Source organism: Leguminivora glycinivorella, chromosome 4 (genome assembly GCF_023078275.1).
Source record: "Leguminivora glycinivorella isolate SPB_JAAS2020 chromosome 4, LegGlyc_1.1, whole genome shotgun sequence".
Taxonomy (NCBI): Eukaryota; Metazoa; Arthropoda; class Insecta; order Lepidoptera; family Tortricidae; genus Leguminivora; species Leguminivora glycinivorella.
In genome coordinates this window covers 4,083,337-4,155,425 of record NC_062974.1, presented here as the reverse complement: position 1 = coordinate 4,155,425, position 72,089 = coordinate 4,083,337, and the positions used below count along the sequence as shown (strand labels likewise).

The window sequence follows — 72,089 nt, the reverse complement described above, 5'->3', positions numbered from 1 at the left end:
GCCGTTTTTGGAAATTTTTGATTGCCTCTAGAGTCTTTAAAAAGCAGAATATCAAAAAAATCAAAACGGTCCGACACAGATAAAAATAATAACAATCTGTGTTGAAAAAATCATTGCTCTATCTTCAAAAATCAGGGAGGAAATAGTCGAGAGCGTTTGTATGGAGAATTGACCCCTACAGTATCGTCTTAATAGTAAAACACATAAGTAAAGTAGTGTCAGTAAAACACAGAAGAATAGAAGGTACCTAGATACGTGCCACGCGACTAACACAGCCCTGTTACCTCACACACACTTGTTACCTCGAGGCAACTTCTAGCGGGTAGGTAGTATCGAGCGACTGACGTAGGCCTACCCAAACCTTCTAACCAAAACAAATCTTCTAACCTTCTTTACAACTTACTCAAATATAAGTGAGGATTATAAATTTTAAGCTAACTCAAGCACATCGTCCCCAAACGGCAAAAACTTATAATTTATGCATCCCCCTAATTTCCTTCAAGAAGTCCATTCAAGAGAGGAACGAGAGACAATTTTCTTGAAAAATGTCTGCAGAATAAGTAGCATTTAATTATACTAACTTATAAATTGAAATAGATATCATACACGAAAGAAAAAACGACAAGGCCCACTGGTGGCCGAGCCGGGAATCGAACCCGGGTCTTCAGCTTACGCGGCTAAAAAATATTTAATAAAATGATTTGATTTGTTCCCTAGTTGTAAGTATACTAACTTATTTTATATTCCAGTACTTCAAAAAGATTTGCCAAAAGTGGCACTGAAACTTGAGTAGTTCATGTGCTCGGCCTACCCCTTTATAGATACCCCTACCCCTACCCCTACCCCTACCCCTTTACAGGCAAGATTATATTCTATGTATTTATTTTATGTAGGCAAAAAATATTTAAGCTACATGAGAAAAATCACTTATTAATAAAATTGTTATTAAACATACGAGATCATGTGGACTGGAGACTATTTTCTTTAGTGTATGAAGTAACGCCTATTTCAGTTAATAGTTTGGGAGAAAATACAAATTAAAAATATAAATTATCTATAATAATTTGACTTGTTAGTTAGTACAGTTAGGCCGGCAACAGACAATCTTAAAATTCATAATCTTAAAAGAAGACTTGTATGCAATCTGTCAGATCAATCTGAAAATTCATAATCTTAAAAAACAAGAGTGTGTGTCCGTGCACTAGATCTGATTTTTGTAAGATTATGAATTTTAAGACTGTCTGTTGCCGGCCTTAGAAAATTCAAAGTTTAGATATGTTGCTACTTTTTCATTTATTTACATGAATAAATTGAAATACCTACAGAAACTAAGACTAATAATAAAATAAACCTTTGATGAATTCTACCAAAGATGCTAGCGATATTTCCTCGCTGCATCGCAATGCTGATAAGTTGTGCGATGAAGTCGCCAGCTCTCCGGTCACCGTCACGAGTCACTTCAAACATACACTGCAATTTCTGTACAAAAAAAAACTTGTTAAGAGGCCTTATTCCCTGTCGCCGTCAATAGAATTTGTGAACAATGTAAACAAACCTTGTAGTCAAAATGTCTTTAATTTCCATTCTAACTCATCAGATACTGGCTAAATCCAAGTGTTATTTAATCAATTCATGTCACATTATGATCCTCAACCTTTAAGTCCTTTAAAATAATAAAATTGTACTAGATTATTGATATTTTATAGAATGATTTGTTTACATTGTTGACAATTTCTATTGAAGGCGATTTTAAATACCGAATGACCGCTGATGATATGTACCTAATGTAACGTAATTCTTAACATTTTCTCCCTGTTACTTGCTTATTATGATCCAATGACATACAATTTAGATGTAGGTACCTTAGTAGCTTTTTATGAAGAAATCTCAACTCAACAATCACTCGAAATTGACCAAACTTTAGCAAAAAGTAAACTAGTAGTTAGTTAAAAATACCTATACTTTCTTGATAATTTGAGTTGAAGTATGTAAGTATTTTTCCAAGGCGTAAGGCCTCTTAAATGTAGTATCCACACACAGAAAAAATGCGTCTGCAATTTTTTCAATGTAGATTTTTTCCAAATTGTTGAATTTTTCAACTGCATATCAGGCACTCGAATAGTCCGTAGTCGAATAAACAGTTTTTTTTTTATATTCCTGTATTCTTTAACATTTTTAACACCTTGCAACGGAGCATTTTCATTCTCTCCAGTCTCCGTATACAGATGGTCACAACTGCAGGTAATTTCATAAAAAGATAAGTTGTTTCATATAACGAAGAGATTATACCACAACGGGTATTTTGCCCTGCGTCGATACATAGTAGAAACAATGAAAGTAATCTATTTTTAACTTTAAAAGTGGAAAATGGCTGCCTTGGGTGAGACTTGAACTCACGGCCTTTGGATCACCCAAGGCAGACATTTTCCACTTTGACATTTATTACTAGCTTTTGCCCGCGGCTTTATTCGTGTTAGAAAAAGACAAAAAGTACCCTCACTCTCCATCATTTCAACTATCTTTACTTAAAAAATCACGTCGATTCGTCGCTCCGGTATGCCGTGAAAGACGGACAAACCAACAGACACACACTCCCATTTATAATATTAGTATGGATAAGCTTAAGGTTAATCTACCTATATCAGAAAATGTAGGAACACTACATTGAAATTAGAGCCTCTAGCCAATCGTGTCAGTTTGTTGTTAACGCTCCGTGGCGAACGATATGCATGGCTCTGTCACGCCAATACGGAAGATAGATAGAGACAGAAAACTACGCAACTACACAGTACAATAAAGAGTACTATCGTACAGTATGGCCACTCCCGCCCCCGCTGAAAATGCCGCCCACACCCGCTCTCGGTTACCTGACAGTCACCGCCTGTCAAAAACGCGACCCGTCGACTTGTCATATCTCACTCATACGAGCATGGTACGCGTTCACCTACACGAGCTTAGACTGTGTGCGTAGAACGAGTCTTTTTCATATATTTGATCGCCATTGTCCGAGGTGTGGCAACAGTATAGAGCGTAGGTTGCCTGCTTTTGAGAGTTTTTAATTGGTACGTTGGTATCTTAAACGTTATGTTTCTTCATTTTCGTTAAACGTTCATTGCAAGTTTGAGAAATAGTTATGTGTACTACAAGGGGGCAAAGTTGTTGTTTAACCGCACTTGCCAATATTGATACCCGAGCAAGCGAAAGATTCCAATATTGAACCGCAAGCGTAGCGAGGGTTTCAAGGCCAAAATTTTCACCACACCAACACGAACAAAATATTGACTATAAGACATCAAACTAAATGTCAAAAAAATATGATTCAAAATCATCATTCATAGATAAGATCTACCAGTTAGCTTAAGACATCAAGTTAAAATTTGTAATATAACACTTTAAGTTCTCGCGCTTTGTACACATATTAACCTGGCCGAAACGTTGGGAAAAAAGGTAAAAATAATGTTAATTAATCGCGTTCGACCTGTGTGTGACTTTAAAATTTGTACTTTGCACTCTTGTGGATAAAATGCACTTCTGCTATCTGTTTTCGAATAGCAAAGAGAGCGTTTACACGTTGTTGTGGTGAACTACTTTTCTCTGTACTTACACATACTCTGACCAGACACCCCGAGGACAACAATCCCGCAATGTTGCTATCAGTAGACGGTGTTTGCACTTTTAGAGTTCCTCTGGAACATGCTATAAAAACACCCCTCTTATAACTCGCACGATACGTGAATTTGTAATAAAAAAAACCTGTCTGTGTGGTGACGGGTAAAGAATTTCACCACCCCCTTTCTTCCCGTGGGTGTCGTAGAAGACGACTGTGGGATATGGGTTAAATTGTGGCGTAGGCGAGAGGCTGGCAATCTGTCACTGCAATGTCACAGTTTCGTGTTCTTTCAACCCCTTATTTGCCAAGATAGCCTAAGACCGGTACGATATTTTTGAAAATAATTCTATAACAGTAGTTTTATTTCATATACAGCGTTTAATCGCAATTTAAAAAACCTATATTTTCGAATCTACCAATAGTTTGGAATGGAAGATATTAAAAAAAACTACGCCCAGAAAATAAGCGTTTTCTTTCAGCAAAATACCTCACAGTAATTTAATGGTGGAAACATGTAAAAAAAAATCAGTTTTAAGGTTTACAGCCCGAAGCCACCTAAACATATGACGGGAAATAAGACTATTTTTATTGATATAGAATTTTTGAATTTTGTCTAACGTGCTCTAGAGCAAATATAATAACAGATATTTTTAAGCAGAAATGAATATTACATAATATTTCAGATATTTAACATATAAAAACCACCAAAATATTTATATGGAAATAAAAAAATCTAAATATTTGACCGGGCAAATTCGAAACAGATAATAGTACGAGGTTGACTTTTATTGTCCCTATTTAACAATATTAACAGCATGATAATCCACCCAAGAGTGGAACTGAAGCTAGTAGCTTCATGTGCTCTGCCTACCCCTTTATGGGATACAGGCGTGATTGTATGTATGTATGGAATAATAAAATTGGCAAAAGATGTGATGGGCAAAGTACGGCCCGCGAAAGGATTTTATCCTTATTCCTTTTTTTCTAATTGCTTACATTGCCACCTCATCTGCAATTAAATTTCACAAACGATAATTAATAAATAATACGAAATAAAAATAAAAGAGCCGCATTTCCGTGATCATTATAACATATTCTATTAGAAAAATATATTATTTTGCGTATCTTCAAAAAACTTCCTACCCAATTGTAATTTACGATGGTAAGGGACCGGAGGGTCTTACGTTGCGTTGGTTCCTTGGCAGAAAGGTCGGTGCCTCTTATGGGACGCAACGTTATTATTATTGTATTTTGTTTATAGTAATTTGCGATATCTTTTGTATATGATATTTAAAAATTTCCCTATTTTCTGAATAAAATAGTAGTAGTAGTAGTGTAGTAACTCTTTATTGTACAAAAACACATTAAAAATAACATACATTGAGATGCGAGGAAAGTCTTTGAGTAAATGAGAGGAAAGAGTTAAAGAGGGTAACAAAATCTAGCAATTTGTACAACAAGGTACCATAAAGACAATGGATAAAAATCTATATGTAGTCAATAAATTATTTGTATCAAAAATATTCCGCTAGCATTTTCCCGACGGCTTACTTTTGCTGCAGGCTGCGGTAAACCGTGCTCGAACTATTGCGAAATTCAGTTCAACCCCTAATCTCTCCCTTCTACAAGCAGGCAGCTAACATATACGCAGATGGTGCAGTTCCTGTTCGATTCGAAAATAGCATAACTTACTTGGTTGGCGCGAAATTAGTTTTGGCGTCCAACCCAAGCCATTTTGCTCGGTCTTGAGCGGCATCCCAGTATATAACTACCTAAAGGTGCACGCACCAACTTAAGATTTGTACTAAAACTAAAATCCCATTTAATCCAAAAGACCTATTATTAAGTAGCTAAATTCTGGGATGAATATAACAATAGAACACAATAATTGTTTCAATGTTATAATTTAGTTTAGTTACTTAGAATGGGAAACGATCGGGCTGTCAAGAGAGCGTTCTTGGGTCGACCGGCTGGTGGCCGTCCGGCGGATCGACCCAGGTATCGCTGGGAGGACAGTGTGGTGGCGGGTCTGCGTCGGCTTCAAGTTAATGACTGGCAAGAGGCTGCGCAGGACCGGGACAGGTGGCGATCTCTCGTTTCGGAGGCCAAGATTCACTTTCACCACTGATCCAAAATAGTTAGTTAGTTTTACTTGATAATTTGTCATTGCTATTTTTTATGTTTATAATTAAGAATATTCCTGTATTTTATTTATTCACGCCATCATTTTGTCATTTTTTATCCGCTGTCTTCCCCACAAGGTGGACTGATGACCTGTGAAGGTCGCAGGAGTCCGCTGGATGCGGGTGGCGCAGGACAGGTCATTGTGGCAATCTTTGGGGGAGGCCTATGACCAGCAGTGGACGTCTTTCAGCTGATATGATGATGATGATGATGATGATGTATTTCTCTGTAAATAATATACCTACCTACCTAATTATAAAACTGACGATGTATAATTAACACAAATAAAATAAATGAATATCGCTCCAGCTTTCGCCGATGCCGAGCTCACGGAGGTCTACCTCCACTCTATCCACCCAACGATGTTGAGAATGGGAGAAGGCCTACTTGGGGAGACAGAATGGACGCCGTCCTGCAGGACATCTAAAATATCGTTGGGCGAAAATAGCAAAAGGTTTCACCAAATATTTTCGGTATTTCTTTTTATATTATAAATGGGCTTACTCTTGGCCACAAACTAGCCAAAGGCCTACGATGGACTTCGTGTTACTGACTAGATTTGTAGAAAAAAAATCAGATAATAGATATTGCGAAAAATCTTTAAAATCGAGGCACCGTTCTCGACTGTTTCCTCCTCCAAAACTTAACCAATCGGAACGAAATTTGAGAATCTGAATAACAGTGAAAATAATCTGTGTCGGACTGTTTAGTTTTTTTAGCTAATTGTTATGAATTTTGAACATCACAACTTTTTTTGTGACATAATCAATTTAGCCGTTTTTGGAATATTTTGATGGACTAGGGTCCATCAAAATAATAATATCAAAAAAGCAAAACGGTCGGACACAGATAATAATAATAATAATAACCGGCCGGCCAGAGTGGATTCGCTAGAGCGGGACCTATGCTCCTGGTTGGAAGTGTAAAATGTCATAACGCCGGCGGCCTGCTGAACGGCTTACCGGGATCTGGCTACCGCAGTCTCACCTCTCGACAACCTCTTAGCCTCTCTTCAAGTGTTGCTCTGTTGTCGCACCGTGCGTGCGGCCGTTTTGCAGGGCCCACTCAATGAGTTGGCAAGTCACCGCCTGTCTTCTACAATTCCGAGACTAATTGTCACGGCAGGTGTCCGATAGTCTCCTCCCATAGCCCATTAACCAGTCCATCCAATTTGCAAAACAATAGCCTTATGACCTTAGTTCCCATCGCAACACAAAAGTGTTGCACTGCAATAGTCTTTGCACCTGGCGGGGACCATCTTCGGGTGTATCACATTGTGCGCTCGGGGATGGTATCCGCCACGTGTATCCCTTGCCTTTAGATTAAAATGTCTTAAAGGGCCTCTGTGCTGTTGGCTTTGGCCCCACGCATGCCTCCCAAAGGTCCGGGACCCCATGGTCCCGAGATACGGAAAAGACAAACAAATATTAATAATAATCTGCGTGGAAATCATCATTGCTCTAGCTTCAAACCAAGGAAATAGTCGAGAGTGTATGGAGAATTGGCCGCTCGTTGCATATTAAGCTGTGGCTTCAGAACACGAGCGACATCTGAATGCGGAATCTTGTCAAAACATCGGCTTGCAGCGCCGAATAGAGATTAGCTCCGGAGACTCGCAAATTCAATTTGTTGGGTGAATGCTTGTTCGGGAATATTCACTGCCACGACTGAATTGGTATGGTATGATATCAGCTGCAAATTTCTAGAATTTACTAACATTCCATTTTTCACCACACCAACTGGTAAAGGCCCTCTCGATTCTTGCAAAGCGGATTGAGGAAGTATTGCATCCAAGAGTGGATAACCTAACCACAAAATGAAAATTTTGAAAAACAGTCATAGTGTCATAGTGGACTGAAGTAAAAACGGCGGAGTTGTTATAAGTTTGACGTGTCTCTCTGGTTGTGCGTGTGTCTGTGGCATCGTAGCTCCCGAACGGATGCACCGATTTAGATTTAATTTTTTTTGGAAGCTAAATTCGGGAGTGTTACTGATAAGTTTCATGAAAATCGGTCCACTATTATGTCGGGTGTTTTTTCAAAATGTTAATTTTGTGGTTAGGATATCGTTTTAAATTTTTCCAATAGTTTACGATTAACTTATACGGATCCCTAGTGGATTAGGAAAAATGACAAAAATACTCATTTTTCCCAGTAGACTGTGATTTAAAACCGAAGTTTTACTACCCAAGGGAGTGCTAAGAAAATTTAACTTGGTAAATTAAATATAGGCCAGAAGTTTGTGTGAAATTTCGTCAAAATTGTTCCACAGGGTCCTTATGGATTATCAAACATACCTTACAGCATAAATAAATTATGCCGTAGGTACGTTTGTTTGTATTATACAGACAGAACAAAACATTGTGTAACGAGGGAGCAAATGATACGGCGAGGGCGAAAATTGAATCCTGAGCGTAGCGAGGGATTCTAAAATAGAATTCTGAGCTTAGTGAGGGATTCAAATATTAACGCCCAAGGTTAAAATAACTTTGTATCACTTTTTGAAAGATTACCAGATGGAATCCTTTGCTTCGTTCAGGATCTAATGAACGCTACGCCCTCGCCGTAAATATCTCATTTTGTTCCCTTGTTACACAATCTAATATTGTTGGGAGAAAGTAAGAAATTCTTATATACTACTTATATAAGCCAGTGTTGCTCATACATCCATACTTCCATACTAATATTATAAATGGGAAAGTGTGTGTGTCTGTTTGTTTGTCCGTCCTTCACGGCAAAACGGAGCACCGAATTGTCGTGATTTTTTTAAGTAGAAAAAGTTGAAGGGATGGAGAGTGACATAGGCTACTTTTTGTCTCTTTCTAACGCGAGTGAAGCCGCGGGCAAAAGCTAGTACATAATATATGTCCTTTGGGGATAATTCTTTATTCCCCAACTGCGTATGCACAAACGCTCACGAAAGTCAAACTGTATCGCTCTTGCGTATTGGCGCGACAGAGCCAGACTGCCTTTCGCGGCGTTTCGTTTTCGCGTCGCATCGCAGAAATGCCATTCGGCTACAGGGTTGTATTAAAATTGAAAACGTGTGTTCCATTTTCAACGAAAATTAACAAGAAATGGCATGCTAACGAGTCTTCATTATTTTGATTGATGAGTTGTTTCGTTATGTTTGACGAGTTGTTTCATTATTTTCTTTTAATGACAGATTTATTTAACTCAATAAAACGACTCAACTATATAGTCGTACTATAATAATTTCAAATTTTATAACGCCTTAATCTCGATACTTTCTTCAAGATATACAAACTTTTGTCGTACAGAACCACAGTACAGCCAGCGTATTATGCTTCCAATTTTATCACTTATCCACGTGGATAAGACATCTGTCACTCTCACACTGACATACTTGCCAAAGCGTGACAGTAGGCCTAGCACATGATGGCCGCGGGAGTATGTCGCCGCGAGATAGATGACACGTCTTTGTCTAATTGTATTAATGACATAAGGACAGGTAGTCTATCTCGCGGCGACATACTCCCGCGGCCATCATGTGCTAGGCCTACAGATGTCTTATCCACGTGGATAAGTGATAAAATTGGAAGCATGATACGCCAGCAGAACGCTTGATTCTGTCCATCAATTACTCTTGGCAAGTTTTTATACGTACATTTTAACTTTACCTATTTACAAAATCATTTCTAAAAACTTTACGTTGGAATCTTAAGATGACGACTCGTAAGATATTGTCTTCACGTACAAAATGGAACCTCCATTTTCCTCTGGAAAAACAGATTTTGGTCGCCGAGTGAAACACGAAATCTTTCACCAGACCAACACAAGGATAAACTAACTACAAAATTAAAATAAAAAAAAACCCCGACATAGTGGATCGATTTTCATGAAACATGGCTAAGAACACTCCCGACGACATTCAGCTTTCAAACAAAAAAAAACTAAATCTAAAACTAAATCGGTTCATCCATTCGGGAACTACGATGCCACAGACAGACTCATAAACAAACAAACAATCAGTCAAACAGACAGACATACAGACACGTTAAATTTATAACACCCCGAGGTTTTTGCGTCGGGGGTTAAAAAGACTAGCTGTAAAACATCAAAATGTGTAAATGATCCCTTAAATCTTAAATGATGAATTACCTATAATTCATCATTTAAGATTTAAGGGATCCGCAACTTGTATGAAATTACTTTGCGCTGTTAGAAATATTCATCCGTTTTTGAAGAATCAATAGAGCTTTTACCAGTTGATGTGGTGCAAAATATTGAGCATTTTACAAGCTTTTATAACTATTTAACTTGCAATGTATGTTCGGGTGAAATGCAATATTATGGTATCATCTGATGATGGAGCAGAAAGGTGGCCATAAAAAACTCTCTAATGAAATATCGTATCCACATCGATTAAGAAGTTTTTAGAATAGATTATCAAGTGATTTGACCTACCTAATTATCAATAAAAATCCGAACGCCAATAGTAGTTTTATGTAAGTTGAAGAACGTTCTCAAAATGTTCGAATGTATTGAAAACTGACTCGTAGGTACATCAGTATTGCACCAACGAAAATGGAGTTAACCTCGGGTTAACCCACCATTTTACATGGAATTTGATAGATGACATCCCACTAACCCTGAGTTAAGTGGTTGGTACAAGTGGGCCTAAGAATGAAATTACTTTGTGCTGTTAGAAATATTCATCCGTTTTTGAAGAATCAATAGAGCTTTAACCAGTTGATGTGGTGCAAAATATTGAGCATTTTACAAGCTTTTATAGTATTTTATGCAACAGGCGTTTAAAGGAGGTCAAAAAAGACGAGTGGCGTGGGTAACAATTTGAGGCGAAGCCGAAAATTGTTATTTAGACGCCACGAGTATTTTTTGACTCAGTTAAACACCGTTGCATACAATACTTTTTCTACGACCATGCACTTAGTTTTTAATAGTTTTCTTGAATAACTTTCGTGAAATTCACACTGCTTCCTGTATTTTGACGCAAAGGTTTGCACTGTCAGCTCGGCTGCCCAGCCTTTCCGCGCACTCGCGCAGTGTCGTTATAAGGCGTTGCCATGGTTACAGAGCCAAACAATGCGTTTTCAGTTTTTTCGATACTGCGCGCATGCGCGGAAAGCCGGCGGACGCTGGCTTTGGGGTATAGACCTTTATGTAGGGTTTTAAAGATCTATGCACGACCCTGTAAATGACGAATAACAGTTCGGGAGTAGAAAAACTATTTAACTTGCAATGTATGTATGTTCGGGTAAAATCGGGTTTTGAAGCAGATATCTTTAACCAATTGAACTGAAATTTTGCGCACATGTGTAAATCATGAGACTATGCAAATTATGCAATATTATGGTATCATGGAGCTCATCTGATGATGGAGCAGAAAGGTGGCCATAAAAACTCTGTAATGAAAATCGTATCCACATCGATTAAGAAGCTTTTAGAAACATCTCGGAGAGCAGTAGAAGACTGTTGAGTTGAAAGAAAAGTACAGTAGTCGGCGATAAAAGCTTGTGCTAAAAATTTTTTTTTTTATAATTTTAAATAGATATCATACACGAAAGAAAAAACGACAAGGCCCACTAGTGGCTGAGCCGGGAATCGAACCCGGGTCTTCAGCTTACGCGGCTAACGTCTTCACCACTAGACCACCCGCCCGCCGTGGTACCCGACGAAATTTCTCTAGTTGATGTATGTTATCTCTGATAAGGCTAGGCGCCTTTGACCAACTCTAAGGGCGAGCAATTAGTGCTTGCACCTCCTATGTTACCAATCCTTTGCAGGATTACGATATAGCGCGAGAGATGGTGCTGCCATCTATACAACTAGGGAACAAATCAAATTATTTTATTGAATATTTTTGGATTATTTTTTTGCAAAAAAACTTATTACATACTTCTAATTCTTATAATACGCAAACTAAGGGGCCTATGCGGGCTATTAAAACTGTAAAATAGAGAACACGTTTGTATGTACATACATTGTTCGTTTTTTTCCTCTTTTTAACCGCCTTCCAAATCTCAAAGGAAGGGGTTATCAAGTCGTCTGTATGTTTTTTTTATTTTTTGTTTTTTTTTAATGTTTGTTCCTCGATATCTCCGTCGTTACTAGACCGATTTTGAAAATTTTTTTTTGATTTAATGTATATGCATACAGATTGGTCCCATTTTTCTCAGAACCCAGTTCTGATGATGGGATCCTGGAGAAATCGAGAGAACTCCTCAAATCTGAAAGGCATACATATGGTGATTTTTGTGTTTTTAAAGGAACAGCATGCATTTACGTACGGAACAGAGACATTTGGTGCAGTGGAACTCCTGATGATGGTCAGAATGGAACTCCTCAAATCTGAACGGCACACTTATAGTGACTTTGGTATTTTAATAAGAACAGCATGCACTTACGTCCAGAACAGTGATATTTGGTGCAGTGGAATTGCTGATGATGGTCAGAACGGAACTCCTCAAATCTGAACGGCACACTTATAGTGACTTTGGTATTTTTATAAGAACAGCATGCACTTACGTCCAGAACAGTGACATTTGGTGCAGTGGAACTGCTGATGAAGAGTGAGACGCCCCTGGTTAGAGTTCCGTTCTGATAATCATTCTCATCTGTAAGTACTTCAGAATCATCCAGATTTCAAAATTGGTTCAGAAATGACGGAGATATCGAATAACAAACATTAAAAAATATACAGACGAATTGATAACATAATCCAACATTTGAAAGTATTTATCACCAGAACCCCAAAGGAAGGCGGTTTTTTTTTTCTTAAAAATTATCTTGAAACAACTCCAAACTCCGGCCGATAACTCGCTCCGACAGTAACTTGACAGATTAGCCGAGGGCCCTCGACTCGAGAGGTTACGAGGAGGGAACTGATTTTGAATGAGTACAATTATTGTTATCTAATCCCAGAATGGTTAAATTTTTTAACCCAAAAGCCTCTGGAATTTGTTCATTGCTCTTAAGCAATTGAAGTCTAGCGGAATGAGTATCGTTGACGCTAGATGCCGATCAAAACGCACTCTGGCTCTGTCGCGCCTATACGGAAAAGCTAGATATTACGGATAGCTAGACGGATAGCTGAGTGTATGTGAATTTGGCTGTGTACCCAGCAGCTTTCCTACTAATTTTATTGGTATAACTACGACACGTTAATAGAATGAAAAATAAGGTCCAATTGTCCATTACCTATTAATTTTATTGGTTTCCATAAGGCACTGGCCCAACCGCGCGCTAGTAAACTATGAAGCTATCGGCTATAAAAACGAACAAAAGATAATCAACCCCGTGTAAATAAAAGAAACACGACGATGTTTATTACTCGCCCACCGGTGAGCTATCAATATCGCAGTGTCTCTTTTATTTGCACGGCTTATCCTTTGTTCGTTTTTATAGCCGATAGCTTATAGCTTACTAGCTTGAGATAGGACCAGTGCCTTATGCACCTGGGAAGAAAACACAAACAAAGGGTTTAAAGGTAGGTATTTTCTCCTTTACCGCACTTTACCAGAAAGTAGGTAAAGATTGTTCACGATAGAAAAACGTTTGACCGTTTATTTGCGGTTGAAAACAGGGTGAGCTCAGGTGCTCTTAATAAGGTTATTTATTTATACTGGAGTCATTGGCTTTGGATTCCATGTCAATCTTCGATTTAAAATAATAGATGATCAAGTGATTTGCACGTATGGTAAGGTAAAATACCCCATAATGGACGGTGATGCCATTATGGACAAAAAAACACAAATCCTTAAAAATAAGTATCTAAAATAAGTTTCTAAAAACTGACGGCTATGTACCATAAACTAGAGTTGTAGAGCTGTTTAATTTTGAAGTTTCAATTAATTCGATTATTTCTGAAGGATTTGGAGACAAGATAAAATTCACCAGTTTACTGAAAAAAATATCAAGACGAATTCTTAGTAATGTTGCTAAGAGAGATGAGTTCATGTATAAAATAATAAAAAAATAACGCACGGTGTAATCTTGAATGCGTTTTACTTACTGCATTAAGCATGAGATAAGGTATAAAACATACTAGTTTGTTGCTCCAAAGATATAAAGAAATGACGTTATTTTGCGAGTGTCCATTACTGGACCCGAAAAACTGCCTACCTCCTATGATGGACAAGGAACAATTTACAAAACCAAAATTTACAAGAAACAATCCTATGTTAAAATAACCCAAACTATTTGTATTTATGGTGTATAAAATTGACTCATTGCGTATCAGTTGGCTTTAAAAGTAAAATTTTAAACTTATTTCACTGTCCATAATGGGGGATCCATTACTGGAGAACTGCCGTCCATAATTGGAGAAAAAACACATAGTTTTAATTTGTTAACTATGAAGAAACCAATAGGAGTATCTATTCTGCAATACGCTTGAAATGTAGAAGAAGGATAGGACATTCAAGATTTAACACGCTTGGCGGTAGAATTTTTACATTTATCAGTGAAATATCAAAAACAGGCGAATTTTTTTCTTAAACTGTCCATGATTGGGTCCGTCACCTTACCTACCTAATTTATCAATAAAAAATCCGAACGACAAGAGTAGGTTTATGTAAGTTGAAGAACGTTCTCAAAATGTTTGGATTTCGGATGTTTTGAAATCTGACTCGTAGGTTTATATTTTTTATACACCAAATAAACATTTCTTTCTTTCTTCTTCTTTTTTTCTTTCAATAGGTTGAAATCATTTCCATCTCTGTTTAAATAATGCGACGCGTCCGCGCGTTTCATACCAATCCTACCTTAATACATAATGAGAATGGGTATATATGAAAATTAAGATTATGAACGTTCTATTCAACATTAGGTATATTATATATCTACGGGGACTGGGTCTCATTCCCGTCATACAAAGAGATCCAGATTGCGCTAGAGCTTTCCGAAGCTATCAGTCTGCACGATTTGAAAATCGAAAAGCAAATAGGCCGCAATTGACCTAACCTCGAATTATGCAAGACTGCGGTGCAGCAGGAATGCGACCGCGGACTGTTTGCGGAGGCATGCAGATTGGGAGCCATATTGTCTAGGCCAGATCCACCTAGTCATTACACGGAGCTAAGTTTTAGAGGAGAAGAGAAGGTAAAGAAGTGAAAATGTCGCACCGCCTCAAGTTATGCAAGATTGAGGGCCAACCGTGGACTGTTTGGAGAGGCATGCCGTAACAGATTGGGAGCCATATTGTCTAGGCCAGTTCCATCTAGTCATTACACGGAGCTAAGTTTTAGAGGAGAAGGTAAAGAAGTGAAAATGTCGCACCGCCTCAAGTTATGCAAGATTGAGGGCCAACCGTGGACTGTTTGCGGAGGCATGCCGTAACAGATTGGGAGCCATATTGTCTAGGCCAGTTCCATCTAGTCATTACACGGAGCTAGGTTTTAGAGGAGAAGGTAAAGAAGTAAAAATGTCGCACCGCCTCAAGTTATGCAAGATTGAGAGCCAACCGTGGACTGTTTGCGGAGGCATGCCGTGACAGATTGGGAGCCATATTGTCTAGGCCAGATCCACCTAGTCATTACACGGAGCTAGGTTTTAGAGGAGAAGGTAAAGAAGTGAAAATGGCGCACCAATTGACATAACATCAAGGCAAGATTGAGGTGCAGTAGGAATGCGACCGCGGACTGTTTGCGAAGGCATGCCGCGACAGATTGGGATCCACATTGTACATTATCAATGCCAGATCCATCTAATCATTACACGGAGCTAGGTTACAGAGAGGAGGCAAGCAGAAAACGTAGTTTAAATTGTCATTTTATACTAAATTCATTGTAAAAAAGTCGATACGTGAATCCAACGTGGATTCAGATTTTAAGTTAATTAGTTAGTTCAGTTTTAGTTTAAGCCAGATTCTTGGAAATAGATTTTGAGGGACAAGGTAAGGAAACAAGCAACATAATTATGAGGAACAGCTTTAAGAATGCTGACCGCGAGTTTTGTGAAGAGTTGGTGAATGCCTATTATCCGCAACAGATTGTCTAAAACAGGTCTACCCTTCCTAATAGGTAAGGTACCTACATAGATCTGTATTTGTCGTCGTCTCAGCTTAGCAAGTTAAAAAGTCATAGGTTGTATGTTTTTGTGTACCTTTTATTATAGTGTCAATATCTACAGAAATCACGAAGTGCGTGCGACTTTCGTTCCGGAGGTCGCGGGTTCGAACCCCGGCTCGCACCAATGAGTTTTTCGGAACTTATGTGCGAAATGTCATTTGATATTTGCCAGTCGCTTTTCGGCGAAGGAAAACATCGTGAGGAAACCGGACTAATTCCAATAAGGTCTAGTTACCCTTCGGGTTGGAAGGTCAGAAACAGTCGCTTTCGTAAAAACTAGTGCCTACGCCAAATCTTGGGATTAGTTGTCAAAGCGGACCCCATCAGGCTCCCATGAGCCGTGGCAAATGCCGGGATAACGCAAGGAGGATCATGATGATCTACAGAAATCACGATCAGAAATTCGTTTGTATGCAGAAGTGCTGTTTTAAGTCATATCCTCATAATGACCAAGTTTGGGTGCTACGAAAGTACCACCTTCATCCAGTAACTTCCACTTAGTCCTAACTCCCAGCACCGCTGAATAATGTACCCGCACGGCTGATCCACGATTTGTTTACGATATGGAATTAAGCTCCTGCAGAGGTCGTCATCCAATCATCCGCGCCGACCGGTCCAAAACGACGTAACCGCCAAGACGAATGGTCACACTTTTGTCGTTTTGGAAATGTGGTTTCAGTACAGTTGTGATTGAAAGAGCGCACGTGATCTCAGGTCTATTTCCGATGTATTTAGTGAGGTATTGAAATTATATTGGACTCGTATTGGTTCGCGCGTACTTAGTGTAAGGGATTTCACTTAGATCAAGTACATATGTATCAAAATAAATAAGGGCAGGTGCATGGTGCCATATATCTCTCGGTATACCTTATAAAAATCAAAAATTAAATTTTTGAAAAAAACTTCCGACATATTGGACCCATTTTCATGAAACGTGGCTAAGAACACTCCGGACTACAGGCAGCTTTCAAACAAAAAAACTAAATCTAAATCGGTTGATCCGTTCGGGAGCTACGATGCCTCAGACGGACACACACACACTGACCAACAAACAAACAAAATAATTAAAGGCAGACATACAGACACGTCAAACTTATAACCTTAGAAAAGATTTGTATGCAAACTGACACTGACCGATCTGTCAGTGTCAGTTTGAACTGTCAGTTTGCATACAAATATTTTCTAAGATTATGAATTTTTAAGACTGTCTGTGGCGTGCCTAAAACAAAGTCCCCCGCCGCTCGCTTCCGCATTTGTTATGAAACTGCATCCATTAGCGACGCGTCGAATCGCATTCAAATGAGAACTCGATTCGATGCGGCTCGATTCCGCTGCAATACGTTGGTAAGATTGAAATTAAACTTCAAATTGAAATGGTAGCAGAACTATCGAATGCCTAGGTTTTGTGTGCCAGATGCCTAACGTGTAATGGAAGTCGTATCGTTGCATGGAAATTGACTTTAGGATTCAAGTCTATTGTGGTAGTCTAGATAATGTGCCAGCATTACCCGTCTGGCTGCCTAGAAATCTGAAATCTAGGCAATCACGGTTTAGCTTAGAGATGGGCCGAATATGGACTTTGCCGAATACGAATATTCGGCCGAACATTCGGTTCAGCTCTTACCGAACCGAATATTCGGTTACGCCATATTTTTAGTGCGGATGTTAAGATTAAAACTATTAAATGATTGATAATGGTTAATACATATATTGTGTTACTACAACTATGTTCTTATGATTTAGTGGATAACTAAAACTTAGTTAAAACTATGTACTCTTTTCAACTCTTAAACTACGGTTTCTTAACTTTTTTACAAAACAATTTTATTTATTATTTGACGCATTGGTAATTATAATTATCTCTTTTAGTAGTACTTAGAAAGCTACTAAAATAGGAGCTTCATATATCCAATAGAATACGTAAAATCTTCATTAATTAGTTATTTACTTTGTTTATTCGGTAAATATTCGGCAATGCAACCGAATTATTCGGCCGAATACGAACATTGTAAAACTTGCTGAATATGCCGAATACCGAATATTTACCGAATATTTACCGGTCCCGAGTTCGAATCCCGGTAAGGGCATTTATTTGTGTGATGAGCACAGATATTTGTTCCTGAGTCATGGATGTTTTCTATGTATATAAGTATTTATATATTAAATATATCGTTGTCTGAGTACCCACAACACAAGCCTTCTTGAGCTTACCGTGGGCCTCAGTCAATCTGTGTAAGAATGTCCTGTAATATTTATTTATTTATTTTATTTATTTATTCGGCCCATTTAGCTGTTTGTGTATACAGGGCGTATTTTGATAGCGGGTCAGTGAGGCCAGCTACCAGATCCCGTGCTGCCACTCATAAATGGTCTTATAAGACTTTCCTTCGTTTTTTTTAAATGAAAATAGGCGTTTATTGATTTTGGAAAAAACATACAGGTTGCGAGAAAACGGTCATTTTACACAAACTTTTTTTTATGCCGAACGATCCCGTCCCTACCGAGGATCCAAAGTTTGTAGAGAAAATCACAAATCGAGAAAAAAATCCTATACAATTTGTATGTTTTTTTTTTCATAAATTATAAATCGAAGGTAGGTCTTCTAAGACCATTTTTGAGTGGCAGCACAGGAGAGCTGCCTTTACTGACCCGCTATCTAAATATACCCTGTATAATGTATATTATTTTGTATAGTTTACATAAGTACCTAGGCAATTGATGAAAACGAATATCAATACTCTACCGTCAATATGAAATTACACATTCAACTTGGTCGCACGTAACTATTTCATAAGTTTTAGGCTTCACTACAATAACTACTGATAGCTACACTACACGATTTTGCTTGCCAAGTTGCTCATAAGATTGTGTGAGGATCGGGCAGTCAAGAGGGCCTATCTGGGGTGTCCAACTGGACGCCGTCCTGCTTGGCCATGCTAAATTTCGCTGGGCGGATAGAGTGGAGGAGATCTTGCTCTGTACCGCGTAAAATGGCGTGCTCTTGTGTTGGAGGCCAAGACTCACTTTGGGTCATCGTGCCAACAAAGTAAGTTGCCAATGAATAGGGAAAACAGGTACCTATAAAGAGGTAACTTTTAATTGCTGGAATATTTTATATATACAGCACTCTATGAAACAAAAGGCACTTCCATTGGTTTCTTTTACTTAACCTGCACAAGTGCACATAAGCATGATGAACTCGTGAGTGCGCTACCATTTGCAAATCTCTACATAATATTTAGAGACCGCCAAAAACTATGAACCTGTAATACTTTAAGAACAAATTCAATTATTTTATAGTTTATCATTTTGGGAAACAGTTTAACTTTGCGCTTATTCGATTACCGCGATAGTTACTCATGAACTTAGTTACTATATCTATGGAAACGGATTATATCGCGAATAAAGAATTTACAAGTTATCCCGACGTTTCGTTCGTTTTTTTTTCCTCAGTCACCCGTTGACCACGAACTCTGTAAAGTGTCCGAAACGCTGTAAAGTGTTGTACTGTCCTTTTTGGACAATCTGACCAAAAAGAGTAGAAATTAAAAAATGCCAGGCCGGCAACAGACAGTCTTAAAAATTCATAATCTTAAAAAAAAATTGTATGAAAATTGACAGTTCAAACTGACACTGACAGATCTGTCAGTGTCAGTTTGCATACAATTTTTTTTTAAGATTATGAAAATTAAGACTCGTCTGTTGCCGGCCAATGACTGTCATCTCTTTCAAATCAGTGTAAAAACGGGACGACACCACGATGTTGCCACTTTTTAATTTCTCTTCTTTTTGGTCAGACTGTACGAGTATGTCCATACATAAACGTCGTTGATGAAGCTAGGAACAGTAGGAACATATTACGCGGACGTCCGCCGTCGTGCGACCGCGGACGCGGATCTAGACAATGAATATACACTTAACCGTACAAACTATCGGTCGTCGGTCGTGGACGTGGCCTTGAGCGCACGGACGTCCGATCGAAATCTGGCTCGATGGATGTTTTGGTCAGCTGAAGCCACGTCCCGAAGACCGTGCACACTGCACACTGATCGGTCGCGGTCGCGGTCGCGCGACCGCGGACGTCCGCGTAGTATGTTCCTAGCTTAATACACCCAAAATTATATTCACTCCGTCTTTCATTTGCGTTCGCAAGAAAAGACAACGGTGCGCGAATGCGGGCCTCGAAATAATTTCTGAGGAAATGTTCCACGTCTTTTGCAATTTTGCGGGATAAGCCTCGTTGTATGTAAATTTATTAGACTGTAGTCTCCTCAAGTCAGCCCTCTCTTTATTTTGAACTTTTAATGAGTAACAATAGGTTTCAAATTCAAAAACAAAACAAATGTTTCCGACTGTGGAGGGTATAGTCTTCGGTTACCGCGATAGTTACTCATGAAATAAAACTATGGAAGCGGATTATAACAATTCATCCCGACGTTTCGAACACTTTACAGCGTTCGTGGTCAACGGGTTAGTCCGTTTTCACATTATCCGATCCAATATCGGATGTCGGAAGGATTTCAATGAGGAGGCACACTCAAAGGTTATGACAGACGGCGCCACCTTATTTGTTCATTGCACAGATAAAGAATTTCATACGTGAGAGCGAGAAGAAGATATTTCTCTCTCTCTCTCTCTCACACACACACACACACACACACACACACACACACACACACACACATACACACACACACACACACACATATACACATATCAAAACAGTGACATACCTATAATAGACACTTGCACAGGCGCCGCCTGGCGGGATAATATGTCAGTGTGCCTCGGATCGGATAATGTGAAAACGCACTTACCGTTAGTGTTTTGGTGGCTGAAGTGTTATAGGATGTTTGTCATTCGCGTGAATGACAATGTGTCATGTCGGTTTGTGTCCGAATTCAATATCAAGATTTTGAGATTACGAAACTCACATTATCCATTATGATAAATGAATGACTACTTGACTAGCATCCTTGAAGCCTTAGGTTGCCACGTAAAAAATGTTTTCTGTCCTCCACAAGGAAAGCTTAAAATTTCTGGTCGCTGCGATAAACGAAGTTACCACTTCCCGGCTCCGTCGAACAGAAAGAAGCACACCTTTGGCATAAAGAAGTCACAGATCACGTCATATTTGTTGACCTTGACTCCGCCTCAGCCGACAATTTTATTGTGATGTGAGACATTTACTTACTGGCTAACTGCATATTATAACAGGGTGAAGTTGTAATTCAAGGTTTTCGTAAAGCCTATTCATTACTTCAGTAAGAAATACCCATAATATTGGCATTCATGTTCAATTTAGAAAGATTTGTCATTTTTTCAGGATACAATATTTCAAATAACGAAATTACGTTAAGTTGCGTTACGGAACGATACGTTACATTACGTATCTTTACTGTACGCAAAAGTGCCATCTTTTTCAGATTTTGCTCACTAAACAAGCTTCTAGCTTCCGGAGTTTCAGTACTCAGAACAGCGCCATCTTTTATTTGATTAAAGACTAAAAAAATTAACTACTAAATATGTCTACTTAAACGCATTAAAAGTCAGCTTGTTTGTACTCTGTGGTAAGCAAAGCGTACCATAGACATAATTAGTTTATTTTATTACAACTTGTGAATGAGTCCGTTCAACTTCAACAAGATATAAACAAAAATGTGCAGTGATTGTAATGGGCGTAGTCACTATCGCCTTTTATCTGATAAATTCATTGATTATAAAAGATAACGCCCTAATGCTGTAGCGACATTGGACTAGATAAAAAATATAGGACTACTCTGATAAAAAGAATGCAAATACATCTTATTTAGGGCATGTTGTAAAGTTTTGTTCTTTGTAACTTCAGTAACCAGATTTACTTGGAAATTACGTAATTAACAACGTTTTATGAGTGTTTGTTTATATACAAAGTGATTATAAACAAAGTATAATTCATGAAAGTGTCTAACTTCGAAGAAACGTGACTCAAACAACTACTTAACATCGACTATGTGATTCATCGAAACTTTTCTTATAATTACTGTGTAGTGTTTGTGATGCGAAAAAATGTTCCAGAAAGCATTTTTAGCCCTTTTCCTGACTGCTAACGTGCAATGCCAATCGAACAAAGACTTATACAATGGACAGTATAACAACGAATTCTATAAAACGCAAAAATTGGACAGCTCTCGAGAGACAAGACTGCCAAATCCTGGCGACAGTAATTATAGGACTTATGTGTATAATAGCAGGAGGTACGGGACGGATCCAACGCGGTACAATCCCTTCAATCCTAGTATAAACCAGCCAGGAGGGTTTCCATACAATCCTATAAACACAAACCCTTTGGATGACTCATATAAGTTTAACACAGTAAGTTTTTCAATTTTCAACGCGTTAATCTACTGAAATCCTTGCTAACATTTGTTTACTTTATTATTTAGTTACAAAGTTAGACTAAGTGCTGCAGCAGAGGTGTTCAATTCACTGGAGTATAAATAATGTTTACTATAAAAAAGTATCGAAGTGTAATTAAAGAAGAAAAATAATATTTCACTTCAAAACCTTAAGAGAATACAGTCTAATTAGAATTCTCAACTCTTTTAAGCAAGCAAAGCAAATGTCTCTTCTTCTTCTTCCTCGGTTCCTCATGGCTGAGGGTCGTGACCAAATGAGGTCGTTATGCGCACCAAAGCTCTCCATTGAGCATGGTCTTCTGAATAAATGAATGATAAATGTCTACATAAGTATTATTGTTATGTATGCATGTACTAGTATAGGTTAAAATAAGGTGTCATCGCGAATAAACGTCAGTGCGTATCCGAGCAGCAATCGTTTCACTCATCCCATCCCGATACTTAACAGTACAGACGAGGATACACCTTCACCCTTCTTCGCCATCTTCTGCTGGTGAAGACTGCTACGTATACCTTGGACAGCTAGAAGAACTAACATCTCTATTTTGGAAGAACTTAATATCACCACACGCCTCTCCAAAATATGCCAGGAGCTGACCCTTAGATTTTTCGGTCACATCATGAGATCACCAATGCATAATATGGAGAAGTGTATCATCTTGGGGCGAATGAATGATAAACGCGTTCTCTCGGGCTCGTAAGAGACGGTCTGACTGTGTGAAGAAGTCGACTGGCGGCAGCCTATATCGTGCAGTCCACATGGCCTATGACCGCGTTCAATGGAGACACGCTACTTGTGGTCGCGATCCTCAGCAATGAGGGAACGAGGAAGAAGAAGACACCTTCACCCTACACCTTCATTGACATACAATACAATACAACATCATCATCATTGAACACGACAACTTAGCAGATGATTGTTGCAGTGATTTTATTGTGTGGCGCCGGTACATCATCTTTGGTAGCTTAGTGGCAAAAGGTGTTGTGCTGCTCCGATGGCAGCACAACACCTTTTGCCACATCTGTCACAGGTGAAACGCGAGTCAAGAGGAGGAGGAGCCCTGGAACAGAGCCTTTTCTGCTTAAGGTTGTCGAGCCAGGCTTTGTCGTGCTCTGACAATACAATACAATACAATACAAATATTCTTTATTGCTCACCAATATAACAAGATGACAAAAAAAATAAGTACATAACTTTAATTAACTATGGTAGACAACAGGCAGTCTTATCGCTAAAGAGCGATCTCTTCCTTACAACCTTTGGGTAGTGGAGACAAGACACAAAAAACAACTGATTAGAGTATGTGATGCAGTGAGTGATAGCAAACGTCAAATAATCTAACATACCTCACTGGAAAACATGAAATTTAAGCTCTATTACATTTCAAGGCATTTATTTTTCGTTTTCTTTGTACTGTTTCTTTATCTATGGTACCCATTTTCTTTCTTAAACTTGTTCTTCTTCAACTAAGTGAGCCTTTATTATTGAAAATAGGAACAAAGATGCCTATTAAAATCAAGGCATTTCCTATTAAATAAATAAATTGCAAGTTGGTTTAAAATATGAAAGTAACAAACAGATTTGAAGCGGTCTGTGCAATCTAAATAACTTTCCATTATTGCAGCCCCAAGACCCGAACAACCCGGATGCACTGTTCCCGGGAGTGCTTGGAGGCTGGAGAGAGGACCTTCAAGGCAGGGAGCGGAGGGACTCGCGGCTGCTCAAGCGAGACATCTTTGTTAACACTAACTACGGACAAGTACAAGGATTTAAGGTAATCTAACCTTAACCTTAACCTCACTGCTGTGAAGTGCTGGTGGCCTAGGGGTAAGAACATGCGACTTTCGATCCGGAGGTTGCGGGTTCAAACCCCGGCTCATACCAATGGGTTTTTCGGTACTTATGTGCGAAATGTCATTTGATATTTGCCAGTCGCTTTTCGGTGAAGGAAAACATCGTGAGGAAACTGGACTAATTCTAATAAAGCCTACTTACCCTTCGGGTTAGAATGGCAGTCGCTTTCTTAAAACTAGTGCCTATGCCAAATCTTGGAATTAGTTTGTCAAAGCGGACCCCAGGCTCCCATGAGCCGTGGCAAAATACCAGGATAACGCAAGGATGATAATGAAGCCTTCACATTTATATCTATGATGGCCTTAATAAATATATGCCTTAGCGTCTATTTCAGTCAATTTATGGTGTGATGTCCAAGAAATATCACTTTTGGTGACTAAACAGACCTATGCAAGAGTGACATACATAGCTGACAAGGGAAGTAGCTTGAAACCAACAGTGATGTTACGTTACGGATATGGTGAAATAATATTGTAGTAGATTAGTAAAAATCAGGAAGAGAATCTCTACATTCTACATTTTACTGTTGCACATATGTTTTTCTAGACAATGAACATGCTAAGAGTTTTATTATTTGTGTCCTCTTAGCACTCACTGAAGGTTATATATAAGTACATTAAAGACATCTAACCAATTATATTTGAGTGAAAATCGATGATTGTAAAATGATTGGCCATCTATCCTGCAAATAAATAGCAAAGTCAAAATACTACCAACAAAGCAATGTCTCATTAGTAGTAGCATAAATCTACAAAAGTAAAATTACATTTCTTTCAACCCCTTTTTGCCAAGAGTGGCATTGAAAGTTGAGTAGATAGTTCATTCTCTGCCTACCCCTTTATGGGATACAGGCGTGATTGTATGTATGTATGTAAAGGTAAAATTAAGAATTGTGTTTTAAAGAAGCCTTTCTTTTCAGGTCCACTTATATGACAATCCAGACCCTGACTCGGGATATAGACCCTGGCTAACCCCAGTGGAAAGGATACAAGGAGAGGCTTCAGTATTTCTTGGCATTCCATATGCTAGGCCTCCTGTCTTAGATGGAAGATTCAAGGTAAGCTAACAATACAATATACATTGCAAACTTAGAAGTCTGATATTAAAAATTTTGTTTGTTTGTGTGATGATGATGCCTTACTAGATAAGTTTTATGATGCATGTGGTGGTCACCCTCTATGTATAGCAATAATCTAATTTAGCATCTGTAGTAATTTCTAAAAACAGCGTACAATTTTTTTGCTCTCTCAACTCAATTTTGCCAGCTCAGTGACCCAAATTAGATCGGCCAACACTAAATTTTGTGCTATCCGACGCTTTCAGCCGCTTATACATTGCAAAGTCTATCTGGAACTTGTCAATACTTCGATACCTAGGGCCCTCCAACCGCCCGTCGTCCGGATTTTACTAACAAATTTTTTAGGGTCACTTGCGCCACCGAAAATGGAGGCCCTGTTAAGGAGGTTAACCCTGGAGGTTAACCCGAGGCTAACCCACCATCTTATATGGAATTAAACAGTTGATAGCCCACTAACCTTGAGTTAAGTGGGTGGTGCATAGCCCTTAATTTATTATTTGTATTCACAGCCCCCTCGTCAGCACCCTGGATGGCAGCTGCTCCAAGCTGTTGACTGGGGTCCAGCTTGCCCCCAACCAGTGAGATTTACTGGGGCAACCAAAGGCATCCGTGATATGGACGAAGATTGCCTGTACCTCAACATTTTCTCTCCTAATGTAAGTTTCTTGTCTCTTTATTTCTAATAGGTCTAATATCTAGCTTAGATAGACGTAGATTGGGGCCCCGCATGCTCCTAATCAGTGAGGTTCACTGGAGCAACCAAAGGCATACGAAATATGTACGAAGGTTGTCTTAACCTCAACATTTTCGCTCCCAATATAAGTTTCTTGTCTTTTAATTTCTAATAGGTCTAATATCTTGTATCTAGCTTACATAGACGTAGATTGTGGCCCTACATGCCCCCAACCAGTGAGGTTTACTGGGGCAACCAAAGGCATCCGATGTTTACCTAACTGTGAAATGGCATACCCAGTTTATGAATGAAGTTCACTTTTTTTCTACATAGTACATATGCCATTAACCATTTCTAATGCAACCCATTGTAATTGTATACGTCCTTCACAATCTAGGTCTGCGTACCGAACCGTATTACATTAATAATTCTTTTGTCATAACCATTGTCACACACTACAACTTAAGTTAAATACCGTAAAGTCGTTTTTACTGTGACATAAGGGATTTCAGTGAGTAGTGTAATTAGGTGAATGGGTCTCGTCTCCAGAGATTTAGCTCCGTTGATATGATTTTATAATAAGTAGTTGTGTAATCTACATAAGGTATGCGTATCCTACATACAGATTTAGTGCGGAAAGGATTACCTTCGTATTTTTCCGGAAACATCCGTATTTGTCATGCTACACTGAGAGAAATTTGCATTGTGAATTTAACAAGTTCGACTTGTTGCGGTTTATCCGTTTGAATCAGCCAAACGTATGTTTAAAACAATATGTGTCAGGTTGTTTTTATAAAATCGACTTATTGATTCAAATATATTGCCGATTCAAATGACAAGTAGCTTGTTGTTTGAACCAAAGAGCACGTAGGCGCTATTTAAACCAAAAAACTTGTTGAACGAACATGAAAACTGGTTGTATTTTCTCTCAGTGTAGTTCAGTTAATGTCAGTACATCTTGTACTGAGACCGCCTCGCAATTGTGGCGGCGTTCAGATGTTTCAGAGGGGCAGGCCGTACAGCTGCGTTCGTGGCCCACAAACTGGTCTCGCCGGAAGATCAGCGCTGACCCCTGGGTCAGCATTTATGCTGAGGCGGGACCATTTCGTGGTAAACCCGTCATACATTTTTAACCCCCGACGCAAAAACGACGGGGTGTTATAAGATTGACGTGTTTATCTGTGTGTGTTTGCTGTGGTATCGTAGCTCCCGGACGGATGAACCGACCTGTCTGTCTGTCTGTCTGTGTGTGTGTCTGTATGCGGCATCGTTGCTCCCGAACGGATGAACCGGATGAACGAAACTGACTAACTAGTCGGGTCTGTGGACCCGGCTGTTGACCGCACGCCTCGCGTGGCAAATCGAGGCGAGCGAAATCGAGCGCACGTTTGACTTGCCCGAGCAAATTGCAGGCGTCCATAGGTTACCGTGACCGCTTTCCATCAGGCGGGACGTATGTTTGTTTACCACAGACGTGATATATAAAACAACTCAAAAAGTCATTCTTGAGGAAGGTTTAGGCATATAATTTGTTGAGATTTTGTTTGAATTGCTATATGACGATATTTGCTAATCGAGTTTGACAAAATCCCGCTGGCTGAGAGCTTTAATCGAAAACGCTGCCCAAACCGTTTGAGCTATATCAAAACAATGTGGCGAAATTATGTCTCTCTGATAGGTCTACAAAAAGTCCGCGATGTCATCTTTTACGGATAACATACTATAATCATTTATATTCATATAGTGCTGGTGGCCTAGCGGTAAGAGCGTGCGACTTTCGATCCGGAGGTCGCGGGTTCGAACCCGGCTCGTACCAATGAGTTTTTCTGAACTTATGTGCGAAATTTCATTTGATATTAGCCAGTCGCTTTTCGGTGAAGAAAAACATCGTGAGGAAACCGGACTAATTCCAATAAGGCCTAGTTACCCTTGGGGTTGGAAGGTCAGATGGCAGTCGCTTTCGTAAAAACAAGTGCCTACGCCAAATCTTGGGATTAGTTGTCAAAGCGGACCCCGGGCTCCCATGAGCCGTGGCAAACGCCGGGATAACACAAGGAGGATGATGATGAATCATTTTTATGATAATCCGGGGCGGGCCGCTAGTTACTTCTAATACTAACTCCATCTAGTGATGACTAATGGTCTATGTGCAAAGATAAAACAGGACATCTCGGCATATGAGCTACCGCGGACACTGTTAACCAGCATTGGACCTTATTCCATTGTTATAAGACTACGCAAAAAGCCGCTGCTACTATCGCACGCTTAAAGCCTCCCATTCACGGTACGATTCATCTGTAAGATCCGTCGTAACAGATTAATCGAAACGACCGATCGACAGTGTATTTCAATATCGTTAACGATGTACTTGATCTCATACGATATCGCAATTCGCAAGAAAATCCCATGCAACCATGAATATCGTAACGATAGATCGAAAGTGTGTGGCCTCTTGCGACCAACGATTCTATTTTTATCTCATACTTAAGTACCTACTGACTTAATTATTCCGTTTCGTTCGATTAGATCAGGCCCCGTAGCCTAATGGCATTTCTGCGACGCGAAACGAAAACGAAACGCCGCGAAAGGTACCTAGTCTGGCTCTGTCGCGCCATCGCCAATACGCAAGAGCGAAAGAGATAGATATCTACGAGCGTTTCGTTTCGTGAGCGTTTCGTCAGCGTTTGTGCCATTCGGCTACGTGCCCAGTTCGTAAACGATCAATCGCTTCATGTATATGGCTGGCACTTTCGATGCGACCGATCGCCATGTCCGATCGACCGAAACGATTAATCGTACCGTGAATGGGGGGCTTAACGGGATGAATTGGAGTAATTAAACCGATGCAAGCTTAATCAGATTACGGGTCAATGAACTTTGAGTCATGCAGCGTGAAATCACTATGATAATTGGGGCTGACAGTGTAATGGGTTCGGGTATTTACGTAATGAGATTATCGCGTAATGATACGGATTTTAAACATTTTGCTACTTATAGTCAACAACTTTCTAATAAGCTATTTTTGAGTTCTCGACAAAAGAGACTTTCTCTAATAGTACAAAGAAACATGTATCAATTTCTATATATTTAGAATAAAAACGCTGAAAATAATATGGAAATAAAAGCTATAACGGTGTATTTCTATAAAAAAAAAACATTCATTTGGAAAGAATTCCCTCCTATTTTGAGGATGGGAGATACTTCTGGGATGCGACGGATGGGTAAACGGCGATAAAGAATGCACATCGGTCTTTGGAAAGAGACAATTAACGTCACATAAGCAAGAAAGAGACAACGCTCTACGAAGACGAAAAACCGATGTGCAATCATTATCGCCGAGTACTGTAATTACTGTATCTAGGAAGGATTATTTATATAGGATTTACATACTTCATACTAAGAATCGTACCTCGATTTTTAGCGCCATCTATTAAATGCTATCATAACTACACTGATGATGCCTACAATTTTTTTTTTCAAATGTGTATTGACGTGATATCATGATTTGAATGTAAATAAACATGTCATAAAAAATGAAAACACGCAAATATATTTGGGGAAAATATGATTTTGGCCACTTCCAGGCTGCGAGCAGCGCCATCTAGTTGTAAGCCTAAAAGGCCCATACATTTAAGGGGTACGCTTTTTTGTATGGGCTTTGTCAGTCCAGTATTAAATCGTTCTTGGTATTTAGATATTGTTTTAATAGGCTACTCTCCATCTAGTCAAATCAGCTTCTTTTTAAGAACTGTCAAAACGAATTTGAACGATTTGCTAATATGGAATTAATAATTAATCGTGCGAAGTGACGTCACGGTCAACTCATGTCACTCTTATCTTTCTCTCCGACTTATTAAATAAATTACTATTTCTATGCTGATTCACGAAAGAATCGTGAATATAATAAAATATTTTATTTTAAGTAGGGCAAGTTCCCTATTACAGGTGATATATTACACTAAATTGGTTCTACAGAATGATTTGTTATTTTTTCCAGACGGAAGCAGGCACCACAGCGCAGAAATACCCAGTAATGGTGTACATTCACGGCGGGCAATTCTCTTCTGGAGCCTCAAATTTGTTCCCCGCACATATGCTTGCTGCCTTCTATAAGGTCGTCGTGGTTTCTATCAACTACAGGCTTGGAGCTCTTGGTAAGAACACTAATAAGTACTTATAGCAACACTTACTTAATGGACTATCTGGCTTTTCAATAAGATCCTTATCCTAGACCAAAGAGGATCAAGTATTATAGAGAGTTACTGTCAAAGTAAAATATGTAATCACAGCGCATAGACTGCCATCTCTCGACACAAGCTTAAAACTTGTAAACCTCAGTTTTGACAATTTGGCCCATATTGTTAGCTTAATATGTGTTAAAATGTCAAATATTAATATTAGCGCCATCTAGCCGAGCGTCTCCCAAAGGCGTAACGCCATCTAGGTCACCGTACCTTTTTCTATATGGTTCTGAGCTACGTTTTTTTCTTAGACTGTAGCTGTCTATACGGAGTTACATAAGTCTTTGTCCGAGACGGAACAAGGCGTCGTCTAGTAATACTCAGTTATTTTTTTGGGAAAACGAATCAATTCTCGCTTGTAAATAAGCTTTTGCTTATTAGAAAGTCGTGGTTTCCATCAACTCTTGCTTGGTACTCTTGGTATATAGGAAGTAGCCATTAGGTACTGATCAATAATCTTGTTTCAGTGTGTCTGTCTTCATCAAAATATTCTCCAAAAGTAAACTTATTTTACAGGTTTCCTCTCTACCGCCGATGACAACTCTCCTGGCAACTACGGCATCCTCGATCAGGCGATGGCCTTACGATGGATCCGAGATAACATAGGTAAGGCTTTTGACTGGCTTAACATTTAATATTTCGTTCCTTTGACTATTTAAACTACTTTGCCTGAGAGGAAATACTTCTCTTACATAACACGCCTCATTGTAGTAAAAAATTAACGTGAAAAAATGCTGCCACATAATAAATTTGTGCAAATATGTCAGGTGTACTTCAGGGTAGTTTGATAGGGCCATAACTTTTCCTTGTCTAAAACGTACAGTAGACACAATAACATTAGGTAATTTTGTATTAAAGCTATATTGAAAGTCATATATTTTCATTAATTTACAGTGCATTAAACAGTTATTAATTAAATTTAAGAGCTATGATCAACTTTTTTCCAATTTATAGATCCGTTTAATGGGGACCGCAATTCCATCACTCTGTTCGGTCCGGGCGCTGGTGCGGCCTCTGCTGGATTGCTGGCTTTAGCGCCGACGACAAGGGATATTGTAACTGGCATTATAGCACAGGTAATAATATTTAAAATACTCTAAGGACAAATTATTTAATTTTCATAGAAAATATTAGTATGAATGGTAGCGCCATCTCTCTTCGCTAGCTTGTAATCACCTGAGTTGATTCAGCTAGGAGGTCGAACCTCAGGGATGGCAGAGGGCGTCACTAGCCTTCGGAAATGTCATATACTTGGAATTTTCGACCCTTGCCTTCGTGATTCGATGGTAGAGTGGTTTAGGCATCCGTCCGGTAAACGGAGGACGCTGGTTCGATTCCTGCTCGGGACACTTGGAGGCCTTGGTCACTTTTTCTTTGACATTTATTTCATGTTTATACTATAATTAATATATACATATTTTATATTGAAGGAAGCGATACTACATATTTTATATTAAAGGAAAAATTCACACCTCCGGCAGGACTCGAACCTGCGACCTACTGCTTTGCCGGAGCAGTCGCTATAACGAACTTAGCCACGGAGGCCTGCTGGATGCGTGCGAATTTTTCCATGCATTCCCTCAATCCCTATACGCCTTCGGGTGTATAGCGACATCTACTTATAAAGATGCATCTTAATAATAGGTGTCCGATAGTCTCCTCTCCCATAGACCATTAACCAGTAATTTTACAAAACAATAGCCTTATGAGCTTCTTTACTCCCATCACAGCACAAAAGGATGCAATAATGTGTTATCGCACATGAATTTTGCAATAAAATGTCAACTTTAATAGTCAAATTTTTGATTTGACTATGCAAAATGCATGTGGGGATGACACATTATTACCTATCAGCATCCTAGTGCTGCACTGCAATAGTCTGCACCTGGCGGGGACCATCTCCGGATGTATCGTATTGTGCGCTCAAGGATGGTATCCGCCAAGTGTATCCCTTGCTTTTAATGTTCGAAAGGGCCTCTGCGCCCTTGGCTTCGGCCGCACGTACGCCTCCTAAAGGTCCTGGACCCCATGGTCCCGAGATATGGAAAGAACATAATCATATGTATTTAACTCATTTACCGCTCATCATTTCACGATATCGGAATCAGAATTACTTGTATTACAGTTTATTTTGCGAAATTCAAATGTAACTTTTTTTTTACAGAGTGGTTCAGCACTAGCCGACTGGGCGATGATAGAAGACAAGTTCCGCGTACAAAACACTTCTCTCGTGTTCGGCCGCCTGCTCGGCTGCCCCATCGACTCTTCGTGGAAACTGGTCAACTGCCTCCGCCAAGGTCGCAGCTTCTATGAGCTGGGGAATGCTGAATTTGAGGTATATTGACCCTTACTTACATACATACATACATACATACAATCACGCCTGTATCCCATGAAGGGGTAGGCAGAGCATATGAAACTACTCAAGTTACCCTTACTTGTATTAAAATATTCTATGTATGTGTATGTGTCTGATAGAAACTCCACGCTTGCTTAAAATTAGGACTTAATCTCGTAACTAACCTAACCTACCCACAAAATTACAATTTTGAAAAACGCTTGCGTTTGGCCGTATATTCACTTAATTGACTTTTCTTGGACATCGACATATTATCACAGAATATATAATAGTACAAGTACAGAAGGCCCACTGCTTTGATGTTCACGAAATGCCGCCTTTTAAATGCCTACAAAATTCTAACAAAGAAACGAGCCGCACGTGCGCAACGTCGGACAATAGGGTTGCTTATTAAAACGATTTAATACTCAGATAAAATGTTACCTATACTATTATATTCAAGTCTTGGGTACTTTCTAGCTATATACGTATACAGTGTTTATATATTTTTGTTGTTGAAATCCTAACATCAGAAGCGTTATTGAACTTTTCGGTGGGACTTAATCAATAGTAGATTTGTCTAATATATATGGTCCTAATTTATTCATGATGTTTATTTAACTAAGCATTATTAGCCATTCCCACGCGGACATCGCATATGAACCTTAAAAAAACTTGCGACGTAAAGTAACAATAGAAAGTGCGAACGTGCGTTCCGTGAGAACGCGCGACACCCCTGATTAGGCCGCGAACTCGCTCGCCAGCATGTACTTGTAGCGCGGCGATAGAATCGCGGAGTGAGCCGCCCCTGATATTACCATGAAACTTCCCATACAATAATATTTAGCGAAAATTGAGCTTGATCCGCGAGAGAAACTATACGCGAAACTTTTGCCCTTAGCTTATGCCCCGTGCATGTCTTGGTGACAAAACACGTAGTTCGTTCCAAATGTATGTCTCTCATTCCCCACCCTGAAAAGCCCTTTCTTATCATTATTTTTTTTCCATTCAGCCCCACGTCGGCTTTATTCCCTGGGGTCCTGTCTACGAGAACAACTTCACCTACCCCGCCGACGGCTGGTACGAGGGCTGGCGCGAGCGAGACTGGCACTTCCTGGACTCCATGCCCGAGGAACTCATCCGGAGAAGACAGTTCAACCCTGCGCTGCGGTACATGACCGGCGTCACCACGCAGGAGGCGGCCTACGTGCTGTGTGAGTAGACCGGCTATACACTAGAGCAGGACGACACGAGAATATCTAACTACGTACGAAAAGGTATTATGAGTGATGAAAGTAGAATAAAAAAAAATGTTGGAACTCGGCAAAAATGCAACGACTCGAACAAAATTAGTACCTACCAGCATAGATAAATCAAGAAAGATTGGTAACTCAGTACATCGCTACATGGCCTACTTAAACGCGAGTTATCGTCGCTGGTACCTCTTAGTTTTCGAGTTATTTACAGATGGCGCTATTTTCAATGTTTAAAAGTGCCGTCTAGTGAGATAATAATTAATTACATTGCCGAGTAACCATAACTGAATATGATTCAATATTTCGAGGCGGCGGCACCTCGTTTTTTGGCTCAGGGGTTAGAGTATTTGACTTGCATTTTTGAGATCTCAGGTTCGAGACCCAGCTCCGTTTTTTTTTTAAATTTGTTTAAAAATAATTATGTTGTTGTTTTTCACTTTTTTTATCTACCTAGTTGAATATTAGAAAAATAAAATATGATGTGAATTTGAATCATAGAAAAGTAAGTATAAATTTTTCGCGCCTACTTGTTGTATGTGTGTTTATAAAACCGATAGGCCCATAGGGAAGTACCTATCTTATCTACCTACTCGACTCTCCAATCACTTGCCGCCGTGTCAAGAGGATCATGTACTAAAGGACTGAAGTGTTTTTTTGCAATGATTATGGTCCAAGAGCTGGCAGGATTTTGGAGTAGGTCCATGAGGCAACCTGGAAAGGTGCTCAGATGCTTCTCTAATCATGACCAACACCGAGTTTAACGCCGAGTGTGGAGTTGAAAAACGAGCGAGTGTAAGGATTCTATAGGTGAACCACGAGCGAAGCGAGTGGTTCGAGAGTAGAATCCTGAACTTGCGAGTTTTTTAACACACGAGAAGTAAAATACATTTGCACCCGAGTGTAACACAAAACTTTTCCCCTCACTATAGCGAGGAAACTACAAGGCAAAAAAATGCGTTTATCACTGCTTCCAGTAGTTCCACAGGTGGTAAATCATCTTTATTACCAGATTCACCTGCTTTTATCAATTTTAAAGCAGTTTATTTGACTTTATTCAAGGTCAAATTACTTTACCCACTAGTGGATAAAATGCGTTTTTACCCGCTGGTATTAAAGGACAAAACACGTGTTTCCGAGCTAGTGAGGGGAAAAATATTTCTATTCTATTCTATTCTATATGTATATTGATCATATCGAAAAAACGTACATAACCTTTCTTGTAGGATATTTTATGTAGATATTTTCTGTTAAACATATATATTTTTTGCTGTGGGCCACCGTTTACGAGTTATTTACGAAAAACTAAAAAAATTACTTTCAAGATCGAATGGTAGGGTACGGAACCCACCTCATGTCATGGCATTATTTTTCCATGGCTATTTAGACCCTCATCTTTTACTGGTAAAAATGACAGATTGCCTCTAGAACCATTTTTGGTTCTTTTTTTACCACTTTGCACTGTTCTGGCACGGTGAAGGACCCGGCCAAATGATCTGGCATAAATACCATGCGACTTCTAGTCATACTAAGTTATGAAAAAAAAAGCTGCACTTTTGGATGGAAGCAAGCCGCTTTGCATGGTGATAGTAGACATCATAGTAAACGATTTTTTCCGAGGATATTGAAATTTCATCCCTTAGGAAGCCGAGCGTAGCGAGGTGTTTTATGAAAATTAAAAAAATTCTATCTTTTTATTGTGTAGTCCGATTTTGACAAAACGTATCTCAAATGAAAGGTATTAATTTGTGTAATTAAAAAAAATACAAAGAAAAAATTTTTGAAAGAAAAGTAAGAAAAAATTAAAAAAAAAGTAAATTTACGTCTCGCACTGAATAACTTCAAAGAATGACAGACAAAATGTACAATGTCGATATGCGAGTTTTTTTAAATCAAAGACAGATAAATTTGTAGTTGAAAACTGAAGACCACATTGAAATCGGAGTAGCATTTTTTAAGATACAAGTTGCCAAAGTTGGGAAAGATCGCTTTATATGGCCACTTTGAAATTCCTATGCCAGAAAGTCAGAAATAATATGTTTTTCTGACACAGAAAAATACATAGTAACAGTACACATCAAAATAGAATTAAAAATTCCAAGGATATTATAATTTCATCCCTTAGAACGACGAGCGCAGCGAGGTCGAAAAAATCTCTTTTTTTTTTACGTCGTCCGATTTTGACAAAACATGTTTCATTTGAAAGGTATTGCTTTATGTAACTTAAAAAAAAATATTGAAAAAAATTGGGAAAAAAATGAAATGAAATTTTTATATCCTTGTAAAAAAATGTTTATAATGATGTCTATTACCTATGCACACTTTTAACTGTAAGAAAAATATAATGTTTCTGACTTTCTGGCTAAGGAATTTATAAGCGACCATATAAACAAACTAAGCCAACTTTGACAACTTGCATCTTAAAAACTACTGATTCGATTTCGATTCGGTTTTTAGTTTATAATCATGCATTTATTTGTCTTTAATTTAAAAAAATCATATATCGAAATTATACACCGTGTCTACCGTTTTTTGCGGTTATTCAGTGTGATACGAAAATTAAGGTTTTTTTTTTTAAATCTTACATTTTTTTTTCCAATTTTTTTCAATATTTTTTTTAAGTTACATAAAGCAATACCTTTCAAATGAAACATGTTTTGTCAAAATCGGACGACGTACAAAAAAATTAGATTTTTTTTCGGTTTTCGTAACCGACCTCGCTACGCTCGTCGTTCTAAGGGATGAAATTATAATATCCTCGGAATTTTTAATTTTATTTTGATGTGTACTGTTACTATGTATTTTTCTGTGTCAGAAAAACATATTATTTCTGACTTTCTGGCAAAGGAATTTCAAAGTGGCCATATAAAACGATCTTTCCCAACTTTGGCAACTTGTATCATAAAAAATGCTAATCTGATTTCGATGCGGTCTTCAGTTTTCAACTAAAAATTTATCCATCTTCGATTAGAAAAAACTCGTATATCGACATTGTACATTTTGTCTGTCATTCTTTGAAGTTATTCAGTGCGAGACGTAAATTTACTGTTTTTATTTTTTTCTTACTTTTCTTTCAATTTTTTTTCTTGTATTTTTTTTAAATTACACAAATCAATACCTTTCATTTGAGATACGTTTTGTCAAAATCGGACGATACAATAAAAAGATAGAATTTTTTTCATTTTCATAAAACACCTCGCTACGCTCGGCTTCCTAAGGGATGAAATTTCGATATCCTCGGAAAAAATCGTTTACTATGATGTCTACTATCACCATGCAAAGCGGCTTGCTTCCTTCCAAAAGTGCAGCTTTTGGCCAAAAATTCTCCATAACAAGTATGACTATTCTGAGGAACTCTAATTTCACTTTTTAATAATTCCAGGTTGCCTCAAACACCTTTTTTGGGCCTCAAAAAATTAAATCTTTAAAAATTTATAGCTCGATAAAGCCAGACTTGCAGACCTGATGTTCTGAGCACCTTTCCAGGTTGCCTCAAGGACCTACTCCAAAACTCTGCCAGCTCTCCGTCTATTATGACCATATAAGCAGCGACTCAGCGAGTGTCCTTCGAAGACCTGGCAAGCAATTATGGTCGCTCGATAAGTGATAAAATAGCAGGCCGTCCCAATCGCACTATATGTAAGTGCGATAGGGACGGCCTGATATTTTATCGTCTATCGCGCGACCATGCTGGTTGCGCAGATCCGTCGGTAAAGCAGTGTTGCACCTATGGCTCGGGAGAAAAGGCGAATTAGCAAGCGGCTCCATCGGTAAAGCAGTCCGCGGCGACAGATATTCGTCGACAAGCGGTCATGATTGGAATATTGGCCAATGACGAGACAGCTGTCAACATGGCGGAAACAGTTGTCGGCACGATGTAAACATTGCAACAAAATACTTAATACGATAATGTAGATGATATGAAGACGAAAACTACTAAAAAAACCTTTAAAGTTTATGTGACGTAGAAACGCAGGCGTTAATAGACTCTGGCAGTGGATATAACCTAATCAACAAAAACTCTTTCGACGAATTTAAAGTGGATTGCGTGAGTGAGAACTTCACTGTTTCTGATCGCGATGGTACTGTTAGGAAAACGTCGAGCATTTGGTTGTCGAGTATGCAGACTAAGGAAGCGCCGATCGAGCTCAAGATCACTCTGAAAGATGATAATTATCCCTGTGGCGAAATGAAGAGCTCAATGCGACTAAACAGCTGATTTTATAGCCAATAGTCAATCGTTTATTGCAAGAACATAGTGAGATTACATAAGATGATAACATTGAAAAGCAGTTCTTATGTTCTACCAAGCAAGGCATGCAATATTTAACAATTATTTAAAGTATGTACAATAAAATGTCAATATAATTTGTTACACAATAATTCATTACAAATATACACAAGGATTGAGTCAATTTATTACATTTTATAAATTACACAGCTAAGATGTCAAATATAGGCATAGATAAATTACTTAATTAATAATTAAGTTTTGAAAGATGGTGACTATAATGACTTGTGTTTGGAAAATGGCATGCCAAACAAAGGAGACCAACAGCAAACGGTGGTGCCTAAGGTAATGGGGAAGGAAGTTGCATATAAGGTGCATAGTAATGGTCATTTTGCTATGAGAATGAGGAAAAGGGCATTCACTGAGACGAAGAAGCCCTACGATCACACAATTACAGTTGTTGATGCGTTCACCAAGTGTGTGTGGCCCTACCCGATGAAGTCGACATCTAGAGCAGAGGTGATTAGCAAGTGGCAGTTGCAGCGGCAGACGTTTGGTGACCCTATACATATTACCTTTGCCCGAGGTAAAGCATTAAAGAAAAGAGCTTTCAGAAGTACTGTGAAGATGAAACTTTATCTCGTGTAAGAAATTCTTGGTGCCTAAAAGTTAACTTGATTTGTTACTTTATTAAGTTTAGTAAGTTTGGTGAATATTTAAAATGTTGTTGTGTTGTAAAATGCTAAAAGTTGTTACAGTTATTGTTTTTATATCTAATGCTTATATTGTCGGATGTTTTTCAATTTATGTTGAAATGTAATGTTGAATGAATGAGATGTAGTTAGATGAATGAACGTTGAAGTATATCTGGGCATTTCTCAGAGTGTTTCAACTTTTTTGATTTCGGTGGCAGCATTAGTACCCGAACCATGAGTTTTCTTTGTTTCTGGTACAAATCCGCGACTTCTATTTAAATTGACAGGATTTCATGTGACTCTTACAGGATTCATGTAAAACTGTTGCCATCGAAAACAAAAAAATTTAAACACTGAGAATGCCCATCTGAGGGCAGATATGAGAGCAGGACAGCCGAGAATGTGGGATCGGAACGTAAGGTGATGGCGTGAAACAGAACGTTGTATTATAGTAGAATGACAGTAGGTGTGAAAGGCGATGGGAGAATAGTTTTGAACGATGAGCGTTCGAACGTGAAAGAATTTAGTAAAATCTGTTAATTTCTTATTTGCTGCTTAATTAAAAGTTACTCATTGTTTATTGCTGGGTTTTCATTCGAGGCATAACAATATCCCACAAATATATTGTTTTATTCCCCATTAATATTCGATATGTAAAAAATACCCCAAATAAATAATAGCACTAGACCCTACTCATAGTGTTGTGTTCCTGCCGGTGAGTAAGGGTGCCAGAGCTCAACGAGGGTGCGGTGTGTTGATGACGGGAGCACTTACGGAACTAACTTGTTCCGTCTATTGTCCTTTGAGTCGTCGGCTACCCGAACCCTCCTTAGAACTTGTACATTCCTTTTTGCTGTGTACTTAACACAGCAAAAGGGAGTGTACATGTTTCTAATAGGGTGGCAACGCGCTTTTGACACTGTTTGAGTTGCAGGCGTCCATAGGTTACGGTGACCGCTTTACATCAGGCGGGCCGTATGCTTGTTTGTAATGTAATGCAATAAAAATTAAATAATCAGAAAATAATACTTCCGTCTTAGTGCGTTTTCACATTATCCGATCCGATATCAGATGTAGGACCGATATCCCATATATTTAAGCCGCCTTTTTTCGATTTTCGCCTTTGAAATCCTTCCTACATCCGATATCTGATCGAATAATGTGAAAACGCACTTAGTGTTGTAATATTTTACGTAGCATATTTTGCCTATTCTGGAATGTACGTCCAAGGTAATTTAGAACTATCTTGGAATAATATATTACTAAAAACTCAAAACAAATACTAAAACTGTTATCTTCAATATGGCAATTTTGGTTAGCATGCAGTTTTGTGCATCTTGCATACGCGCCATCTACCGGATTATAATGTTTGCTATTAGTCATCAAACGTACAAAACACTTCCCATGAATTGAATCTGATTCAAGTACCCGATTGGTAAAAAATGACTTAATTGTTTTTGTTAATTTCGGTGTTATATAGTGATAATGTTGTACGATCATGTTCCAAATTTTGAAATAATACGACTTAGGTCATTTAAATGAAATTATTTCGTGAATTGAACAATACCATTTGTCGCGAGAGTATAGTAATGCCATCTATTGTTTTACGAGTCAAACATATAAAACGATGTACTGAGTTACACGTCTTCCTTTATTTAGTTTAGTCTATGCTACCAGCAATTTAAAACTTTGCCTTCGGCCCTGTTTTAATTATCGCCACTAATTTCGAGTTTTTTCTTTTCCGCACTTGTATCGTAATGTACTAACCTCTCTCTTGAAACAACAAAAATAAAAACGTAAATTATTTCTCTGTCCACAGACAACAACCAATCCCTAGCCCCGAACTTTGAAATATCAGAAACATGGTTCAACCAGAAAGTGCAAGAACTTGTCAAACGGTATAACTATACCCTCAACCCTCGAGGAGTGTACGAAGCGATCCGGTACATGTACACCTACCACCCTGAGCCACACAACGTTAGTGCCATACGGGACCAATATGTGCATGTAAGTCACTTGGCTGTGATACTTCCTTTAGGAGATAGTCGCAAGAGCTGGTCAAGAGGTGCAACTATACCATCAACCCTCGAGGAGAGTACGAAGCAATCTGGTACATGTACACCTACCACCCTGAGCCACACAATGTTAGTGCCATCCGGGACCAATATGTTCATGTAAGTCACTTGTCTATAATACTTCCTGTAGGAGATAGCCACGAAAGATATCAGAAAGTGCAAGAGTTGTTCAAGCGGTACAACTATACCCTCAACCCTCGAGGAGTGTACGAAGTGATCCGGTACATGTACACCTACCACCCTGAGGCACACAACGTTAGTGCCATCCGGGATCAATATGTTCATGTAAGTCGCTTGTCTATACTTCCTTTAGAAAGAGATAGTTGTACTAGTGTAGTGGTGTGGCTATCTCGCTCTAGAAGTGATACTACAAGCTGAACCGAGGAGTGTACAGGGTGTATTTTGATAGCGGGTCAGTGCGGGCAGCTACCAGATCCCGTGCTGCTAAGCGAAAACGATCTTAGGAGACCTTCCTTCGATTTTTAATTTATGAAAATTGGCAATGGTTAACCTCGGGTCACAGACCAACCCCTATAGACATCCATTACAAGACGACTCGCGGTCGCCAGCCTTCCTAGTATTTGCACTGATATAAGCGCGGGCGCTCGCCGTTCCCGATCAGTATCGACCAAGTAACAGACCCGAAAGCAGCGCGTGTTTTTCGCACTAAAAAAATTGGAAAAGGGTATTTTGATGCCTTAAAGATGTCCACCTGTAGTGTGAAATGGTGTGGAAGGTAACAAGAAGCTCAAATTTAAAAACAGACGGCATTACATTCCACAAATAAGTCATATTTATAATTTATTCAGAGCCGGCATAGGTCAACTTACATTGGCCACTTACGCGTCAGTAGAGGGACAGTCATACTTCTGTCCCTTTTCATCTGGCGCGACTGCCCGCCGTCCTTGAAACGGCCAATCACAGCGCGCTTAACACATTCCCCGCCCGCTCCTCGCACCCCAAACACTGGTGACTCGTATCGCGAACAAAATATACAAGATTGCTACTCTATAGGAGGTTCTCTGTGCCTCGGGTTAACCCTTCATTTTCAGTAGTGCAAGTGAACCTTAGCAATAAAGGGGTTGAAAGGTGACCCTTCATCCATGCCACAATAGGCTAGTTTCCTACTAGTCAAATCAGCTTCTTTTTAAGAACTGTCAAAACGATTTGTCCTTATAACTACTGTCCATATTTTTCTTCTATGTGGTGCTTAATTTCGTGCACTGCATAAAATATTTTAGTTTAAGTATAGGAAACTAGCCTATTTAAACCGTATCCCACAGTCGACTTCTGCGATACCCTGAGGAAAGGGGGTGAAATTCTCAAACAGAGCGTTTTTTATAGTAAATGCATTTGTTTTTCTAATAAAAACGTTTTTTCACAGTTACTATCCGACTTTCTATACCGCGCGCCGACCGACAAAATGGTGAAACTGCTACTAGAACAAAAAGTCCCAGTGTACATGTACGTTCTAAACACAACCGTGGAGTCCTACAACTGGCCGCAGTGGAGGCAATACTCACACGATATAGAGCATTACTTCTTAACTGGGGCTCCGTTCATGGACCAGGAGTTTTTCCCGAGGAAGCAGCGGATCGACAGGCAGATGTGGACACCGAACGATAGGAATATGAGCCATTTCTTTATGAAGGCGTTCTCGGACTTCGCGAGGTTTGGGTGAGTTCAGTTATTTTAACTATGAAACTCCCAATAACAAAACATAAAATATTTTTAAATGAGTTCAGTGTTTTTGGTTTTTCAAAAAAACTAAAATTCCTACAAGTAAATTATACTTAATTATAATTTTTTTAGCCTATATTAGTGTCCCACTACTGGGACACTAAAGTAACAACTAACTTTAGTGTCCCTCATTTTTTCCACTCGACCCTGTCGTCCGCGTTTTCCCACCATTTTGGGTTAAATATGTTCAAGTCCGACGTTAGCAACCATCCGAATTTGTTAGTAAGTGTTATTTTGTAAAACTTGACACTGTGGGGACGATTAAAATTTACTGCAAAGGTCATCTTAGCCTTTTTTTTAGGGTTCCGTACCTCAAAGAGGAAAAACGGAACCCTTATAGGATCACTCGTGTGTCTGTCTGTCTCTCTGTTACAGCCGATTTCTCCGAAACTACTGGACCGATTTACTTGAAATTTGGTACACATATGTAAACCTGTGGCCCAAAGACGGACATGTAATTTAATTAAATGAAATTTAATCATAGGGGTCACTTTTGGGGGGTAAACTTGAAAATTAAAAATCAAAGTTATTAAAACTATATTATGTTATATATCAAATGAAAGAGCATTTTATGAGCATTTAAAATATATTTTTTTTTAATTTTTAATTTTGGTACTTTAGAAGTAATTTAAGAAAATAGACAAAAAATGACCATTCCCCCCCCCCTTATCTCCGAAACTACTTAGCGTAAAATTTTCAAAAAAATACACGAGATAGCCCTCTACCTGTAGATTACAGGAAAACCTATTAGAAATCTACAGTCAAGCGTAAGTCGGACTTACGAGAAAAAACTCAAATTAAGATTTTCACTCACTGACGCTGCAAGCAGTTACTAAACGTCTTAAAATTTTGTAAGCGTGATGGACAGGTAGAAAGAAATTCATTTCTGTCTTTTTCTTTTTAGAAATTGTTCAATTTTTTTTTTCATTTGCCAAAATGACTTAAGTTCCTACTAAAAAGGAGGCGCTTAAGACCGTTTGTAAGTGGACTGAGCAAAATTTTGTTCAAATCGGTCCAAAAAAAGGTCTCTGTTGACGAAAACATAGAATTTGTGGCAACGACAGCCCAAATCTGAAGTCCATTTTGCTCTATCTCTTATCGTTTCCGAGATATATACGTAAAGTCTTGAAAGTGCGAAAAGTTAACTTTGCCATCACAGTCGTTCAGGCGCTCATGAGTTCTTTGTATGGAAAAGTCGAAAACCGACTCGCACTTGACCAATGTTCATAGAACGTTGTGGTTTTTACGCGGGTCCGCGACTGACGACGTTCGAATGTTTTGTTCGGAAATGTTTGAGGGTGGTTTCTTTGAAACGTCCCCGGTGGCGGGTGGTTCGACGGGCGAAGGTCACACGCCGCACGCGACGGTCTGTATTCGTTTTGTACAATAGCAACGGACGGCGGGTGGCGTCTTGATATGGAAAATGACTGACTTCACTAAAGATAATGATGAACTCATTGAGGTAATACTAGAGAGGACACTGCGAGCAAAACGTTTGCGCTACAAACATAAGTCCATTGGACTTATGTTTCTGCCTGCACACAAATAAAATGTAAAAATGCCTTCCTGCGCAACAAGATGCTGTTTAAGCCATACGAGAAAATCGAATAAAACTGACGTGTCACATTTCATCGGTTAGTAATGTTAGTATACACGCTATGTTAATCGATCTTTATTTAAGTAATTATTTCAATGAAGGGACGCGCTCCTCAAACGCGAAGCTATCGCTGCCATTTTGTTGAACGAAATCATAGATTAATCGCATCATAATCGCACAGACTTGACATGTAGGTAATGAAGTATAGTAATTGTGATTATATTCTGTTTGTAATATATAAAAGAGAAATGTTAAATTTATTTCACGTTATACTTATGAATACTACACAGTTCTAACACGAGTTGTAATCGATATTTTCATACAATAATAACCTATGATTTTCTTCAAGGGCAATTAAAGTAGGTATATGAAAAAATCAATAATGTATTTTTGTTTCACTTAGTAGAACTTAAACATAGCACAATGTATGATAGTGCTAAAATTAAACTACTTACTCCCTTATTCATAAACGTTCACTAAAGTTATCAAGCCGATAAAGTTCGTTTGTCCCTTTCTATCACATCAATACGCCGAAAAGGGACAAACGAACTTTCTCGGCTTGATAACTTTAGTGTGCGTTTATGAATAAGGGGGTTAGTATTTTACAAAAAGTATAAAAAAAGGTCTACACTAAGAGTGTCGCGTCTAGGTGGTCATTGGTCAAGTCTTACTCTATGACACGGTACCTCCCCACGCATGCGCCGCGCGCTGCCGGCCGGAGCACAGACTTTGTTTGGGGTGTAATTTCTAGTATGTTAGTACATAGTAATTCAATGGATGAATTGTACTTCTGTGAACTGTTTTCGATATACTTAATCGAATATATGTGAGCGTCAGAATGGCGGGTGTACATCAAGCAATCCTGGTGTCGTATACGTCAGGAGTTAGTGCTAGCAATGTGCCAAATGTGCGCCAAAATTTGAGCAATGTGCTCTTTGAACTCCAGAGATATTTAAGAAATTAATGACACCCGCCATTCTGACGTCAGGTTGGCGGGTGTACTTCCAGTTCTAGCTAATGGCTGCTTACTCGAGGGTGAAAGTACTGCCTAAGGTTAGTGCTCGCAATGTGCTTCCACATGTATGAAACACACACTAATTCAGAGAGCCGTTGAAGAGTAATATGGGATTGAATAATTATATCTATAAGTATCACTTTTTTGTGAAAAGCGCCTGAATGTTAATGCTGCATTGCAGGTAATGAACATTGCTATTTTATTTCATCAGGCGTTATAGACATCTTTATTCAATCCCATATTACTCTTCAACGGCTCTCTGAATTAGTGTGTGTTTCATACATGTGGAAGCACATTGCGAGCACTAACCTTAGGCAGTACTTTCACCCTCAAGTTAGCAGCCATTAGCTAGAACTGGAAGTACACCCGCCAACCTGACGTCAGAATGGCGGGTGTCATTAATTTCTTAAATATCTCTGGAGTTCAAAGAGCACATTGCTCGAATTTTGGCGCACATTTGGCACATTGCTAGCACTAACTCCTGACGTATACCACACCAGGATTGCTTGATGTACACCCGCCATTCTGACGCTCACGAATATATGATGTAAATTTTTCTTTACTACAATGAAAGTGTTTGAGTACCAAGTTAAAAATTTCACTTTCTTTTTGCCGGTTTCATACAAAAATATCGTTTGACTGTCTCTTTTTTTGGGTAATAATAATATTTATATGGAAACGGATTAAGTCGCGTATAATCTTCTTCCTCTAAGAATTACAATGTAAGTATTTTTGCATTCATTTTGATCAGAGCACAACACAACAGTTCAAAAATCAGTCTACCAGAGCTTCTGAGTTCCGTCGCCGACGACGGGTGACCAAGGGTCAGAAAACCCACGCACCCGCGACCGACAGCGTGTGGCACAGCGGCACATGCGGCTCACATCCAAACATTCCAAACGCCGCCGGGCGCGTGTGACGGGCCAGAGAAACCAGGGCCTTAGGGCTAGGTGATTATCGCCGCGCCGCAGAGGACGCGCTGAGGGGGGGGCGGTGCCTACAGCAGTTGTAGTTGTATGCATACCTAGCTCACGCACACAGACGCGTCCGCTGGCGCCGCCAGGGGCGGCTCACTCCGCTATCCTATCGCCGCGCTACAAGTATATCCTGGCGGCCGCGAGCTGTGGCCGCGAGTTCGCGGCCTACTCAGGGGGGCGCACATTCTCACGGAATGCACGTTCGCACTTTCTATTGTTACTTTACGTCGCGAGGTTTTTTAAGCGATGTCCGCGGGTGGAATGGCTAATAATACTTAATTAAATAGACATATTGAATAAAATAAATACCAAAAGATATTCTTATACAGATCTACTACTGATTAAGTCCCACGGAAAAGTTCAATAAGGCTTGTGATGTTGGAACCTTGAACAAAAATATATAAATACAGCGTATATACCTAGAAAGTACTCAAGACTTGAATATAATAATATAACATTTAATGTGAGTATTAATTCGTTTGGATCCATTGGTAACCCTATCACCGGACGCCGCGCACGTGCGGCTCGTTTCTTTGTAAGAATGTTGTAGGTATTTAAAAAGGCGGCATTTCGGAAACATCAAAGCAGTGGGCCTTCTTTACTTGTGCTATTATTATATATTCTGTGGCGCCGCGCCGGTGTCCACGTGCGCTCTCTGCAGTGTGCGCTGCCGCTGCCACGAAACGTTTACCTACTCCGTGTAATACTGATAAAAGAAAGTATTGACATGAATTCACACGTTTCGGAAATGACTGTAGGTATTTTAAATATTTTAGCACAATATGTTTTTTGCCTCTTATTGCCTATTATACAATATAGGTATACATACCTACTATGGCAACTCTATCACAGCGCAGAATATGCAGAAGCCACATGGTGGTCTGCGACAGAAACTCAATAGACATTTTCAGAGTTTTTAAAATAAGTACCTAAGTAGGTACGTGAAGTAACATGGTAAATTAAAAAAATATCATTAGATACTTATTGCGAAGGTGTAAACAATTTCCTTCGTTTTGCCACATATCAATAATTACCTATCTATATTAAATTCATTAATCCGTATACAACTATACATTACATTTTTACAGTACGGTAATACTCACCCCGTTATTAATAAACGTACACTAAGTTATCAAGACGATAAAGTTCGGTTGTCCCTTTCCGACGTATTGGTGTGATAGAAAGGGATAAACGAACTTTATCGGCTGGATAACTTTAGTGTACGTTTATGAATAAAGGTGTTAAAATTTATAGCTACGAAATTTTACATAAAACACCTACTTTAAAATAAAATAAAAAATGTTGAATTTGGTTAACATTATAAAAGACCTCACGCAAGCTGTGCTAATTAGTTCGCGAATTCGTCGAGAGGTGGCGCTAAACACAATTATGCTCATTAGAGAACCTATACTTCTAGCCTAGCCCAGTCTTTAGACTTATGTGAGTAACGTAAAAGTACCTAATAGTTTTGTAGGTACGGAACCCTCGGTGGGCGAGTCCGACTCGCACTTGGCCGGTTTTTTACTTATGAAACAGAGCAGACTACTGTTACATATATGTATTTTTTTTCTAATAAAATACTATCGTCAAAATGTCAGATTTGGACTGACTATAACTAATGTGGTTATATTTGACAAGTATAATCAATTGTAATTTACTCATACAACCTACACAATACAGTCAAATACCGATGTAGTGTGAAAAGATTTGCCTTCGTTTTGTTACGGAAACGTAACTACGAACGTGTCATGCTATTTCAGTCAGTCTCAGTACAAGATATACTGACAAACCAATTTCGCACTAGACGTACATATGTTACAAAGTATACATATAATAATAATATCGTAAAATGGCCCTCTGACGATAATAAGTTATGAATTTATAATTTTTCAGCAACCCAACCCGCACTCGCATCCTCGGCGTACACTTCGAACAAGCGACAGAAGGTCAACTACGCTACCTCAACCTCAACACAACATACAACTCAACCATACAGCTCAACTACCGACAGACTGAGCTGGCCTTCTGGACGATGTATCTACCGACTGTAGTGGGCCGATTTGTGCCGACCTACCCTCCTATCACTGAGGTAACTATACACAAGCACCTCAACACTACATACAGCTCAACTACCGACAGACTGAGCTGGCCTTCTGGACGATGTATCTACCGACTGTAGTGGGCCGGTTTGTCCCGACCTACCCTCCTATCAATGAGGTAACTATGCACAAGCACCTCAACACATACAGCTCACCTACCGACAAACTGAGCTGGCCTTTGGACGATGTATCTACCGACTGTAGTGGGCCGATTTGTGCCGACCTACCCTCCTATCACTGAGGTAACTATACACAAGCACCTCAACACATACAGCTCACCTATTTGTAGTGGGCCGATTTGTCCCGACCTACCCTCCTATCACTGAGGTAACTACACAAGCACCTCAACACATACAGCTCACCTACCGACAAACTGAGCTGGCCTTTGGACGATGTATCTACCGACTGTAGTGGGCCGATTTGTGCCGACCTACCCTCCTATCACTGAGGTACTATACACAAGCACCTCAACACTACATACAGCTCACCTACCTAAAACTGCCGCCCACCCCCTCTCGGTTACCTCACAGTTACCGCCTGTCGAAAACGCGAACAGTCTACCTGTCATATTTCACTCATACAAGCATAGTACGCGATCACCTACACGAGCTTAGACTGAGTGCTAGGAACGCGCCTCTTTCATATATTTGATCGCCAGTGTCCGAGGTATGCCTCAATACTATAACATCTCAACTACCGACAAACTGAGCTGGCCTTCGAAAAGTTGAATAGTTATCTGTGCAACAAGAGAGCAAAGTTGATATTTGCATCGAGTGACAAATTTGAGTTGAAAAGCGTAGCGAGTGGTTCTAATTTAGAATCTTGAGCGTAGTGAGGGACTCAAAAGTCTGTAAATAACTCTGGTCTCGTGTCGCACATACAACTTTTCACCCCAGCAAAGCAAACAAGAACAAAAAAAATGTAATTCACAGAATGTAAAGCATTTTTTACAAATAGTTTTTAAGAATTTGTTACAATTCAAGCTGGTAAATGGGAACCGGGTCCCAAGGATTGACTATATGTTTCTGTGCAGTGAGCAAATAGCTATTTTGCTTACTGGTTTCACGCAGCAACGTACGCACTTTCCAGCTGCTGAGGTGTAAAATATTTTTGTCGCGAAACATGAACGCACCCGTATGTGATTAGTATTCCATTTATCCGCACAAAACGATTTGCCTCATCTTTTGTGATGCGGACTGCAAAGGAATGGAATGCGCTCCCACCGTCTGTGTTCCTAGAAAAATACGACCTCGGTCTCTTTAAAGCAAGAGTGAATAGGCTATTCTGAATCGGCGAGCTCCATCTTAGACTCTGCCTTCACTTTCCATCAGGTGTGACTAGGGTCAATCGCCGATCAGTCTACAATAAAAAAAATGTATGGAGACCGGATTCTAAAAAAATAGAAACATGAAAAGAAAAAAAAATCGCGTCTAATAATATTATGTATCGTATCGAGATATAAAATTGAGCATGTGAAAACTTGTTCCAGTATTGGTGGGAGCCGAAGCAGCCGCTACAGATCGCCTTTTGGACGGTTTCAGTGGCGTGTCTACTCCTCATCGTGTTGGTGGTCGTGTGTTGTATGCTGTGGCGGAACGCTAAGAGGTAAATGTTAAATCACCAAGTTTTTAACTCGTTATTTAAATTAAAAGGGAACAGGACGGACTATTAATATCGAAATTATTTTCTATTTTGGCGGAATTCAAAGACCTATATAACTTCGTAAAGACCGATAAAGTCTAAGAAAAAAACGTACCCCAAAATCATACAGAAAAAGGTACGGTGAGCTAGATGGCGATACACCTTTGGGGTACGCTCGGCTAGATGGCGCTAATATTAATATTTGACATTTTAAAACATATCAAGCTAAGAATATGGGCCAAATTGTCAAAACTGAGGTTCAAAAGTTTTAAGCTTGTGTCGAGAGATGGCAGTCTATGCACTGTGATTACACATTTTACTTTGGCAGTCATTCTCTATAATACTCGATCCTCTTTGGCGGAATTAGAGTAGCCTTGAGAATGTTCCGCGTTTCGTCTCTTCTTCTTCCATCCCTGTTCCCGTTATTTGGGGTCGGGCCTCCTAACATATTTGCGCCAAGAGATTCTATCTTGGGTTGTCGATTCCGGCAATTGGACTTTCGTATGAGAAATATTCTTGTCCTACGAGCCCCAATGCAAATGATATCGTCTAGTATGAAAAAAATATTATGTCCTAACTTCGACCTCAAAATTCAGGATGAATTAGATGATTAGTAGAACATGTAACATAAAAACAAGAGAGCTTATAATGCATATTTTATTTATTCAAAACATAAATTAACAATTTTCCTCACTAGTAAACAAAAAAACATAATTTCACCAAATGTAACACTCGCAAAAATGTTCGTCTTCAGCGTAGCCGATGCAGAAAAGAACAACTACCACTTGGTGGCGTCACCTTTTGCATCTAAAACGGCCTTAATTCTGAGCGGCATTGTATCTACCAACTGTCTATACTCCTCAGGGGTTATTCCATTCCAGACACCCACAAGTTTCTCCTTAAAATCAGCTTTGGATTTAGAAGGATCTTTTCGCAACTTTTTCTTCATTTACCACTACAAAGTTTTTATGGGAGACAAGTCTGGACTGCTGGATGGCCATGATATGGTAGGAATTTGTTTTTGTTTCAGCCACTCCATCGTTGTCTTGCCAGTATGACATAAAGGCACCATCTTGTTGAAAAGTAAATCCATTTATATACTTGAACTTTCTTATAGACGGTAGTGAACTCTATTCCAAGATGCTTTTGTATTTCTCTGCATTGACGGTTCCATCTATAAATTGCAGACATCCCACACCCTGTGCCGACATACAGCCCCAAATCATTTAAAGATACTGGAAACTACACCTTGCGTTCAAGACAGTCTTTGTGAAATGCATCTCTTTTTCTTGAATGACTTTACTTCGTTCATCGCCAACTATGACCTCAAATTTGGATTTGTCGCTCCATATTATTTTTCGCCACTGATCGGCAGTCCAGTTTCTGTACTTTTGTCCAAATTTCAACCTGTTAGTTTTCTGCTTTTGAGTAAGTAATGGTTTCTGTTTAGCGGTGTGAAAACCGAAGCCCATTATTTTCATTACTGTCTTTCAGGTATCGACTGAAATGTTTATTTTGATCGCGTCATGCCATAGTTAGGTAAGTTCTCCTGCTCTTGCATGACGATTTTTCCTGATGATGCTCCTCAAAATCCTGTTTTCTCTTTGGCAGTTATTCTTCGACGGCCAGATTTATTTAAACAGGAGACGGTTCCGTGTTTTAGTTGATGCTGGATGATTGTATGCGCCGTAGATCTTGGCAAAAAAAGGTCTTTGGATATTTTGGAACGTAGATTTGCCGCTATTGTTACTGGAAATTATAATTTTCCTCACTGATTCAGGCACCGACTTACCTCTTGCTATTTTGGTATAAAAATGTTGTAGAATAATTATATTTTTTACAGAATTTACCTTTTTATGTAGCCGTATATTACACTGGTCAAAAAGAGAAATAAAAAAACAAAGTGTGATGTAAAGCTGCATTTTTGGTATGTTATTTGGGGTCCTTGGGGGAATGTAGGACTATATTTTGCAAGCAAAAAAATGGTGTGCTAACTTCGTAATTTAAAAAAAAAAGTAAAAAAATCAGACTTTTTTTGGTTTTTGCCGTTTTATTAAAAAACTATGCATTTTTGGTCAAAAGTTGCTTTGTAATGTTGAAAGCGCATTAAATTCAAAACAGTTTGACATCTTTTTTATCAATGTCCGTCAAATATTTTTTGAGATATGAAGCGTCAAAAAAAGAGCATTTTTCCCCTTTCTATGAAAATATTCGTTTTGCTCATATTTTGAGACTGATATCAGCAAAACAACTCAGGCTATTACATAAATTGTAAAATAAAAATGTAGGAAATTTCACTAGCTTTCATTTAAAACCAAAAGAGTGCCAGTTATTTAAAAAAATAGGATTATATCATAAGTCTAGTATAACTGGATCAGAAATAATCGGTGGATGGTAATGGCCAAATGGGATAGTTTACATATATTTACAGGAGGCGTAGCGGAGAACGAATTATTATTATTTGTGGGCTGTTCAAGTATTACTCAGACACATACTTGCGTATATCAAATCAACATTTATTTAGTAAGTTAAGTTTACGGTCAGAAAGAGCTCAGGATCGCCGCTTGGCGGAAAAAAATATTTACGAGTAGAAAACCCTCATTAATTGAATCAGATTGTTCCGAAATTGTTCTTGTACGGACTGGTTTTTAAAGCATATCACTGAGGGTCAATAACATCGATGCAATCTCACGAGCGTTGTCGTGGACGTGCCCGAATCATAGTATTCTCCGTTTAACGAAATATCAGTACATAGTATGTGTTGTATTGCACGCGCAGGTCTCTCACCGCCGCGCAGGTGTAGTCGGACCATAACTCGACAGTATACACGCTTGTACAAAAACTGAGGAACAGCTGTCTTTTTACGCTGTCACTACATTTGGCGAATCTTCTAGTCAATATTTTTGCCCTTACTGCGGTGGCTCGCCTCTGCCTTTCTATGTCCTCCTGGTCTTTTAAACTGGACAACAAGATGTGGCCAAGATATTTGACTTCGTGTACTCTCCGCAATTGAACTCCATCAAGAAAAAGAGGTGGTACATGATTGGGCATATGTGCTGCCTCCATGAGCATAAATTCAGACTTGTCCGGATTGTATCTCATGCACAGATCAATACAACAAGATGGCCCTTACAGGGCGACTCGCGGTCACCAAGCATACGACAAATCAGGTTTATAAAAGTTTGAACGCGTGCGACACCGATCAGTAGCGCCCAAGTATACGACCCGCTAACAGTGTCCGTGTCCGCTCGGGAAAAAATCTTAAATAATCAATTTTGGTTGCAAACAATGGTCTCTTACAGCATAAAGTGGTGTGGCAAGTCTTCTAACACTTCTACATGTAAAAAAGATGGAACAACATTCCACAGTTAAGTCAAATTAATTACTTTGTTGAATATTGTTTATTGTCCGCGGAGTTCATTTATACTGGTCAATATGGTTGTGCTGAGCGGCGCCGAGGCGCGTCCATCCCTCTTTACCGAGTTAACAATGTGATATGCTATCCCTTTCACGTAAACGACTAGGCATGGGGCCATGTTAGTTTATGTCTGTTGCGGGAACTTCGTACTGCCGTTCGTACCATGTGCTACCATTTTATGAAATATAAAAGAAAGCAGATTTGTAATAGTGAATAATTATCTAGAATCTGTAGAGTCTGTAGTGGTATTTAGTTCATTGATTAGTTTAGAATATTTAGTTGGTTATTTAACTTAGTAAACGTAAGTAAAAATGCACAGTTTAGTTATTAGTTACTAGAATGATTTTTATTGAGATGCTATCAAAATTATCATCCTCCTTGCGTTATCCCGGCATCGGCATTCGCCACGGCTCATGGGAGCCTGGGGTCCGCTTTGGAAACTACTACCAAGATTTGGCGTAGGCACTAGTTTTATGAAAGCGACTGCCATCTGACCTTCCAACCCGAAGGGTAACTAGGCCTTATTATAATTTAATTATAATATTATAATTTGTTGCAAAACAAATTCACCACAGTACTGGTACCGGTACCATTGTCTATAATAGACATGTCCAATTCCCATCCCTACTGCTAATCATAAAGGCGCGCCATTATTTGAAACGACCAATGGCAGCACCGTGCGCGCCCGCCTCACCCCGCAAGGATTGGTGATTTGCGTCTCGAACAATATCGCTTGCATTTGGCTTCTAGTGGGGTGTTCTGTGATCTCATGTTATGCTGGCTGGCGTATCTCTCGCATTCTGCAAGTAACTTACGCATAGCTCCCACCGATGGTGCTAGTAGGACCATATCGTCTGCATATGCGATGTGATTTATCATTTGCCCATTGATGGAGGAGCCAACCTCGGTACTGGTCAAAGCCTGCGACAGCCCATCCATGTACACGCTGAAGAGAGCTGGAGACATACTGCCTCCTTGTCTCACGCCACAGTTTAGCCCGCTGGCTGTGGACAGAGTTGACTTCCATCTTACTACGTTCTTCTGCTGGGAATACCACTTCTCCAGTATCTTAATAATTGGCGTGGGCGCTTTCCCTTCCCGTAGTTTGTTCCACAGCAATTGGTGGTCAAATACAACTCAAGTGGACTTTCTATCACTACAGGAGTTGTGCCATCAAGATGCAGAACCAGGACCCTCAAAAAGGAAAATGTAACAAATTCTATATTGATTTAGACTAACACGATTTGCACTCATAATTTTAGAACAAAACGGGACTAATATAAATGTAAGTGTTTACGCGATTAAGTCCCGTTTTGTTCTAAAATTATGTAACAAATTCTGTTTTATTTTTCTAATTTACTAAACTTCAAAATTTTACTGTATTTTATTTCTTCATTAGTAATAGTCAAATCGATGCAAAGTTAGCTTAGACAATTTTTTCAGATAAACGGATATCAAAGAAAGTAAGATCGAATAGATAGCACTTTCAACCTAAAACTTTTAGCGTAAACTATTTTACCTTAACCAATCTACCAGACTCTTGGCTTCTCTATTAATAGATTTTTTTTGTTTACCAAAGTAACTATTCGTCTTACTGACCTTTATTTGCACTAAAACTAAAGCAAAATAAAGTTTATACAATGTTATATTGCAATATATACCATATCATGAAGTATTTTGCAGATATTTGTCTAAAAATATTGGCAAAACGCTACATTTTATAAATGCGTCAAAAATTAACCTTTTTTGACGCTTCATATCTCGAAAACTATTTGACGGACATTGATAAAAAAGATGTCAAACTGTTTGAAATTTAATGCGCTTTCAACATTACACAGCAACTTTTGACCAAAAATGCATAGTTTTTTAATAGAAAAATAAAAACCAAAAAAAGTCCGATTTTTTTACTTTTTTTTTAATTACGAAGTTAGCACACTTTTTTTTTGCTTGCAAAATATAGTCTTACATTCCCCCAAGGACTTCAAATGACATACCAAAAATCCAGCTTTACATCACACTTTGTTTTTTTAGCCGATTTTCATGTAAGATTTGACCGGTGTATATCATATCAGACGACTTATAATATTATTAATTCAATTTAAAATATTATTGTATAATATAAATCTTACTAAACTATTTTTATTTAAAATAGACGACCTATTATGCCTCAAATATGAACTAGGCGTATTTTTTTGCTTTAGATATGTTATTTTTATGATATGATTATATTAAAACATATAACATTAGGGCATTTTGTACGGCGCAAGATTAAACTAGTTTTAATGGCTTAGTGTGTCGTGTATTCCATTTATCATCAAAGTCAATCTGGGTTTAAACACCAGTTTCGGAAATAAATATCGCACGTTGAAGTGTGACTAGACGATATCATTTGCATTGGGGCTCGTAGGACGTTTCTTATACAAAACGAGGAACAATAAGATTTTAGGTGGAACTTAATAGGTGGAAAGAAAAGAGTCATGTAATGATCAAATGTATTGATTTCCAGACCCTTCCTTTTCCGCACAGACGAAAGCTAGAAGGTGTTGATAATAGTTATTTGTTATACAAGGGGGCAAAGTTGTATTTTAACGCCGAGTGTGGAATTGAAAAACGAGCAAGTGAAAGGATTCGGAGCGAAGCGAGTGGTTCGAGAATAGAATCCTGAACTTGCGAGTTTTTTAACACACGAGAAGTAAAATACATTTGCACCCGACCCGACCCGACAGGTGAAAAATCATCTTTATTACTAGATTCAAATACTTTTACCAATTTTAAAGCAGTTAATTTGATTTTATTCTAGGTCAAATTACTTTACCCACTAGTGGTATAAATGCGTTTTTACCCGCTGGTATCAAAGGACAAAACACGTGTTTCCGAGCTAGTGAGGGAAAAAAATCCTTATTATAGGTACTTGCGACCTAGCGTTAGATCGCGTTCAATTTAAACGCCAGGGCTAATAATAAAACAAATTGTTAAGGGTATGTTATATTAACCTGCCAAATCCTACACCGTGGCAAACGACGCAACGAAGCCACGCTGTTACGTCATCGCCAATCAATTATTATTAATTAATTTTAATATTGTTCTCTTTTTATTTCTCTCTTTTTTGTTAGGTCAGTCTAAGTTTCGTCATGCATTGGTTTTACTGTAATGTCATGTAAACGTGTTTTATTAATAAATAAATAAATATTATTATCCATGCTAATATTATAAAATGGGAAAATGTGTGTGTCTGTTTGTTTGTCCGTCCTTCACGGCAAAACGGAGCGACGAATCGAAGTGACTTTTTAAGTGTAGATAGTTGAAGGGATGGAGACTGACATAGGCTACTTTTTGTCTCTTTCTAACGCGAGCGAAGCCGCGGGCAAAAGCTAGTATTTCATAATATATAGCGCGCAAGATATTGGGATCTCCACACATGTTTTATAAATTTTTCTAACAGATTTTATATTTCAGGGCTATACCTCCTAAATGGAAATTACTACCGGCAATGTAGGTGAAAAGCAATACAAATCAATGTTTTTTGCTCGTTATGTTTGTTTTTTTAGATATGTTTGTTTTTTATCATTTTCAAATGTTTTCAATCTGTTTAGTTTGCTCGTGTTTGCGATTTGGTTTGTGCATGGGCATTTTATGATTAATTCGGTTTATTTGAATTTTTTAGCAGTTTTATTTTGCGAATGCGATTTTGGGTTAAATTGTGGCGTAGGCGAGAGGCTGGCAACCTGTCACTGCAATGTCACAGTTTCGTTTTCTTTCAACCCCTTATTTGCCAGGAGTGGCACTGAAGCTTTAGTGGTTTCATGTGTTCTGCCTACCCCTTGACTACCCAAAACAATGTTACTGTAGATAACCGTTGTTGATGGCGCTTAGTAAATCAATTAAATAAAAAATAGCTTAACTAAACATCGTTATTGCAGAGAATCTGACCGTTTCTACGATGGAGACATATTCATGGTGCCAGAGCTGGACGAAAGCGGCATAGACAACACGACGCGGTCGCGCGACAACATCTACGAATATCGCGACGTTCCTGTGAAGAAACCGCACACACCTCCTACCCTTAGTCGAGCTGTGAGTATAATACTTACAAGTGTCACTTTTGTCAACTTTTACATTTTAACGAAACGTTTATGCTCATATTACTGAGCTTTAGCCTCCGCCACACATAAAGCGTTTTGATAGCATAGCGTTAGCGGAGCGCAATGATAGCGGTGCGCCGGACGAACGCTGGCGTTCTGCTCGCAATCCGCGCTCGTTAGTTCCCGTTCCCGTTCGTCCAGCGCACCGCTATCATTGCGCTCCGCTAACGCTCAGCCTACGCTCTTAAAATGCGCATGTGTGGCCGAGCTTTTAATATTTTCTTGGTAAATCAGCAATTCCCGTCAACTTTGTACAATGCCACGTCAGCAAATTTTAATTGATCTTAATTTGTTACCAACATTTAGTAATATAATTCGACTTTCGTAAGATATATACAGGATAATTGTTATAATTAAGAAAATATAGATACTAGAGAACCTTAATGACGAAATAAAACTTAATAAAATCTCAATTCATCAACAAAATCTTGGTAACAAAATAGGAATTAATAAAAACAAATTTAACTTTTTCTTAATTTTTGTACAAAGTTGACGGGAATTGCTGAAATACATAATTTCATTAGTTGACATGTAATTGAACACTACCAATAAAATGTATATGAATATGGTAGATGGGTTAGGTAGTTTCAGATGGCTTAAGAGCATACAGTTCAGAAATAGGAGCAGCAGGGCTCCGTTTAGTTGTCTTTTAAAGGAATAAATTTTGAAAAAAGGGTTCAATGATCTATTAGAGAAGTATCGGCGGTCGGCTTATAGAATATAAACTATAGGAACGTATGTCATTAGAAAGAATTCTAGTAAGTAAAAGGGGAACGGAAAGAATGCAGTGCTAACGCCTTCGTTTACGCGTGTCATTATGCCGACATTTCCTACCACACGTTTGTAGGTACTATACTTGATGAAATCGATCTCGATTGTCTTTTTGTCCATAGACATCGCAACCTGCCACACTGGCAACGCTGTCCACTCGGCCTGCGTCGGCCGCGTCCACCGGCTCCGCGCTGTCCCTCAAGGACGGGCTCGTGGCCTCCTCCCCCGCCCCCGCGCCCGGCCCGCCGCTGCCCCGCGCGCGCTCCAGGACACTGATGGTGAAAGGGGTGCCACAGACCACAGTGTAAACTATACGCTACGGTATCCGCTAGTTTATTAATCCCCAAAATGACGTCAGACCGCCCCACGATGACGGGGCGCGTTCCGACAGCTCCCAGCGCGGAAGCACCCCGGCAGGGGTGTCGAATGAAGACATACCACCCTAGTTTATTAATCATCGTCACAGGAACGTAGGTACACTATATTCTAGACGAGACAATTTAGCAGCGTAGGCAGGGTCTTGCCTTGTCTCTTAAAGATCTCGAGCCCGGCCGACTACAAAAAGATGTATCCACATTTTCACCTTCTTGTATTGTACATACAATCACGCCTGTGTCCCATGAAGGGGTAGGCAGAGCACATGAAACTACTCAGTTTTCAGTGCCACTTTTGGCAAATAAGGGGTTGAAAGAAAACGAAACTGTGACATTGCAGTGACAGGTTGCCAGCCTCTCGCCTACGCCACAATTTAACCCATATCTCGCAGTCGCCTTCTACGACACCCACGGGAAGAAAGGGGGTGGTGAAATTCTTAACCCGTCACCACACGAGGTCTTGTATTTTAATAAGGTGAAAAAGATACACCTCTTTGTAGTCGACTGTACATATGACATTATAGTATCCACTAGATTATAATCGTTGTCACAGGAACGTAGACTACATTATCCTTTGTTCGTGTTTCTTCCTTGTTTTGTATTGTTGTATTTTATCAAGGTGTGCAATAAAGAGTATTGTATTGTATTGTATTGTACATTATCGATAAGACTGTTTTATTAGACTCTGACTCATTAATCCGTTTAAACTTAAATTGAGTAGGCCGCTGCCTCTTGTCAAAAATGGTCACGTTTTTTCATTTGTATTCTGCTTTTTTTGCACTCATAGAATGATCATATACGTGACAGCTTCTCTTTTGCACACTTCATTGAAATGATAAGTCTTTGGTCTAGCAGTTGAAGTGGTCTGTGTTTATTAATAATGAGTTTATACGCACTAGTTTAACTGTAATATTCCGTGACGTGTTTGCTAGAAGTGTCTTTCCTTATTCTTATCTATGAGTAGTATGAGTGTTATAAAATGTTATAATACTTAGACAATACTCATGATAAACCGGCTAGGTATGGTTTTAATAATGTCGAGTTCGTTCAAACTGCACACTTAAGCACTGGGGCCCGTTTCTCGAAAAGTACAAGCCTTGTATTACAAGTGCGCGAACTGTCAAATCGTATGGGTTGTCATGGAAACACACTTGTAATACAAGGCTTGTACCTTTCGAGAAACGGGCCCCTGGTCCCACCAAAAGCAAGTATGCTATGAGCTATTGGCGATAGAATCGAACAATATATAAATGCAGTTATACATATCGTCACTACTTTCAAAAAATCTCGTATGTCACACTGCTCCTCAAAGTTAAAACGCTACTGCTAAAAGAAAAATGTAGTAAGTATGTATGGAATGCATATAAAGTTATTACTTTATATGCATTCCATACATACTTACTACATTTTTCTTTTCATTCACAGAAGAAGATACAAGTTTTTTTTTTCAAAGTAGTGACTATATGCGCTTGGTAAAACTAAAGTCGTGGGTACGTGATTTTGTTGCCGTACGTGTGTTTAAGTGGAAGTGGAAGATAAACAAACCCGACTAATCAATACCATTGTTATTATGAGATAAAAATAACGGCAACGAATTAAAGACAGTCGACGTCTTTATAGTACATTACAAGTGCGTAAAAAATGAAATTCGAAACGAGTGGCGATAAATTAAAACACGATCGAAGGGAGTGTTTTAAATGGACGAGTTTCGAATTTCCTTTTCGCACGAGTATCGTTTTTCAGTACAGATGGCCCTCCGAAGTTTCGACCTGGCATATAATGAATCACTTCTCGCACTAGTGCGTAAAAAAAACACCATCTGTACTGAAATAGTACATTACGATACAAGTGCGTAAAAAAAGGAAGTTCGAAACGAGTGGCGATAAATTAAAACACGACCGAAGGGAGTGTTTTAAATCGACACGAGTTACGAATTTCCTTTTCGCACGTGTATCGTACGACGTTTTTCAGTACAGATGACCCTCCGAAGTTTCGACCTGTCATATAATGAACCACTTCTCGCACTAGTGCGTATAAAAAACACCATCTGTACTGAAAATATTTTCGCCATTCGTTTCGAACTTCCTTTTTTACGCACTTGTATCGTAATGTACTATTCTCGGTACATATGGTGTTTATTTCCGCACTTGTTCGCAAAGTAGTTCATTTCTTGTTAGATTGAAACTTAAAAGGGCCATATGTACTGAAAAACGTCGTACGGTACACGTGCGAAGAGGGAATTCGTAACTCGTGCCGATTTAAACATTTGATCGCCAGTCGCCACTCGTTTCGAGTTTCCTCTTTTCCGCACTTGTGTCGTAATATACTATAGTAAAACACTGCCCTTTAGAAAATTGTTATATTTTTTCTAGGGGCATTCCACGAGAAAGCCGCTAACGACATGCTTTTGCCTTGTATGGCAGCTATATCAATTAAATCCGAAAAGCTCGAGAAAATACTGCCAATTGGTTAACCAAGTCATGAAAGGTTGTCAGACACAAGTTCGCTTTCTTAGCGTCTTTAGAAGTATTAGAAGAATTGCATGTCGTAAGCGACATTCTCGTGTAATGCCCCTCTAACACTTAATATAGGTCGTTCTTGATTTCTATTCTTTAACATTTTTACTTGTTTTTTTTTTAATACCACCGTTTATAGTTATAAGTGTCTTTATGAACCAGTTTGTACTTATTCTGTAATAGTATTAGTAAAGAATCATTCCATACGCAGTTAATATACTGCATCGCTAATGTTGTTTAAGAATCACCCACGGTTAATGATCTTTATTTTAAAGACATGAAAGTCTACCAATATTTAGTTACTTTTGAAGAATATAAACGAAGTGTAGCCGATATTGTAAAATGAACATTACTATGCACCTGCATATACAAATTTATTAACACATTCATTGCCAGCAACGCAAACCTTGTGTCCATCGTTCTACAAAATTATACCTGGCAATTAATGTGTTAAATGGACGTAGTTACGCAATAACGTTCCAATCCATCTGAAATTGTCATTGAAATGAAAGACTTTTGTTTTTCATACAAGCTCTAAAACTTAATGACAATTTCATGTGGACTGGAACGTTATTGCGTAACTACGTAATATGCCTGTTTGCTTATCGCTTCCAAGTATTGTAGAGAAGCTATTATAGTCATGTAGGTAAAACTGCTTATCAATTACTTGTCCTGTTTACAATAATGTAACAGGAAATGCAATTATATCTATTAGTTTAGAAAAACAATACATTTTAGTTCTAGGAATTAATTAAACATTTATAAATTTAATTAATGAACATTTTGGATTAACCTCCTTAGAGCTGAGATTATTTTTTTATTTTTGAATGAAAAGAATTAAAATAAATGAAACTTTTTTTCCAATAAGATTTGAATTTAATCGAACTGAATATGTCCTAAATATTAGTTAGGCCTTACGACTTTAACCAGAAAATAAAACTGTACTGCACTGCCAGCCAAAGTATATCATTGACTTTGGAACTAACAGAGCTATAGAACATTACAGTAAATATTTATTTAAAATAATCCATAACATAACTTTTCTATAAGTTTTTTATTACACACTGATCAGTGATTGACCCTAGTCTAAGATGGAACTCACGGATTCAGTAATAGCCTTATTCACTGTTGCTTCAGAGATACCGAGGTCGTATTTTTTTTATATTTAATTATAAATAATCTAATCTAGTGCCTTAAATTATAGAGGGTGGGGCCTGTAACAAAGGCAAACTATTAAACTGTAGGCTATAAACTGACCAACATTTGTTCAGCGAATTTTAGAAATTATGAAGAATTAAAAATCGAAAATAAGATGTCATAATATATTAAAGAAAAAATGACGAGCAACACCAGTGGCGAAGGCCGGATTCGAACCAGCGTCTTTAGCAATCCGGGCTAACGCCATGAACCCCATGACATATAGAAGAGAAATTTCGACGGCTCCCGCTGTGACGAGGTGGCCTAGGGGTTCATGGCGTTAGCCCGGATTGCTAAAGACGCCGGTTCGAATCCGGCCTTCGCCACTGGTGGTGCTCGTCATTTTTCTTTAATATATGACATCTTATTTTCGATTTTTAATTATGAAGAATGTTTTAATTTTTCATACATAATGAATATTAGCTTCAATGTACGCCATTATTGTTGTCCTAGACGTTGTCTGTCACTCTTTATACTTAATAGAATTCGCAATACATTACCTTTTAGGAAAAACTTTCAAGGGTGATAAAAATCAAAATACAAGTTTAAAAGTCGCAGAATGTTGGTCGGTATAAGAAGTATAGCCTAGGGTTGTAAATAGAAAAAAAAACAAATGTTTTTTTTAGAATTGTGAAAAAAAACATGAAAAAAAACCGAGCACCATGGTTTTTTTTCTAAATATGGTTTTTTTTCAGATGAACAAATAATACGACAATAACGGTTTTTCGTGAGTTGTGTTTCAATAACAATAACGTACATTTTAATTCAATTAACATTCAGTATACAAACGTTTATTGGGGAATCCCCGATGTTGCGTGTAGCGTGGAGAGGCGGTGGTGTTGCCAACAGTAAATAGTGATAACTATCAACTACAGTAAACAAATTAAAGTATTTTATTAAATTCGTTTAATAGTTAACATTAAGTCTAAAAAACCCTATAAAAGTATTAACTATTTTGCAAATTTTGAGATTTCGTACTTTAGAAAAAAAAACATACTCCAGAAAAAAAACTGTTTTTTTTTTCATGTTTTTTTTTTCAAGCCAGACAACAAACCGTTTTTTTGCAACCCTAGTATAGCCTACAGTTTAATTTTTTGTTTTTGCCACAGGGCCCACCCGGTATATGCCTAAAGAAATAATTTAGAAATGTAAGTTAATTTTACTAAGTATTTTTATCATTTTACCTTAAAGGTAAAGGTAGCCATAAGTCTTACAAATGCAGTATGCAGCTTACTACATAATTTTACACGTATTAAATATAAAGTGAGTGAAGTGACGTATTAGATGTGAGAAGACATTTTTATAATAATTTAATATTAAATGTTTGTGATTGTCTGTCCGTCCATTTTGTGCAATCGTGTGTTATTTGTAACGTACCTTGAAAGGTATTTAGTTATTTATTATAAAACGACCTTGTCTATTTACACGAAATTAAACAAATAATTATGATATCTTCTGTATTTTATTCTGTAAACAAATGCAATCTAGATGTTACGTTTTACTTCATGATTATTAGTCAAACCGATTTAATCATCTTCACATTTTCTATTTAACTAGGTTTTCTCAATACAATGTATCTTGATACCATTTCATCAGTTATTGGGGTCGTCCTACCTGTGATCCATTTCTCAAAACTGAAAGTTATAAGCGGAAGTCTCTTTCCAACATGTCATATTGAATACCAATTGTAACTTGTAGCTTGTAACGAGTTTCTGGAGTCTTGTATTACAAGTGTGTTTCCATGACAACCCATACGATTTGACAGTTCGCGCACTTGTAATACAAAGCTTGTACCTTTCGAGAAACGGGCCACTGGGCATCAATTCATATATTTCGTTGCAAAATATGGCATTGAATCTGTAGGCGACGGAATTACCTACATCTGTGCTGCGCGCGTGCAGCAGCCCGGCCGGTATGGATACCGCAGCCAGCGCGGTTGCGAAGGATCACAAACGCCATTTGTTACAAAATATTGGCGTCAAGCCGTTTTCATATAGAATTATCGGGAAAGGTCACGCGAGTTTATAAGTAAGTTGAGAAGGATATACGCAGGTATCGCTACTAAATATGGCGTCAACTCGGTTTCACATATTTTCGTTCCAAGTCCGTTTTCACATTATTCGATCCAATAGAGGAAGGATTTAAATGGAAAAAATCCAAGATGGCGCCTGTAATGTACGGGATTTCGGTCCTACATCCGATATCGGATCGGATAATGTGAAAACGCACTAAAAGTTAGGGATAATAGGTATCTATTGAGTATCCGGCCGACAGAAACATCCGGTAGCCGCTCGCGAAGTATAAGTGGGTTGCGAAGGATCACACCCGCACACTCGCCTCGCCTCCTCCCCCCCGCGAGGGAGCAACCGCCCTGCATTCACCATCAGGTCCACTACGTAGTTAGCCCGAAGTAGACCGGCTGGGTAGTTCTCTTCTTTACCATCGGCTTCCTGGAAGTTGGCCCTCGGTAAGGCACGGGTCCCACCAAAATTAGCGAAGCTATGAACTATCGGTGATAGAAACGAACGTGTAAATAAAAGAGACGCGATGATAGCGATGAACTATACACCGTGTTTTTTTCGTTTTCCGTTAAATTCGACACGTTCTTAGGTTCATCATCAGGAACCATCCTGTATATCACTTTTAGTTGAATTCGCAAAAAAAATGTTTTTATCGTTTTCATACATAATAAATGAATTAATCAGTGTGAGAGACCCTTATGGATAACATTCGTTCATATGCGCATTGTAATATGCCTACTTGAAAAATAAATATTTCATTTTCATTCAAGTTAGTGTCAAGTAATTGACGGCACATGTCAAAACAAATAATATTAGGAAGTGTTTAAGGCTGTCACACACGTGTTCAGTAATTATTTTTATTTTTTTAATAACTCTGTAACCGTAAGAGTTAAGACGCTAGTTTCTTAGAGAAATTAATTGTATTTGATCTAAAGACACACGGTGTATGTATATCGCTCACTCTCTTATTTACACAGGAGTGACTGTCTTTTGATCGTTTCTATCGCTGGTAGCTCATCGCTTACTCGCTTCCAGTGAGACCAATGCCTAAATATCGTGACTGTTTGAAAAAAATCGCATATCTCACACAGATCCTCAAAGGTTCAAAGTTCAAACGCAGTAACCGTATATGCATCCCATACATAGAACAGTTATTACATTTTCAGCACACTCGCACAGTATAAATGTGCAATTGCACGCTGGCGGAGCGGGAGTTATAAAAAAAGCGTTCTCTCAAGGGAGTTTTGAAATTTCAATTATCATGATTAACGCAACTATGGGAACAAATCAAATTAGTTTTAACAAATATTTTGATTTGTGTTTTTTAAGTAGTCACACTACTATATATAAATTAAAAATCGAAATAAGATGTCATATATTAAAGAAAAAATTACGAGCACCACCAGTGGTGAAGGCCGGATTCGAACCGGCGTCTTTAGCAAACCGGGCTAACGCCATGAACCCCTAGGCCACCTCGCCACACCGGCGAGGCGGTGCTCGTCATTTTTTCTTTAATATATGACTGACATCTTATTTCGATTTTATCATGTGTGATGAAAAAAAAATGTGTATTTCGTGACGTAAGAATATTGCAAACTCGAGTCTTTAAATCAAGCCGTTGCGATTTAATTTGCTCTCCTTCGCAATAGGCACTTCATTTCTGCCACTCGTTGCACAATGTACCTAATAAGTATTGTCTTTTCATTGACAGTTCACAGTATATGTAGATATGAGTTTTTTTTAAAGCAAAGTAATGACGATATATGGCTTTCCATAATAGAAGGACGTTTTTCCAGACCTCTGTCATCAAGATTTAGCCTCTAAAGATCCGTATAGAAAGAGCGTATACCTACAAGCACAATTTCCAATGAAATTTTAATTAATAGCGTTAGAAAAGAGAGTTGAATTTCTTTTGTTTGAAAATCCAACGGAATAAAACAAAAGCAACTCTAATATATTTAACAGAGGTAAAATTTCATTAGAGGTTATTGTACTAGTACTAGGACATTAAACCCCAAGAGGTTAAGTAAATCTCACACGTACTGCCATGCTCTAATTGAAACCGGGGTTGGGGGATAAAAGTTTCAATGCTGTGTAAGACCAAAGAGGATCGAGTATTATAGAGAGTTACTTACTGTCGAAGTAAAATGTGTAATGTAATCACAGTGCATAGACTGCCATCTCTTGACACAGGCTTATGCCATCTAGTCTAGAGGCCACCGTACCTTTTTCTGTATGGTACTCAGGTACGTTTTTTTCTTAGACTTTATCTGTCTATACGGAGTTATATATGTCAATTATATATGTCTTAGAATTCTGATAATTAACAGTGAGTGAGTGACTCAACCCATACGGGCGGGGTTATTAGTTCGGCTTAAACACTCAAACTCGTATGATATGTAATCATTAGATTAGAGCAGGTATGGTACACGAGGAAGCACTTAATAAACCAAGGTTGAGATTGAGACGTGCAGATTAGGTTATACCCTTGATTGTAGGTACCTACTACCTACCTAGTCAAATAATTTATGTAGGCACGCTATTTGTATGGAGTAAGATATTCATAATCTGTTCATATTACCGGGTCCAGCTCAGGAATGGCAACTTCACACCAAGCATGCGCACTGCTTCGCCTGTGGAGCGCACACGGCAAGCCGACGCGGTCAGCCAACACCTGACGACATAAATAAATAAATAATAATAATAATAATAACCCCGCGGGGGCAGCTTGTGGCGAGCTGACGGTGAGTGGCGACACCGCGGACCCCTATTCCAGAGGGCACTTCCATCTAGCCCTCGCCTCTGCGCTTGCCTTAACCGGCCGGCCAGAGTGGATTCGCAAGAGCGGGACCTATGCTCCAGGTTGGAAGTGTAAAATGTCATAACGCCGGCGGCCTGCTGAACGGATCACCGGGATCTGGCTACCGCAGTCTCACCTCTCGACAACCTTTCAGCCACTCTTCAAGTGTTGCTCTGTTGTCGCACCGTGCGTGCGGCCGTTTTGCAGGGCCCACTCAATGAGTTGGCGAGTCACCGCCTGTCTTTTACAATCCTGAGACTAGTTGTCATGACAGGTGTCCGATAGACTTGCACAACAGTAACCTATGACCTTAGTTCCCATCGCAGCACAAAAGTGCTGCACTGAAATAGTCTTTACACCTGGCGGGGACCATCTCCGGATGTATCATATTGTGCGCTCGGGGATGGTATCCGCCACGTGTATCCCTTGCCTTTAGATTAAAGTGTCTAAAAGGGCCTCTGTGATGTTGGCTTCGGCCCCACACATGCCTCCCAAAAGTCCGGGACCCCATGGTCCCGAGATATGGTAAGACATACAAATAATAATAATTTTAATTAATTTCGGGGCGGGATTTGCCCGCCATGTCGCCGGACCCGGTGCCCGAACCCGACCTGGCACCGGAGGCGCCGCGGGTTGATTCCGGTAACGACGGCGGGGACTTCGCGAGTCAGAGCGAGAGTGAGCCTGCCAATGAGCAACTGAGGAGGTCTTTGGAAGAGGCGATTACGCAGTATCGCTCCACAAGCAATCCTAGGCCACGATTACCACGTCTGCCCATGAATAGACGCAATCTAGCGCTAATAGGAGCCTTAAATGCTTTACTAGTCCGGATATATGCGGACTAGTAAAGATCTAGATGATACACACTCGATCATGTACTGCGGGGCCATCGCGGCGTGCCGTGTTGCTCGAGTCAAGTTTCCGGACGCTGACCGTGCAACTAGGACCGCCGAAGGTGTCCCTGCATGGCAAGTACGGATCGAGCGTCGTATCAACTCGTTTAGGACTCTCATTGCAAAGCTGATCTGCTTCAGAGGGGGTAATAATCGCCCCCGAGTAATGCGCTTTGTGAACCAGGCGTTCGCGGGGACGGACATCAGGCCCCGCGACTATTTGGCCAATGTCACAGAGCGCATCGACTTCCTGAAGCAGAAAGTCTATGCATGGGCAAGCCGTATTCGCCGCTACAGAAAGCGTGTGGACCGATTCCAGCAGAATCGTCTTTTTCAAAGCGACCAAAGGAAAGTATACCGAAGGTGGGAGGAAACCGACCCTCGTGTGTCTGACGTGCGGCTGCCGGATGCTACTGCCATGTCTGATTTCTGGCGTAGCATCTGGTCGGTGCCCGTCGAACACACGGAGGGTGAGTGGATGACCGTTGTCGAACGCGAGTGCGAGAGTATCGAGCCTATGGGGGCTATCACCATCAGCCCCGACGACGTAAGTTGTGCTACCCGTACGGCCCAGAACTGGAAAAGTCCTGGACCGGACGGATTGCACAACTTCTGGCTAAAATGGTTTCAATGCTCGCACTCGCGTTTGGCAACGCAATTTCAACAAGCCCTCGATCTTGGTTCTCTCCCACCTTCCCTAACAACTGGTGTTACTTTCCTGCTCTATAAGTCCGGTAGTACCACGGAAGCAAAAAACTACAGACCCATCACGTGCTTGCCTACACTTTACAAGCTCCTTACATCCATTTTGAGAGCAAAAATTAACGCGCATATTGTCGCTAACAACATTCTGGCTCCCGCTCAAAATGGATGTAGGGTTGGGTCCCGTGGTACTAAAGAGCTCCTCCTCATAGACATGACCATCTGCCAACAAGTTTGACGGAACAAGGGGGCCATTTCGGCCGCTTGGATTGACTATATGAAGGCCTATGATTCGGTGCCTCATTCATGGCTGAGAAGGGTATTGGAGCTGTATAAACTTGATGCAGCTTTAATATCCTTCCTGGCTGCATGTATGAGGCAGTGGACCACAGTCCTTCATCAAACAGGAGGCAGGGATGGCCCCCCTGGCCCGCAGGACTTCATAAGGATTGAGCGAGGAATATTCCAGGGTGACAGTTTGAGTCCATTATGGTTCTGCCTAGCTCTGAATCCCCTCAGCACGCTGCTGAAGGATTCTGGGCTAGGTTGCCGGCTTCGGAGAGAGGGTGAAGTCATCTCTCACCTTCTGTACATGGATGATCTCAAACTATTTGCACCGAACACCCAAGACCTGATGGTGCTATTGAAAACCACAGAAGTTTTCAGTACCGCCATCAGAATGGAGTTTGGTGTCGATAAGTGTGCGGTCATGCATGTACAGCGGGGGGAGGTTGTAAATTCAGAAAATTTACAACTTTCTGAGACGATGTCGTTCAGATCTATCTCTGAATCAGAAACCTATAAGTACCTACCTTGGTATGTCACAGTCGTTGGGTATTGAGGATGTTGGCATTAGACGGTCGGTGAAGGAGCGCTTTTTCAGTCGGCTGACAAAAGTCCTTAACAGTCTTTTGTCAGGAGGCAACAAAGTGCGCGCCTTTAACGCCTGGGTAATGCCTCTACTCACATACTCCTTTGGCATACTACGGTGGACCCAGACCGAGCTGGACGCTCTGGATCGGAGGGTCCGCTCACTGCTTACCACACACCGTATGTTACACCCGCGCTCGTCTGTTATGAGATTGTACATCCCACGGAAGTGCGGAGGTCGAGGCTTCCTAAACGCCAAAGATCTCCACAACCGTGAGGTGTACAATCTCAGGAATTACTTCCTTAACAACGAGTGCGGGATGCATCGTGATGTGGTGGCAGTGGACGGAAACCTCACGCCGCTCTCCTTGGCGAAAGAGAACTGGCGCAAACCTGTGGACTAAATACTGCGGACCGCAAGGCGGTATGGGAGAGCAAGCAGCTACACGGGCGGTTCTACAAGGCCCTCACGGGACCCGATGTAGATCTGCTCGCATCGGTGAACTGGTTACGATTCGGGGACCTCTTCGGAGAAACCGAGGGTTTTGCCAGTGCAATTGCGGACGAAGTTATGATGACGAACAACTACCGGAAATATATCCTGAAGGACGGTACGGTCGACATTTGTCGGGCATGCCGCCGTCCCGGAGAGTCACTCAGGCATATTATTTCCGGTTGTTTTCATCTTGCTAACGGCGAGTACTTGCACAGACATAATCTCGTAGCCAGGATTATTCACCAGCAACTTGCTCTTCAATACGGCCTTGTGGACCGCGAAGTACCGTACTACAAGTACTTACCTGCGCCAGTTCTTGAAAATGGTCGTGCCACGCTCTATTGGGATCGATCTATTATCACTGACAGGACTATTGTAGCCAATAAGCCTGACATTGTGATAATAGATCGACTGCAACGCCGGGCAGTGCTCGTTGACATCACCATCCCCCATGATGAGAATCTCGTGAAAGCCGAGAAGGACAAGTCCAGTAAGTACCTAGACTTGGCTCACGAGATAACCGCCATGTGGGATGTTGATTCAACGATCATTGTCCCTATAGTCGTTTCAGCGAACGGTCTCATAGCGAAGAGTCTCGACCAACATCTTAAGAGACTCTCGCTAGGTGGCTGGATCAAGGGCCAGATGCAGAAGGCGGTGATCTTGGACACGGCGCGTATAGTCCGACGGTTCCTCTCTCTGCAGCCCTAACCACCGGCAGCTTGGGCCCTGCCCCGCTGCTGGCGGCACCCTAGGTTAGGTTTTTTATAATGTGTTTATATATTTTGTATTGTTTTGTATGTGGTTTTGTATTTTACTTTTATAATCATATTATAAAATAGCTTAATCTAAGAGAAAAGATAAATAAAGGAAATAATAATGTAATTTGATTTCTATGTAATGTAATGTATTTTTATTTTTATTTAGGTTAGTGTATATATATATAATTATGTTGCTATGCCCTCTCAGGGTTCATGTTGAGACTATATTATACTTAGCCTAAGATCATTATGTGTACACATGAATTGCAATAAAGCATTGAATTGAATAAATAAATAAAAATAATTTATTGCCAAAAAAAAATCTACAATCTAAACTTACAGTTTAAGCATTAGGTACAACATTCTTTTAGGTAACTACAAACATCAATCATCAAGTAGGTACAACACAACAGTATAAATTTTATCTTAAAGTAGGTACATTAGGTACAAAGGCAATGGGTACCAGTCTCAGGCTTTGCTAGATTGATGGTATTATCCAGCCCTGATTTTCAGCCTGGTCCCTCGGGTCGGTGAAGGCGTTTGGCGCTCGCGTATGTGTGTGTGTGTGTGTGTGTGTGTGTGTGTGTGATTTGTGTATGTATATGTACATAAGAGTATGACTGTGCATGTGTTATGTGTATGCTGTATACATATATATATATAGTAAGTAATATTCATAGTAGTCATGGATATATGTCTGTGCAATATGTATTTATTATTATACTTTATTTATTTATTTATTCTTATAGTATATTTAAAAATAATATAATGAAGATAATATATTAAAAAAAAAGAGAGAGAAAAGCAACCCATTTACTAAGTTAAGGGAAGGTTCAGTTTTTGTAACTCAAGCAGGTGTAATTTTACTAGTTTTTTAAATTTTAGTAAGGGCATATGACATCTTAGAGGTGGTGGTAAGTCATTCCATATCTTTGTGGTTGCATATTTGAACTCCCCTTTGAACGATTTAGTTTTATGTTTTGGGATTAGCAAGGAGTTTATTCTATGGCTTCTTATTGGTTTCTTGCTTGTGTTCTGCAGCCAGATTAGTTTCTCGTAGAGGTATGAGGGCTTTTCAAAATCTATGACTTTGCGCAACGTAAATGCCAGATGTAGGTTCCTTCTATTATTCATGTTCAGAATACGCTTACTATTAAGATATGGTGTGATGTGCGCTCACTTTGGTATATGGTAGCAAAACCTTGTGCATGCATTTTGAACCCGTTGTATCGCGTTTTTTGTTTTTTGTAACAACCGTGGGCCATATACAATGTCTGAGTAATTAAACGGGGACAAAACCAAAGCCTCTACGAGTATCTCCCTAACTTGTTCTGATAAATATTTCCTAAAGTTGTACAGAGTTTTGAGGCGATAGAA

The 72,089-nt window shown here is 39.3% G+C and overlaps 1 protein-coding gene and 1 non-coding gene across 4 annotated transcripts; one reads left to right on the top strand and one right to left on the bottom strand.

The window, feature by feature from the left end:
• The first annotated feature begins 21,488 nt into the window (after positions 1 to 21,488).
• On the top strand, positions 21,489 to 58,735 carry LOC125225591 (cholinesterase). Of its 3 annotated transcripts, XM_048129364.1 has the most exons (17): positions 21,489 to 22,199; positions 23,869 to 24,018; positions 25,018 to 25,155; positions 25,686 to 25,832; positions 29,847 to 30,003; positions 30,607 to 30,696; positions 31,045 to 31,166; positions 32,255 to 32,425; positions 33,441 to 33,642; positions 40,427 to 40,614; positions 42,067 to 42,359; positions 47,905 to 48,001; positions 48,130 to 48,228; positions 49,600 to 49,715; positions 56,626 to 56,661; positions 57,090 to 57,243; positions 58,205 to 58,735. In XM_048129364.1, exons 1-17 carry the CDS (start codon positions 21,894 to 21,896, stop codon positions 58,388 to 58,390), a joined length of 2,652 nt encoding a protein of 883 aa, XP_047985321.1. In that variant the 5' UTR covers positions 21,489 to 21,893; the 3' UTR covers positions 58,391 to 58,735. The 3 variants fall into 3 exon arrangements, with proteins under 3 accessions (XP_047985321.1, XP_047985320.1, XP_047985322.1); XM_048129363.1 differs by lacking the exon at positions 48,130 to 48,228 and having other exon boundaries at positions 47,905 to 48,100; XM_048129365.1 differs by lacking the exons at positions 48,130 to 48,228; positions 56,626 to 56,661 and having other exon boundaries at positions 21,492 to 22,199; positions 47,905 to 48,100.
• A 6,861-nt stretch (positions 58,736 to 65,596) lies between these two features.
• On the bottom strand, positions 65,597 to 65,669 carry Trnat-ggu. The gene has a single exon. It is a non-coding gene; the product is annotated as a tRNA-Thr (tRNA).
• Between the last annotated feature and the right edge of the window lie 6,420 nt (positions 65,670 to 72,089).

Bases quoted from the DNA above. Each gene is read 5' to 3' on its own strand.
- LOC125225591 (XM_048129364.1), top strand. From the start codon at position 21,894: ATGTTCCAGAAAGCATTTTTAGCCCTTTTCCTGACTGCTAACGTGCAA. The intron at 33,643-40,426 runs GTGAGTAGACCG...CTCTGTCCACAG, and splicing joins GGAGGCGGCCTACGTGCTGT to ACAACAACCAATCCCTAGCC. The intron at 42,360-47,904 runs GTGAGTTCAGTT...ATAATTTTTCAG, and splicing joins TCGGACTTCGCGAGGTTTGG to CAACCCAACCCGCACTCGCA.